Below are 72089 nucleotides of genomic sequence, written 5' to 3' on the forward strand. Positions count from 1 at the left end.
CCGACTGCATCTCTGGAGCTCAGCCACAGTGATCTTTGGGTTCTTCTTCACCTCTCTCACCAAGGATCGTCTTCCATTTAAGGATTATGGAGGTCACTGTGCTCTTAGGAACCTTAAGTGCAGCTGAAATTTTTTTGTAACCATGGCCAGATCTGTGCCTTACCACAATTCTGTCTCTGAGCTCTTCAGGCAGTTCCTTTGACCTCATGATTCTTATTTGCTCTGACATGCACTGTGAGCTCTAAGGTCTTATATAGACAGGTGTGTGACCTTCCTAATCAAGTCCAAACAGTATAATCAAAAACAGCTGGACTCCAATGAAGGTGTAGAACCATCTCAAGGATGATCAGAAGAAATGGACAACATCCGAGTCAAATATGTGAAGGTCATAGCAAAGGGTCTGAATACTTATGGCTGTGTGATATTTAGATTATTTTTCTTTTTTAATAAATCTGCAAAAATTTCAACAATTTCGTGTTTCTCTGTCAATATGGGGTGCTGTGTGTACATTAATGAGGAAAAAAATGAACTTAAATTATTTTAGCAAATGGCTGCAATTTAACAAAGAGTGAAAAATTTAAGGGGGTCTGAAGACAGGTGGTGTGCCAGCAGACATTGCTATCCATCAAGCTAGGATGCTCTCAAGACTAAAAATGTAAGAAGAGCCACGTTTGTTTCTTCGTCAGTGTTTGTGGGCATTTGTAGTAACATAGATGTATGAGAATCAACTAACTCTCAACCATTCAATCATTGAGGTTATCATTTATCTAGACATGTGGCAGGATGTGTTTTTATGTATCATGGCTGTGTTCTGCCTTTATATTGTTTTGTTTTAAAATATGTGAATTTGGTCAGATTAGACTAGTGATTAGTGATGACTGAGCTGTGATGTGGTCTGAACTGGTGGTACTGAGGTAATACTGGTGGTACTGAGAAGAACCACTGTGCCCAGAACCACTAGATTTATGTGTCCCCTTGAAGTGTTTTGCTGTATTCACGTGCTATTGAGTTAATGGTAAAACAAATAGATCTTGCTCCCAATATGTAAATATTATTAAATTATGCAGGCACGAGAGGACAGTATCATTGGTAGAAAGAAATCACATAACATTTGATTCAGTGCCTATCTCCACAACTGAAAGATTATCTTATTCTTGGTTTATTGCTGCTCTGCAGAATGGCCAACCACCCAAGTGCCATTCCCTTTCATGGTTTACTCCACCATTTGCATACTGTTTGAATGGGCTAGGCTTAAGGCAGGTTAAAGGTGGTGGTGGGGTGGGGTGGAGGTGGTGGGTTAGATCATACATACTGCTCAACAACAAAATGCAAAAATTCATCAAAATGTTGCCTTAAATGTGGCATTATGTGATTTCATTATGCCAGATTAATTTCCAGTCTCATCACTTGAGAGAGAATATTTTAAATTCAGTCTTTCCAATCTTAGAGGAAATGGGAAAATATACAACACAGTAGCAACTGCTATGTAGAAAAAGGCGTTTTGTAAAACCCCATTAAAAGGATTTAATAAGCTACACAACAGCTGCTGTCCATACTGCGTGATAGCTACTGTGCATCTGCTTTTTTTATTATTAGTACAGTACAACAGGAACTTCTGAAGTTTAAAGAAATTGCACAAATTTATTTTTAATCAAAGATGAAGTCAAGTGTGTAACCATGCCATAAGACATGTCTACAGGTTCATGTAGCAAGTTCACATAGTGATAGCAGTGTACTCCTATTCCAGTACCTGGTTATGGTCCTCATGTCGGTGTGTCCTGTGTCCCTTTCAGAGCCTGTGAGGAGAAACCCCAGCGCAGATGATGACCTGGCTCTGGGTGTAGAAGGTAAACAGCATCCTATCCTGGACTTGTAAGGTACCATCCTCAGCAGGGATCCTTAACAGGCATACTCTGGCTATCAGAGGCCGTAGATACTCATTTTGTTGCCAAGTCACAGGGATAAGTCAGTGGTTTTCAGACATCCAAGCTGTTTGCATCTCTATTGGGTTATTGGGTCTGCTCATTGACAGAGAAGCTACTAACTTGTCTCCATCCATAGATTTGATAGGTTTGAAATGAATTCTTTGAGATTACATTGTAACTGTAGCTTTACACAAATTATTGTTGATTGTAGGTCTTCTGAGATCTCTCTTTTGTAAATCACGTCTAAATCATGTAGTGGAAAAGGCACTGTTTACTTGTTCACACCAGTGTCTACGTCACTGCTCTGCAGTAATACACACAGATTTACAGACACAAATTTACTAACCCAGTAAATCTGGTTATGATTTCCAGACTCTGGCTGTTTGAACAGAATCACTCTCTTGTCGTTTCTGCTCATCTAGCATTAGCATTACTGCAGCTATCTGTGTTGTTCACTGTAAAGCAGCTATTCAGTCAGAAGCTGGATTCACTCACCATTTCACTGAAATACTGTTCTTAGGCTGAATTTGCTTGCGAGAAAAGCTAAAACATCAGACAATGTAGTGACATTTCTTTTGCAAACTAGACAGTGATGTAGATGGTGGACTACCAACTTTAATCCTGGAACTTTACGACTCATTCCTTCAAATGGCAACACTAAAGATCACCAACCAGTAATGTTAGTGTAAAGCTACATCCACATCCACAGGTCTTCAGAATGTTATATTAGCTTACCTTTTTAAAAATGTCAGCATGCTGCCTCCATGTTTTTGTAGTTTGTCCCAGTTGTTGTTTGTGGTTCTTGTCTAACTCTTGGTGGTGTAGATTAATTCAGTCCTTAAAGCTGTTTCTTCCAAGAACTGATTTACTGAATGAAAGATGTTTCTTTTTAAGGGTACAGTAACACGATAAGTGGCTAAATCAACTTTCTGAACAATAATTATTTTGGGCAGCAAAGGATACTGTCTCACTAATAGGAAAACAGTTAGCCCCAGTTTGTGCCTCTCATGTAGTATACACTTGAGTCACAGGCTATAGTGACTAAATTAACACTGGTTGGCTGCTGTATTATTGTTATTATTTTCTAATATATGACTATTGCCACTGCCTTTTGACTTTTGATGGTGGGACTTACTTCTTGTTACATTTTTGTGAATGTAACCTGCCCACAAACTGAGCAGAAAAGCTTTATATTGGTAATTTTAGCTAGTATATGCTAATGATCAGATCTCACAAACGTACACCTCCTCAGGAACAGGTGGCACTCATCAAGCAGAAACAAGTAATATTGTCCAGTTAAGAGTTAAGTTCAGTGAACCTGTAGAAGCAAGCCACACATAAAAAAGGAAAAAAGGTTTAAGGTAAGAATACAAAAGTGTTCTTGCATGAGGCCTATTTTTTAAGGGTACAGAGATTTCATTCATTTTCAAGAAATGTGCAAAGCAGTCCAATAGGTGAAGGTTTATGTAGCTGAAGTAGAAACAGTAGCAGCAGTAAAGCCAAATACAAGACAATAAGAGTTGGTATCAGTGTTTTTTGACTAACAGACAAATAAAGCAGAATTTCTTTACTCTTGTTGTCTACTCACCTTTTTACATTCTCTTCAGAAAGTATTCAGGTCCCATTCATTTTTTTGCATACTTTATTGTGTAATATGGAAACTCAAAACCAAATGGACTTATCAGTGAAATAGGAGACATCTGTTCTCCAGGAGTTAAACTGAATTGAGCAATATTTACATATCCATTGATTCTGTGTTTTGCAATGAGGGAGATAGGAGTGGATCTCATTTTCTGAATTTTTAATCATTTTAATCAAGTAACATGGCATTTCAAAAGATCAGAGCACTGTGGACTAGGACCCATCTGTTGTCATTATCTGAAGTTTAGATAGAGATAAATCAGGAATGTCTACAGGTTAACTTTTTTTTTGACAAAAATTGCTTATACCTTAAATAACACAAGGTATAGCAGGAGAGAGGAAGAAGGACTACTTTGTTCTGACACCTTGCCAGTGTCTAATGGAGTCCCAGTCTGGGAGAGCGAGGTAGACGCTGCCAAAACCCAAACACCCTCTGGAGGAAAAAAACGGGGGGTGGGGGGGGGGGTTGGGGTGCAGAGACAGAGAGAAACACTTGCCTAATATAGCTTGTGGAGTCTTGCCAGCACTCCTGGACAAAATGTATTGACATTCAACCAGTATGAAATCAAGACCTTTCCCTGTGCTCTGCCTTCTTCATTTGCAGATGTTTCCCTCTCTGCTTGTGTCATTTATGGCTCACATGCCCTGTTTCAGATAACCTGACTTTTCTCCTCTGCAGCATCTTTATATGGTAAACAGGGAGTGAAGACAGTCCAGGAGTTTCTGCGGTAAGGAATTCCTTTTAACACAATTGTACAATATTCATTGTATAAAATGCAGTTACTGCATGTATGAATACCTTGATACCAGTGATCTAAAATTAAAGTGATCTCACTTCAAGTTTTTAGTAAGCTGAGCTGCATTAAAATTAGATTAGGGTTGGGGTTAGCCATTTAGTTGTGATGGGTAAGGTTAAGGTAAAAGGCTAGAGAATGCATTATGTCAAAGAGTGTCCCCACAAAGATAGAAGTACAAGTTTTGTTTATGTGTGTGTGCATGGGAGATAGAGGCAGAGAGAGGACATAACATTTGCTTGAAGTAGACTGTGAGCTGTCAAGAAGGCATTAACTATAATCTGGTTACTGAAAGCAGCATTATGTTGAGAAGACCTGATAACTTTATGCAAAGTGGGCAGAGTGGTTAGAGGCAATTTCAACAGCTCTCCTGTACTGCATTGTAGATATGAAATTCGTAGAAAAGGAGACATGATGATGACATGACATAAATAACATTTTTTGACATCATCTGTCTGATGACCTCTTTTTATTGAATAAATGTTCCATGGTTAATTTAAAAACTGCTGAAAGGTCATCTGCTGCTGCAGTGTCTTTCATTGTCTGTCGTTGGTTCAGGCAGTGTTAACAGCTTCTGAATAGATGGTTAGACACGTAGCTACAAGTCATATTTACCTGGCAAATAAGCCTCATCTCCCCTTTTGTACAGCACACAGCACAGTTTGCATAGAAAATGAAAGGATCAGAGGAAAGTTATTACAAAGCTTGACAGCTGCACAGAAAATACGATTTAGCTAAGAGCAGAGGGATAGGTATGAAAGATCAACAGACAGGGTTCTGACCAGGAGCAAAATGTGAGTACATGAGAGCTCTTATTCACAGCATTGTTGCATTTTTCTTTGTTATGTATTGAACATCTATCTTAATTTAAATATTACAGTTTTGAAATTTTACCTGTTCAGCAAACAACAATGTATTCATACATTTGGCTTATTTATATGCATGGAGAGGAATACAGAGAAGATAGGAGGCTACCGTTTCTCTTACAGTTGGTTCTGAACACAATAGCACCACAGGGTGTTACACTTTCCATGTTCCATGTTAACTAAACATGGTTAAGTCTTCTTGTCCTACTGCCTGATTGAAACAAGAGGGTCATGGTTAATATACTGTGCAACATCAACTGACATGTAATACTGTTACAGTAACACAAAAGGTTCTTTATCTTACAGTCTTTAAAATTACTCTGTGACAAGTGGCTGTGAGTGGGTTTAACCCACAGTGAATAATAACTAAACTAGGACTAAGGCTGGGGTTTTTTGTTTGTTTGTTTAGTTTTTTTGCAAACTGAATGACAAAGACTAAAATCAACAATGTCAAATCCATCCGTGAGCTGGTCACAGTAGTTTTAGCCAACAATACTCAAACAGGAGGAAACTGTGCAAATAGCACTATTTTCAGTGGCTGATTAATGTGCATTTAGTGGTCCAGTGAGTATTTGAGGCAATGGGGCAGTGTATTATTGAAAATGAGTCAAAATAAACTACAGTGTCTGTTTCTCATTGTACCGTATTGCTTATTGATGTTTTTTTTAATATATATAATGGCTGGAAGACAATGGAGCTCATGATACAGAGGAATAAGATATGTCAGGCTTTGGATATACACACAATACTTAAATAGGATATATACTTCAGCATATACTTCAATATGTTTTTAAAAAGGCAGATTACAGTTTGAAATTGACCATTAAACTAGTTTATCAATACAAGTGTGATATTATACATGCTGAAGCTCAAAAATAGATAGCAAAATTCATAACCAAAAAAAAAAAAAACATGAAAAAATAGTGTGTGAGTGGAACTGTGAACCCTTTGTTATGTATTGTACCTCTTCAGGTGGAGCAGGCCAAGTTCAGCTCTCAGTGGGTGGAACAGCTTCAGCTCAGCAACTTCAGGTCACTCTGAACCACTTAGGTTAGACACTGTCACACACACAAACACATACCTACACACACAAGCCCAAGTATGCTCACACACTGTTTATTAGTGAACAGGAGTGATGTAATCTGTTCTGAAAAATGCTCCATTGGCCCTTCTCCTGTTGGCAGTGTGATGGACGTACTCAACCTGTGGAATGATGACCCTGAAGAGGTTCTCTTGGACCTGGGCTTTGGCTGTGATGAACCTGACCTTTCTGGTCGCATCCCAGCTCGATTCATCAATCATCAGTCTCAGGCAAGAGGAATAAACCTCCAGGTGTTCTTGGAGGCCCAGAAGAACCGTTTAGACCTGGAGAACCCAGATGTCAGCAGTAAGTCTAAGTATTAGCACTTTGGCTGGTGGTGCGCATGTGTGAAAAAGCATTTCCAACAGGTGATACATAATACAAGTAAGACAGTGTTTTACTGTATCATGCCATCTAAAACTGGCATCATGCATTCTATTTATCCTTTCTTGTTCTGCAAAATGTTGGAACCTGGTAGTAGGGATTAGATTTGCTCTCATTTAGCCACAAGGCCATTAGTGTGGTTCAACACTGAATTTCAATGATAAGGCCTGGTGTTCCAGTTCATCCTGAAGGTATTGATGGGGTTGAGGTCAGGGCTCTGTACAGACAAGTTAAGGTCTGCACACCAAACTGAGAAGGCAGTTACTTTACCAAGCTGAAAGGCGGAGCTTGTCATGATGAAACAGGAAAGGGTCAAACACAAACCTTTGACATTAATATAGAAGAATGCCTTTGTCTAAAATATTCCCCTTCACTGGAACTAATGGGCCCAAATCAGTAACAAACAGACCCAGACCAAAAGCCCCTCACACAATTCACACCTGGTGGCCTGTAAAGGTTGCACAGTGCAAGTCTCAGGTTAAGAGAAGCAAAGAGATTAAAAAACATTCCACCAAGGTTGGGATATTCCAGGGGCGTAGTCATGAAAGTGTTGTTAACCTTACCTGACATAAACCCTGTACTTGGGGTAGGGGGAACCTGTTGCAACTTGCAACACCATGTTTTGCCACCATGCTACAAGCAGCAATTTATGAAGGTCTGACACGTTTCGTGTTAATCAGACAGACCCACATAAAGACAACAAAATCACTTCATTTCCATGCGTGCAAGTCTTTCCTTTATATAATTTACATGTTGTGGAGTATAAAAACTTTCAGTAACTTTTGATCATTAGAGTAAGGTGTAGATGTTTCAATGTGCGATGTCACTGGCCAAAACACCCTTACATTGCGTTTAGCGCCACCTGCTGGGGGACATATTTCATTTTTGGTGTCTGACACATACGCACCATTCTATACCTCCACTGAAAATTTCACTTTACATAACTTTTACAGTGTATTCTGCAGTACCACTTTCACCAACTCATAAAAATTTGAATGATTAAAAAAGGGTTCTAGCCCTTGGACCCCTAGTTATTGATAAAACTAATAATTGTATGGCTATCAGTGGGGGTAGTGGGTGGTCCACAGCCACAGATACAGACTCTACAGCTCCAGAAACAGAAATACCTAGTGAAAGCCACAGGAGAGAGGAAATACATAGGAGTATAAACTTTTGTTCTGTAGAATGTTACACAAGTGATTGCTGACTGCTTTCACAGGGATCTTAGAGAGAAAGGGCAGGTTAGATAAAGGTCTATAGTTGTTTTAAAAACAAATGGATCAAGAGTATGCTTTAATTAAAATCATTTTAAAGGACTGCAGTACGTTGCTTGTTACAAATTGAGCAAATCTAGTAGAGAAGAACGAACTAGGGGTCAGACTTCCTTTAGCAGCCTTTTTTGGGGTGGGGTCTAAGAAACAGGTTGATGGTTTAGATGAAAAAATTGTTGAAGGTCAATGGGTGAAAAATAGTCTAAACATACTGTAAATTAGGTTTAACAGCTGTTTCAAAGGTTCCTGTGTTTGACTAAATTGGTGGTTGAGGTGAAGAAGTGATGAATTTTGTCTCTACTATAATTTTATCATTAAAGAAAATTATTAAGTCATCACTACTGAGAGCTATAGGAACACATGGATCAACAGAGATATGACTCTCTGTCAGCCTGTCTACAGTGCTGAAGACACTAATAGGTAGGGGTGTGCCCGATTCTTCGATTCATAGATTAATTGTGACGCGACACTTGATGATTCATTCATTCATCGATTCATAAATGTTCAAAAATCGATTCTTTTAATAACGGAAGGAAAGTGCAGCGGTCGGAACAAAAAAAAAGTAGCGCATGCCCCCCGGACATATTATGGGGCCCTATAATTAATCGTGGAATTGGCCGACTAAAACGGAATCTATTTTTAACATGGAATATCGCGGAATTTGACATAATTTGAGTGCAATGCTGTTTTCGTGTGGAATAGGAACGTGTGTCTGGGGAAAACTGCACGGAGGGAAGCAAATCTGGGTGGCACAACAAGCCCCTTCCACAGACTAAGCCCCTCCCCCTTAAAAACAATGTAAGCATGGCGAAGCGGCTGCCTACGGCTCTGTGTTCGTCAGCGAAAAAACTGCGAAACTCGATGCGAACTGCTCGGCTCTGTACTGATGGGTTACCGTCGAGTGTTGCATATTCTGTCAACACTCTGTTGACTGGAAATGTAAGAATACGCGCAGTGACCATATAGTGTCCAAAATCCATATGAGAAACAATCTGGCTGACATGCACATACAGTAAGATTACTTTCTGGACATGTAAATCAAGATATCAGATTGTAATAGAAGTGGAAATATTTTCAATTTCCTTTCCCTATTTTTTTCTTTTCTTTTTTAACAGATATTTTTTTCATGTACATGTTCATAATAGAATAATCAAATCAGAATCATGTCAGTACAGCCATACAATATATATTTTTAGTATTATTATTATAGTTTTTAATCTACATCAATAAATGAAACAGGCATTACATGTGCAAGCTAATGCTTTTTTCTTTTTTTATCAGAGGAGTTAGAAAAGATAGAGATAAACGTGTTTTACTTCAATGAATGGATTGTTGATGGAACTGTGTGTTTATACTGTTTATGTTTATTTATGTTTATACTGTCTTTATTTATCTTTTACTTTAACACTGTGGGCCTAGGGAGCACTGCAATTTCAAAACCTGTGTATGACCTGTACATATGGTTTTGACAATAAAGTTGACTTTGACTTTGGATATGCAAAAATATACATTATTTTACAGAGTGAGAAAAGAAACATTCTATGTGGGAAAAAAAGATTAATCGAGATGCATCGATAATCGGGGAATCATCGAATCGTAGCACTGTGAATCGTAATCGAATCGAATCGTGAGGTGACTTAGATGGCACACCCCTACTAATAGGCAGCTCTGGCATTACAGAGGCCCTAAAGCAGGATTCTCACTTTGGTGGAACACCAAATCCTAACAAGCTTTTGTGTTGTTTGCTTTACTGTGCAGATTTTGGGAGTTAACTTCTTTTGTTTTGTTATCTTGTTTTTCAGAGGGGCAATCAAGTCAAGTGTTTGCATTTAGCATAGGAGTCCTCTTTTATATTGAGATATATATCACTTATATAAATCACTTCCCTAAATTTAGCTATATTATAGTAATTAAATAGTGGTTGAATAAAAAGGATTCTGTGGTTGTAAGGTTTTCTGTACTGTAAGGGACCAAGCTGGCAAGAATGAGGAACACAGATACACAGATTAATTTCTAGTTTTATTTACCCCCAAAAATAGCAAAGAAATATGTTTTAACCAAAATATAACAAACTTGGATCCATAAAAGATATACAAACTCAATTAACTGAACAGACCAACCGACCAACAAAAGACAAACAGACCTACACACTGGACAACAAAGGACACATATATATAATGGTTAATCAGGCCATTATCCTAACAAAAAGCGGGAATACAAACAACACACACTGCAACGAACTCAACAACAGAAAACAAAGCCAGACAATCAGTCTGTAAAAAAAGTAAAAAAAATATCTTTAACTACTAACTAAACAACATAAATCAACAACTAACAGTCTAAAAAAATAGTCGACTGTACAAACTACATCCCTAATTCCCCCCCATGATACGGCATCCATTTGGTCCAGCCCAAGGGGGGAGTTGTAGGTTTCAGCAGTGAGGATCACTTCCGCGTTCAAAAAGCTGCAGTTCCTCGGCTGCCGCTGGGGGCTGGCTCCAGAAGTGAGCAATTCTCCATTGACCCCCATGTTAAAATAGCCAACTTTACAGCCTTAAAAAACATATTTACAGCCTGGTAAATTTTTTGATTTTGGTCTCTATTGATAGTTTCCACCTCCGTGAACACTGTGAGGGGGGTGAATTTTTTTGTACCACAACCGTTTTAGTGTTATTTAGGCTTAATAAATTGGGACGTGGTTACGTTGAGTGACAGTCCGTAGACAGGCACTGACAGTTAGCTCGTTGCTAAAGCATCGGCTGGGCTAGGCGGCTACATCCAGAGGCCTTCGGCTACCTCCAGCAGTTGACAGGGGCTGCAGTGTCCGTGTTTGTTTGCCAATGTTCGGATAGGTTTTTGTGACAGTATGGCTTGTTGTAGTGTGGACTGTACTAACCGACCGTCTAAGGAGTCTGTGTTGCAGTTTTTTCGGTAAGTAAATTTCTCACTATTTTACCTGGATGTTTGCACTAATTAGTACCGGCATATTTTGCCGCTGGCTTATGACTTAATTGCTGATTTCTGGTCGCTGCTGATACAGATAGAGGACCGGAGCGGATAATGTTAGGAACGCTGCTGCGGTGTGTTCCGTGCTCTCAGAGTCCATTTATTGCAGCAATACGAGGCTACAACTTTATTTCGTCTAATTTTTCTGTTTAAAAAGTCTGACATTGCATGGACAGAGCAGCTTCGTCAGTAAGCGGCTGCTGTTGTTTGTATGCTGCTGTAACTGTAAATGGATAGTGGATGGAGGCAGCGGCGAAAGCCGGTAAATATTAAATATTAAACATTTTAATATATTATTATCATAATTTTTTATCGTTCACTCATTATATATAATTAATAATAATGGCAACAATAACAATAATAACAATAATGTTTTAACTTTTTAATATATTTTATTAATATGAAATAATGATTGTTTCACAGTTAAATAACAGGCTAGAAATAAATTTCCCCCCACAACTCCACCAAACCCTGCAGCTCCATCTAAAACCTCTCTATCTGAAACAGTCATGTTTAAAACACAGCAGCAACATTATGATCTCTGTTGTATGCTGTGTGTCGCGGTTACATGGGGTCGAGCTAGTCGGGTCGAACTCTGGGACTGTCGTGTGATGGATGTAGCTGCGTGTAGCTGCTGCTTAGCTTGTTAGCCTAGCTGATTAGCTGATTAGCCTTAGGCTAGCTCGGTTGCTCCGAGCTAAGTGGCCGGGTTCTCGGCCGGCTGACCCCGGCTGACCCGTAGAGTAACCACCTCTTCGCCAAATATGGAAAGTACCCTCCCACTAAAATTCAAGATGGCGCAGCTCAAATGCCCATGGTTTGGTCACAAAAACGACTCCCCGAAACCAATGGGTGATGTCACGGCTGCTACGTCCATGTCTTATACAGTCTATGGTCCAGCCAAATTTGGCCGCTCCTTCCATATAATGGCTGCACTTCTGGGGCGGCCCCTTTTGGACCCAGCCTCACAGGATGCCACTCAGCAACACCAGCGGCACCAGCAGCAATAGCAGCCTCTGCACCGGTAACTCAAAAAAAAACAAAAAAACTAAACAAAACAGAATTAGAATGAACCATTTAAACAAAGAAAAGAGTTGACTGTATAATGTGCTGAAACTAAATAAGGGTAAAATTGTGGAAAGAAACTAAAGTGTAGGTGCAGAGGGTACTGACATTGCAGTGTGTTGTGTGGTCACAGGTGTGGCCATCACACACAAGTCCCCCCCTTCAGAGTCCTTGCTGGGACAGCGGGAGAGATAGTCTGCAGTGATGTTATCCTTGCCAGGGATGTGATGCATTGTGAACCGGAATGGTTGCATTGCAAGATACCACCGGTTAATTCGACCCTTGGTGTTCTTTCATCCTCTCCAGACATTGTAATGCCCTGTGGTAAGTCTCCACAGTGAACTCTCTCCCCAGGAGGTAATATTTGAAGGAGTCCAGGGCCCACTTGACTGCCAAAGCTGCTTTCTACACTGTTGAATAGTGAACCTCCGTGGGAAATAGCTTCCGACTTATGTAGGCCACAGGATGCTGGTCCCCTTCTGGCCCCTGCAGAAGCACAGCTCCCACACCTCTCTCAGATGCATCTGTTCTCAATATAAAAGGTTTATCAAAATCATTTTGAGCTGGTCCGGTCAGTCAGCAAAGCAGCTCTGGCTGAGAAGTTCTGTATGAATCGATGGTAAAAGCCTGCCATCCCAAGGAAAGATCTGAGCTGTTTCCTAGTTTGTGGGAGAGGACACGATTCGATTGCATGGACTTTATGAACTTGTGGCTTTATCAACCCACCTCCAATGGTGAAGCCAAGGTATTCAGTTTCTTGTCTGGCAAGGGCACACTGCTGGATTGATTGTCAGGCCTGCTGCCTGCAGGCGCTCCAGGACTTCCTTCAGATGTCTCAAGTGCTCCTCCCAGGTGGCGCTGTAGATGATAATATCATCAAGATATGCACATGCAAAATCAGAAAGCCCACAAAGTACCTGGTCCATCAATCTTTGAAAAGTTGCAGGGGCCCCATGCAACCCAAATGGCAAGACCGTGACCTGGAAGAGCCCCTAGGGAGTCCGATAAGCTGTCAACTCTTGAGACTGCTGGGTCAGAGACATCTGCCAGTAGCCCTTGCAAAGGTCAATCGTGGTCAGGTATTTTGCTTTCCCTAAGCACTCAATGACGTCATCTGATTTCAGGTACCTGAAGTCAATACAGAAACAGATCTCTCCATCTTTCTTCAGGACCAGAACCACAGGATTACACCATTCACTTTTTGAAGGTTGAATTATTCCTAGGGACAACATGAGGTCCACTTCCTTCATCAGTGACACCAGGAGGCGCTCTGGTATCCTATAACTCATACGCCTCACAGTTGCATCAGGTTTCAGTACAATATCATACTCCACCAGATTTGTGCGACCTGGATAATCTTGGAATATTTCTGAATTAATCAAAGTCTTCACCTGAGTCTGCTGGTCTTCAGAAAGGTGGCCCAAATCCAGGTCTGAGGATAGCGGTGCAGGTAGATACTGATCATCCACCTCCTCTTCCTCCCTCACAGCCTGGATCAGCAACACCCTTGCTCCCTACTCAGTCCTTGGTACCCATTCTTTGAGGAGGTTCATATGAAGCACACGACTGGAGGGCCTGTGCCCTGGGTCAGAGATCTGATAGGTGGTGGGCCCAAGCTTCTTCTGGACCTCAAAAGGCCCCCACTTTGCCAACAGCTTGCTGTTACTGGTTGGCAGCATGACCAGGACCTTTTGACCTGGCTCAAAACTTCTCTGCCGGGCTGACTGGTCATACCAGGCCTTCTGATGTTTCTGGGCACCCACCATGTGTGCCTCAGCCAGTTGACTCATCCTCTGGAGCTTCTCTCTCATCTCTACAACATAAGAAATGACATTAACAGGCCCCTCCCTCCTGTGATCCCCCTCCCAGGTCTCTCGTAGTAAGGCCAGGGGGCCCCTCACCTCATGACCATAAAGAAGCTCAAAGGGGGAGAAGCCTGTGGAAGCTTGGGGTACCTCCCTATAGGCAAAGAGAAGATAAGGAAGCCATTGATCCCAATCAGATCCAGTCTCATTGACAAACTTATGAAGCATTTGTTTGAGGGTTTGGTTGAAACCCTCTGTCAATCCATCTGTCTGTGGGTGGTATGGGGTAGTGCGCATTCCTTTAATGCCCAAAAGCTGGTAAACCTGTTTCAGAACTTTAGACAAAGTTAGTGCCCTGGTCTGTTAAAATTTCATGAGGGAAACCCATTCTTGAAAAGAACCGAACCAGGGAAAAAGCCACTGCTTTTGCTTTCACTGATTTCAATGGGAAAACTTCAGGATATTTGGTGCCATAATCTGTAATGACTAGCATGTAGTGGTTTCCTGATTTGCTGTTTTCCACAGGGCCAACAGTGTCCATCCCCAGGCATTCAAAGGGAGTGCTAATGATGGGGAGTGACTGGAGTGGAGCTCTGGTGGGGTTTCTAAGTGATGTCTTTTGGCACTGAGGACAACTCCTGCAGAACTGGGCCACATCCAACCTCAAGCCTGGCCAGAAAAAGTGGTACTTAATGCGGGCAGTGATCTTATGTTTCCCTAGGTGGCCAGCCCAAGGAATTGAGTGGCCCAAGGTTACTACTATATTTTGGGCTGCCTGCGGGACCACTAGTTGCTAAATCTGGCCCTGCCGATGGTAGAGGACACCATTCTGAAGGAAATACTCCTCCCTCATTCCATCCAGCTCAGTCTCTGGCTCCCTCTCCTTAGCTCTCTGTAAGAAAGTAGACAAAGTTGGATCTTCTTTCTGTAACTGGATTATGTTGTTCGGTATTTGAAAACCTAAGGGCATATCCGGAGCTGCCTCAGCTGAGGGTTGTACAACGGTGTGCCTGAATTTCCTTTGGCTACGAGGCTTCCGACACTTCCCGGGCTGTGTCTCCAACTCAACACATAAAACGGCAAGGCACTGAAGGCTGAGAAATCGGCATCCATATACTTAGCTTGTGCCCTGGTGACTGCAACATTACAGCTTTGCACAGGATTCAATAAATCAAAGAGCACAGGCAGGTCATCCCCCAAAACCACTGGAAAAGGCAAGTTATCTGCAACTCCCACATTTAGCAGATAGCTCTGTCCTTGCACTTCCACATAAATATCCGCAGTGGGATAAGACTTCTCATCACCATACACAGCAAATGGGGATAGTCTCAAGAGTGCAGATGGTATTGGCTGGCACATATTTTCTGTGTACAAGAGTCTGAGTACTGCCTGTATCAATCAGGGCTCTGAGGTTTTCTCCATTTATCTTTACGTCAGTCGTTTTCATGGATTGGTTACCCTGAGGCTTAATGTCAACATTTTGGCGTGGTACGAAACACATTTGAGTGAGCTTAGTTGGATTCTTTGGGCACATTGGTTTAATATGGCCTTCCTGTCCACACAGATAAATACTGTAGGTGTTTGGCTAGAAGCTCTTGATAACACCTGTTGGTTCTCTCTTACTGGAGGTTTACCCACACCTGCTGATGACCTCTGGTGGTGTTGACGGGGTGCAGGCTTACGGCTGTCCTTCCCCGCCTTCCAGGTGGTTACTCCATGGCTGATTCTTTTTCCAAGTAGCCACAAACACATCAGCTAGAGTGGCAGCTTCAGCAGCTGACTTTGGACAATGCTCCTTTACCCAAACCTGAAGCTCAGGAGACAATATTCTCAAGTATTGTTCCATAATGATTATTTCACCAATTTCTTGAATAGTTTTACCTTGAAGTTGGATCCACTTCCCATACAGCTCTTTCAGCCTCACAAACTCCTTGGGGCTCTCATCAGGTGTAACATCTAGAGAGCGGAACCTCTGCCTGTAGGTCTCAGGGTTAATATCATATTTTTTCAAAATAGCAGCTTTTACCTCATCATATTCAAGGGAATCATCAACATCCATATTAATATAAGCTCCTCTGGCCTTGCCAGTCAGGAGTGGAATGAGTCGGAAAACCCAGTCAGATTTTGGCCACCGACATGCTGCTGCAATTGTCTCAAATGCAATGAGAAAGTGTTCAACATCATCATTTTCTGTTAATTTCTCTAATCTGGGTTTGCAAGATAATCAAACCTGACTTGATGGATTATTGGCAGAGTGGTCGGGCTCTGATGAGCTGGCAGCTTGGGCGTGCTGGTAATCATTCAGGAATCGGGAGTCTCCAAAAGGTGTGACATTGTTGAAGTGAGCCCTGGCACTGGAGGTGTACGAGCCTGTACCTCCTGCTGCAAGCCTGAACTGGTTTTGAAGTGCTTCAAACTGTTGCTCCTGCCGTGTAACTTCCTCCTTTCGTTCCATTCCCCGGGCCTCCTGTTTCCCCAGGAAGGCCTGAATGATGCCTGTCAGGTCTCTTAAAGTTTGTTCTCTGCTCTCTACACCCCCAGTGTCTGATGGTTCCTTTAAAGCTGCCCTTTCCATCTCTTCCTCACTTTCAACCTGGTCCTCAATCCCTGTGTGTGTCTTTCTAAGGTCTGCCCGACCTCCTCTTGCAACTCTTCCTCCCTGGTGCATGTCTTCACAAAATGGAGGAGAAGACAAAGAAAGAAAGAAAAAAATGCCTGTGTCCTCAACTGGCTGATCCCACCACTGCCACCAAATGTAAGGGACAAAGCTGGCAAGCATAAGGAACACAGATTAATTTCTAGTTTTATCTACCCAAAAATTGCAAAGAAATATGTTTTAACCAAAATATAACAAACTTGGATCCATAAAAGAGGTCAACCTAACAGAACTGTACTGAAAAAAAAATACAAACTCAATTAACTGAACAGACCAACTGACCAACAAAAGACAAACAGACCTACACACTGGATAACAAAGGACGCATATATAATGGTTGATCAGGCCATTATCTTAACAAAAAGCGGGAATACAAACAACACACTGCAACGAACTCAACAACAGAAAACAAAGCCAGACAATCAACCTGTCAGGAAAAAAAAAAAACTTTAACTACTAACTAAACAACATAAATCAACAACTAACAGTCTAAAAAATAGTCGACTGTACAAACTAAATACCTAATTCCCCCCCATGATGCTGCATCCATTTGGTCCAGCCCAATTTTGCCGCTCCCTCCATATAATGGCTGCACTTCTGGGACAGCCCCTTTTGGACCCAGCCTCACAGGACGCCACTCAGCAACACCAGCGGCACCAGCAGCAATAGCAACCTCTGCACTGGTAACTCAAAAAAAAAAAAAAAAAAAAAAAAAAACAGAATTAGAATGAACCATTTAAACAAAGAAAAGAGTTGACTGTACAAAAGTTAACTAAATGTGCATGCTACAAATAGAACCAATTGTACTGTCAAAAAAGGATAAAGTGTGTGTATTGTATTAAACAAATCCTGTGTGTTTACTTACTATATAATGTGCTTAAACAAAATAAGGATAAAATTGTGGAAAGAAACTAAAGTGTAGGTGCAGAGGGTACCGACATTGCAGTGTGTTGTGTAGTCACAGGTGTGGCCATCACATTGACTGTATTTGACTATGGTCACCAGTGTCACTAAAAATTCCTGTTTCAAAAGAGAGCTGCCAATAATCAGTGTGGGTTTCTCAACAGGTGTGTTGCTGAGTGAGGAGAATTTATTGAAAACATGAGCTGGTTGGTGGTGAAATGTGGGCTTCTGTTTAGGGCAAGGCTTCTCTTTATGAATAGTCACCCAGCATAGGAGCTAGCATCCCAGCTGCTGGGGAGCTACCATGTTTTATATGTCAACAGTAATTTACAGCTTTCCTTTAAAGGTCTGAAACATGTTTAAGCACATGTCCATGGGGATGGAGTTATGGTGGTTTATGGGTGTTGTGGGGTAACAGAGGTTTTAGTGATTGTGGTTTTCATTTGATGTTTGGATTTATTTGATTATGGAAGTGCTGACTGTGTTTGGCATTCTCTCAGTGACAATGATATTGAAAAAAAAAATCATGGTTTTAGAAATGGTATTATGTTGGTGAATAATGTAGGTGCTCGTGTCAGTGAGTTACCAATATTAGATCTGCCAATAGTGGTGGCCAAAATTATTAGAACACTTGGCATGTTTAAGAGGTTTCTGTTGTTTTTGTTGACATGGCCATTGAAATACCCATAAAACAAATGAAATATCTACAAAAATCATTATGTTCTATAAACCATAGAATAGAGCCATCATAAGATTTAGATCATTTTCTTTACAAAAAACAAGCTAGGCCTATTTTACTGTCAATGTCACACAATCATATTCCTTCACAGAAGCCAAATTACTTGTGCAATTGTGGCTAGGGACACTAAGGGGAGGATTGAAATCACAGACAACGCCACCTGGGGACTCGCACCCCAGGAAATTCCTAGCATAAACACTTAGTAAAAGTACAAGACACACAGGTACATTACTGAGGCTGAGACATGAGTTAAGAGATTTATAAATGTATTTAATAATCACAAAAAAAAAAACAAAAAAAAACAAGCAAGGATGGAAACTGCTGAAAAAGAAAGAAAAAAGGTAAAAAGAATACTGGCAACTGAATGAAATAGTTAAAATGTACTTTATTATAATCTACAGCTCTGGAAAAAATTAAGAGACCACTGCAAAATGATCAGTTTCTCTGATGTTACTGTTTATAGGTATGTGTTTGAGTAAAAAGAACAAGTTAGGAAGAGTTCAGAAATCAATATTTAGTAGAATAACCCCGATTTTCAATCACAGCTTTCAAGCGTCTTGCCGTGCTCTCCACCAGTCTTTCACGTTGCTGTTGGGTGACATTATGCCACTCCTGATGCAACAATTCAAGCAGCTCAGCTTTGTTTGATGGCTTGTGACCATCCATCTTCCTCTTGATCACATTCCAGAGTTTTTCAATGGGTTTCAGGTCTAGAGATTGGGCTGGCCATGACAGGGTCTTGATCTGGTGGTCCTTCATCCGCACCTTGATTGACCTGTCTGTGTGGCATGGAGCATTGTCCATGCCACACAGACAGGTCAAAGCTACAGCTACATCAGACAGGTCAAAGCTACAGCTACATCAAAGCTGTAGCTTTGTCCCCAGTGTCTGATGCATGATCTTGTTCTTATGAACAGCCATCTTAGAAATTTTAAGGATGGAAGCAGCCTGACGCTCACTGTATCCCTCTGCCAGTAAAGCCAGAATTTAACCCTTCTTTTCCTCAAACAAAACATTTCTTTTCAACTCTTTTGGCATGGTCAATAGTTATTTTTTTGATTGCTATTGCTTTTGAGGTACTACTAGCACTGTTTTTGGCATCCAGCCGGTCCTATTGCAAGAGGATAGTGATGACCACAGCAGTGGTTTTTATACTTTTCCTCATTAAATAGGATTTGGTTCAGGTGATCACCTAATCAGTACCTCATTAAGTAGACTGAGGTGGGCTTGTGTTGGAATTCAACATACACAGGAACGGAATGGCTGTCATACTTGTAGAGATACAGATTTCAGAAGAATTTGCAGTGGTCTCTTAATTTTGCTGTATATACTAAAAATGAGGAAGGCCTCGACATTCAATATAAAACAACAACATGTTTAAGATTTTAAAAGTTCAAGTTAAAACACTAGGCAGAGGCCGCATGCAGAGTGGCAGACTACACAAATGTAGTGCCAGGAGTGCTACCACTACTGCAAATCAAACTCACGGCAACCTCACAGCAAATGGTGCAAGAAAAAGAACTTGAAACTAAATTAAATCATAATCAAATGAACAGTAATAATCAAGCAAAAAATATAATGTAACCCAATAAACAATAACAATAATCAGCAAAGCAAAAATACAAAGTAGCCCAGTTGGCCAGAAGCAAATTCAAACAAAAGAAATCAAAGAAAGATCAGTATCAAAACCCCTCACAAGCAATGCAGCACCTGGACAGCCACAGCAGGGACAGAGCAGGAGGCAAGGAGAGAGACAAAAGATCACAGATGTCTTATATAACTTGATCCTGATTAGGAGGAGTTGAGAGGGACTAGCTCAAGGCTGCAGTCAGTGGCTCCACCTAGAGTAGGGGAGGATTCCCCACCACACAATCATTGTCAGAAGTGATCATGGTTAAAATGACAGTTATGCAAGAGTCTTAGGACACAGCTGTGTGATTCTTTTGAATGTACAAGGCCTATCCTGCTCATTAAGTGATTGGTAATGTGGCAAGCGAGGGCGATGGGATATATGATGATGGGGGTGGTAGCAGATAGCGGATGGTATCGATCACTACAACGCCCAACTAAGAGCAACCTACAAAGCCAAGACAACGCCACCTTGGGAATTTCGCCCAAGGAAATAGTTTTAGTCAACTGTACCAACTCCAAGGCAACTACGGGCAGAGACGTAGTTCCAGAGCAATAATCAATGTACTTTATTTCAAAATAATTTCAATGTCTTAAAACATTATAAAACACCATTCACACACACAGAGTATTAAAATGCTATAAAACCCCATTCACACACAAGGGACATGAGGGGAAAGGGGGGAGACCCTATAAGGGCTGAGGCTTACCAGGGGGCCAGCTCAAGGAGAGGGGTGAGGGATCCCAAATAATATACAAAAAATCACCCCAGCCACACGTGACAGCCACACACACCCACGCACACGTAGTGAAAGGAACCCAGAACCAGGGGAGGCACACGACACAGGAAAGAGGGGGAAACCACCACCCGGCACCACGACCGCCACCACCTTTGGCTCTCAGCCACTGAAAAGGGGACAAGGAAATAAAATGATCAGGGTCACAACACAGGAAAACAAATAACCAATATACAAATACTAACAAAAGAAAACAATAAATCAATACTTATAAATTAATCAAAGCACTAAGAATATCAGTAACTAAACATAAAATTCTTGTTACAAGCAAAAGAAACAAACAATCAAGAAACAAAAAGAAAGAAAAAAAAAGAAAAAAAAGAACACAAATAAGCCAGCACAGGACCTAGTTAAACAGAATATTTAATAAACCAAATAACCTAACCTAATAGAAACACAGTTATAAAGAAAACAAAATAATCAAAACAATAACCCAAAACCCATTCTAACTAAATGCAACAAAGAAAATGGGGGTATTAAATGAAGAGCAACCCCACCGTGCATTCATTCAATATTTAAAGCAGGCTCAACCAGGCCCAAGGCAAACGAAACTGCCCATTCAATACTTGCGTCGGTAGGGGTGATTGCGTTGTCCACCTGTGCAGCCCGACGGCGCACGTCGGTGGAGGACCGGCCTTTCGGCGTCTGCACCAGCAACGACAAGGCGGAAGGAAGCGGGCGACCAGGAAGTGGGCCTCGGAGCCAAGAGCAAGAGGGGGTCAAGATGGCCACAGCACCCTTTTTATAGAGTGCCCTCATGTGGTGATAGGCTAACAAGGACTGAGGTGAACAAAACGGCGCAAACTCGCACTGGGAGATGCAAGGTGAAACATCTCATCCTGCTACAGTAACATGAGAGTTTTGTCACTGAGGCCACACCACCAATTTGTATGAATTCAAGGCATCTAGAAGTAGTCTTGAAGCACATGTTGCTCTTTGAACATGGCTAAGGTGAAGAAGGAGCAAACGAGTGAGCAATGGGTTCGAATAAAGGCCCTTTTTGATGCTGACTTTATAAATGTGTATGTATGTGTGTGTCTGTGTGTGTGTGTGTGTGTTGTATTTAATAATCAAGAAAACAAACAAGCAGGGACTGGAACTGCTGAAAAAGAAAAAAAGATGAACAAATGCTTACAAATGCTTAACTTAATTAAAAATATACTTTATTATGATTAAGCTAATGGCAAGGACAGGCCTCTACATTTATTTAAAAAGACTGTATTTAAGGTTTAAAATTCAAATTAAAAACACTAGACAGAGGCCACATACAGACAGGCAGACTACACAAAGAAGTGCCTGGTGTGCTACCACTACTCACCTTCGGTGCAGCAAAACCAAATTCACAGCAACCTCACAGCAAATGGTGCAGTATGTAGTGTCCCTGTGTGTTAACTCACATGCAGTTAAGTGAAGGGCCCTCACCACAGGTGCCTAGCCTCCCCACATTAGCACTCTGCCTAGGGAAGAAAAAGAACTTGAAACAAAATTACATCAAAACCAAATAAACAATAATAATGATAAAGCAAAAACATATAATGTAACCCAGTAAATAGACAATAATGATATTCAACAAAGCAAAAAAGCAACATAACCCAGTTGGTCCTAACAAATTCAAACAAAAGAAATTAAAGAAATTAGATGACTAAAGAAACAGAGACCTACAGAGAGACCTAAACTAAAGGCAAAATCAAGAGCAAAAGGTTAAACTAAATTTAAAGACCAAACTAAATTTATTAAAGGATAAAGCTAAACAAATGCACAAGAAGGGTTAAACTAAGGTCAAACACGGCAAACTAAATTTAAACTATGCTAGAAGGGATAAAACAGCAGTCGCGCAGGTGAACCTAAAAATAAAAAAGGAAGGGGGAAACACTGTCAACAAAGTTGACAAAGTATTTAAAATGTATTTTTTAAAAAAAGAACAGTCGTAGGCCAACTCGTAGGTCAAATCCTGTGGTGAGTTGGCACAAAATCCCTCACATGGGATACTGCACCCAAACAGCCACAGCAGGGACAGAGCAGGAGGCAGAGAGACAGACAGTAGCACACAGGTGTCTTATATAGCCTAACCCTGAATAGGAAGAGTTGAGAGGGGCTGCTCAAGGCCGCATTTAGCAGCTCTACCTAGACCAAGGTAGTATTCCCCACCACATAAGGACCGAAGAAAGACCTCACAAGAACTGCGTGATGGAGTCAACACCACAATGAGTAATGGTGCAACAGTGAACTGTGTGTCGGACACTGGGAGAAGAAAGACTTGGCAGAATAGCAGCAAAGAAAACATTACTGAAAGAGAAAAATAGAGTCGAATGCCTGAAATTTGCAAAAGAACACAAGAAATGGACAAAGATTGGTATAAAGTGTTGTGGACGCGTGGAGTCCAAGTTTGAACACTTTGGCAATAAGCAAAGAGTGTATGTTCAACATAGGGATAGGGAGAGATATAAAAATCAGTGTCTCTTGCCAGCAGTTAAACACAGAGGGGGTAGTATTATGGTGTGGGGTGCCATTTCAGCCTCAGGAACAAGTGACTTAGTGAAAATTGATGGCATCATGGATAAGAAAGTATACCACAACATTCTGGTGAGGAACAGAGTACTATCTGGGAGTTGTCTTATAGGGCTTGGATTTATTAAACTATTGCCATAACTCCCTGCAACAGAAGGAATCTGTTAGAACATTGAAAATGATGGACTGGCCTCCTCAAAGTCCAGACCTCAACCCCATCAAGCAAATTTGGGGTGACTTGGAAAATAAACTGGACAGATCTATTGTACATTCAAAGGAAAGCCTTTGGCTTGAGTTGCAGAAGACATGGGATAATATTAGTGTTGAAGTTCTCAGGAAATATCTCGACACTATGCTAGAGAGATATGCTGCTATAATTGCTGCAAAAGATGGACATACCAAATATTAAAGTTAAAAGTGGATAAAAACAGTCGGACTCACTTCATTTGATATTTGTTGTGCTCAGATCAACCATCTGCATGGTTCATGAACATTATGAAATCATGTTTTGGAGGCAAAGAAAGGTAAATATTTTTAGATTTGTCAGGGGTTCTAATAATTTTGGCCACCACTGTATATATAAGATTTGTTGCCAGAATTTTTCCTTATTATCTCTTTGTCTACTTCAGATCGTTTTAGACAACTCGAGGTTCTTCAGCAGGTAACTACGGCATTCTCCTCCTTGGTGGTGTCTTCCTCCTCCTCCTCCTCCTCCTCCTCTCTTAGAGCACCACCGGGAAAAGACCTACCTATGGAAGCTCGGGAGAGAAGGAGGCGTATGGGCATGCTGTTCAGACGAGCATCAAAGAAGTCACTCAGCCAAATTCACAAAAATAAAACCCAGGACCTAGACACATCTACTGCTACTTCTTCTCCCTGTGCTGTTCCTGAGTCACTGCAAACTCCATCCAACCTTGGAGAAAAGAAAGTCCCCTTAAAAAGACTGAAACCTGGACTTCTGGAGAGTGGATGTCTGAGTCCTCTGGCAGAGGAACAAGGAGCTGGTCCAGACCCTGAGCCCCAGCCTCATGTGGTTTCTGTCACAGGCCAGGAGGGAGCACTCAGACATGGGCCCCTGAGGGAAGGCCACCCCATGGCAGCCAACACTTTTTTAAAAAGGAAGAGGAGCCCAGGGCAGGCTAGTGAATCATTTGAAATGGAAGAGGCAAGTCAAAAGGTTAGATAGTCTGTCTTGTTTATAGCAAGGTGGTTTGTCTGTAGTAAGAACGTCACAATACTTCCTACATTAGAACAAAATGTTGCCAGTGGACATTATGTATCTGCTAAAAGTATAGAACACTATTAAACATGTTTTTTATTTTTTTATTTTTGCATATAAATACATTGACTAGGAGACAGGATTGACATGAGATTTGGGCAGAATCTGAAAAACTCCAGTTAATATAGTGGAATCCAATCCACAGCCTACATCCAACTGCCAAATGATTAAATGGTTCAATGAATCAACACATTTCTGTACTAACAAAAATTGAACATTATACCGTCAGTAAGATACTATTTGTTACTGAGCTGACAACTAAAGAGTGTGTTTATATATATACATATATTTATACACATACACATACACATACACATATACACATATACATATATATACACATATATATACATATATATTTCCCTGCTGTAGTCATATTACTACCCACTTCTTTGCAAAGTTTATGAATGTGGTCCTAAATTATATCTCATTCCAGATCCACAGTTTTGACAACAGCAGTGTCACAGGAAACTACATTGGAGGAGCAGAAAATTTAGGTAGGTCATAAAGCATATAATTATTTAAAAAGGTTTTTTTCAATTAATATCACTGTCGCCTTTTGCTGAGGCTGTCGATGAAAGCTGTTGTTAAAGCAGCCGCTGTACATAATTTGGCTGCTCAGACAGTAGCAATTCAGGAAAAATCAAAGTGTTTCAGGATAAATCCGTTACTCATGACTCAAGTGATGAAAAACTATGTGTTTAAATTATTTCCCTTTCTCATCAATAAGTTTAAGTTTATACTTTATTGATCCCTCCTGGGGAAATTATTCTCTGTATTTTACCCACACAAAGTGAACAAAACACAGACACAAGCATGCACATGCACTAGAAATGCTATGGCAGGGGGCTTCCCTAGAAGGAGCCCGGGGAGCTGGGGTAGATCTGTGCCTTGCTCAGGGGCACCTCAGCCATGGTCACAGAGGCAGGGGGGGCACGTCTCCTTCACCACCATGTGCTTGGTTGAGGAACGAACTGGCGACCCTCCGATCTCTGGGTGGTCCAAAGTCCAAAGCCGCACGCTTAACATGCTGCGCCACAGCCGCCCCCCAATATACAATACCTGAGTATTTCACTGTTTCTTTGTCACTCAGTCTGTCATCACTTTAAAGCACAATCAGAGAGTTCCATCACAAAATTGGCTGAGTCTTGAATGAAACATTGACAATTCAGCCTTTGTAGAATTTTAGTTTCATATATGCATTTCACTGGCATGTAAATCATTTGCATACAGTTTCAGCATCATGGGACAATCTACAGTAATGCAGAAATGAGTCACCAGAGGCTTTGGTCATTTTCATATTGGGATAATTGCTGGTTATGCCAGGTGCCAGATGTAAAACTGATATCCTCTCATGGGCCTCACAAATTGTAATTTCGGGCTGGACATTATGGATTTTGTTAAATTGTGATTATAATTCACTGCCCCCCCCCCCCCCCCCCCACCTTTGTTTTCTCTCTCCTCCCTTGTGTGTGTGAGCAGTGCAAGATGTAATACGGACCAACAGCTGCCAGTCAGACAGCAGTGGGTTTCTGGAAGAGCCCTTCATCCTGTCTCTCCCTCAGCAGGCATCACCAGGACCTGATCTCATCAAGGTCTTCAATTCAATTCAATTCAATTCAATTTTATTTATATAGCACCTCCCATAATCAAAATTGTCTCAAAGAGCTTTACAGAGATGCAGAGCCTGACCCCAGAGCAAGCACCTATGGCAACAGTGGCAAGGAAAAATTCCCTTTTGACAGGAAGAAACTTTGAGCAGAACCAGGCTCATATAGTGGGGCCCTCCTGTCGATGGGAAAAGGAGGAAGATAGGACAGATGGGAATGGAGTAGAAGAGGAGAAGGACATGCAACATATAAAACATGATACAAACAGGGTTGGCAGTGGACAAAGATAGGGAACCAGCATTCAAATCACAGAACAGTTAGTGGATACTGTGTGCTCAGCAGATTACAGTTATGATAGTAAACAGAGCCCAGAAACAAAAAACTGTCATTGTTGGTAATTATTTACATTATAATTGGCATAGGATATTAATGTATCTTAAGCAGAGTGGAAAATTAAACATAGTAATGTGTTAGAAATATACAATTGTAGACAATAAAGGTCTACAGGTCGGTGGAGCCAGGACAACAGACAGTTCGGGAGCCAGAGATACCTGCAGAAAGGTGCAGAGAAATAGAGACCAGAGAGAAACAAGCACAAGACTACGGGTAAGAGAGGACACAGAGTTAATGATGTGTAATAAAGGCTAATAAATGTGAGTTTGGGTCTGAGGAGCAGAAAGAGAGAAGAGGAGAGGTGTGCAGATGATCAGGTCCCACAGCAGCCTAGGCCTACAGCAGCAAAACTAAGGAATGGTTCAGTTCCCTGAGCCAGTTCTACTATGAGCTTTATCCTTAATTGTAACAGTGTAGATCAGGGGTATTCAACTATACTATACTATACTATATATAAACTATAACTGTATATAACTACATATATATGTGTATATATATATATATATATATATATATATATATATATATATATATATATATATATATATATATAGAGCGAGAGAGAGAGAGATAGATAGATAGAGATATATATATAGATAGACAGATATAAATATTTTGAAGTAGCCTCATAGTTCTCTTCCTGTCTCCGGCTCACTTGTCTATAAATGTCATCTCCCTGTATCGCTAACTTCCCTTTCCACCTGTCACTCACCTCTCATCTCTCTCATGTCTGTATTCAGAGTCACGCTTTTGTTTATACAAATTTGATTGGCTGAGCAGCGTCAAGAGGGATGGCTTATCTCGCATGCAATTGGTCTGAAAGGTCAGCTAAACAGGTACCATAAAGAGTAGAAAAGCTGTGCTGGTTAAAATATTAGTGCCCCGTCATACTGTAGAATGCCTCAATAATTTATTAATCGTTGGCAGGGGCTGAGCCAGATATTGTGAACATCTGGGGCTAAGTCCTTAGGGCAGTCTGGGGGTCCTCCCCCCCAAAATTTTTTATTTCTTAGATGTGATTTCCTGCATTGTACTCCATTTTAGGGTGACCTGCTGGACATTGGGAAATCCTAAATCCCTTCTGATTCATAGCCTACATTTTCAGTTGCAGGGCCTGCACAGGATAATACGATTTAACGGAAAGAAACAACCACTTAACTACTGACTGTAACGGCAAAATTGAGACATAAATGTGAGACTAACTTTCAGTAGATTCAAAGTAGGATTGCAGAGATGGAATGTTTGTTTGTTTGTATGTTTGTTTGTTTTTTAACCCACTATAGCAGGACAATAACAATACATTTTAAATGGGGGTTCGTCATTTAACCATGTATTTTACCTGTTAAAACTACTACTGCTCGCAGTCAGAGTTAATCAGCCTTCATAGATGGAATTAGCCTATGTTAGCAACAACAGCTAACTACTGAATTCACTCAAGTGAAACTAACGAGTCAGCCCCGACAGTATCATGATTGAGGGGCATTATAAACACACAGCAGGTAACGCCACACCTTCACTTCTTCATCCCTTTCCAGACTCTGTTCAAGTAATCCGGTCATCTTTCTCTTTCTCAGCCCACAGCCTTCAGATCTCTGGGCAAATAGTCCCTGTATTCCTCTCTCAGTGTTGCGGTTTACGTTGGTATTGAACAAAGACCTTGTATTAACAGTAAACTGTCTCACTCCTGCGATTATGCAGCCTCCAATTACCAAAGCTATCAGCAGAAAGTGGGACATCGGCCTTATACAAGATCTTTGCAGCACCAAAGCAGTCGAGCAGAGTAATTACATTATTTTTTTAGTAAGCACCTTGGTTGTTGTTGTGGGCTACTTGCCCAGTAAGTTTTAACGCAGTTTATAGGGAACACTGTGTCAGGGTTGTAATAATTTTTAAAAGCTTAAAAAGTGAAAGTGAGATTCAAGGTTTCAGTCCAAAAAGCCCCCACACTTTGCCGCTGATTGTAGGTCTGGGTCCGCATGGGACGGTGTCTGGGTCCGGACCTGGACCCGGACCGCAGTCCGCCTGTTAGAGACCTCTGGTGTAGATAGAAATAATTTTGACTAACTATAGGTTTAGTCATAATAACTAAAACTATAACTACAACTAAGCTTTGTCAAACAAAAAGGTTTTAAGCCTAATTTTAAAATTTGAGAGGATATCTGCTTCCCGAACTCAAACTGGCAGTTGGTTCCGCAGGAGAGGTGTCTGATAGTTAAAGGCTCGGCCTCCCATTCTACTTTTAGAAATTCTGGGAAGCATAAGCAAACCAGCATTCTGGGAAAAGGGCAATCTGTTGGGATAATATGGTATTATCAGCTCTTTGAGATATAAAGGAGCCTGGCCATTGAAGGCCTTATATGTAAGGAGAAGGATTTTAAAATCAATTCTGGATTTTACAGGGAGCCAGTGAAGAGAAGCTAGTACAGGAGTAATATGATCTCTCTCGCTAATTCCAGTCAGTACTGTTACTGCAGTATTTTGGATCAGCTGGGGGCTTTTTAGAGATTTAACTGGACATACTAATAATAGGGAATTACAGTAGTCCAGCCTAGAACAAATGCACAGACTAGTTTTTCCACTCTGAGAATGTTCCTAATCTTAATAATGTTGCTCAAGTGAAAGAAGGCGGTCCTAGAGACTTGTTTTATATGCGAATTAAAGGACAAATCTTGATCAAAAATAACTCCACACTTCCTCACAGTCATACTGGAGGCTAAGGTAATGCCACCCAGAGTAAATATATGGTTAGATAGTCTGTTTCTGAGGTGTTTAGAACCAAACACAATAACCTCAGTTTTGTCTGAATTCAGAAGAAGAAAGTTACAAATCATCCAGGCCTTTATGTCTTTCAGACATGCATGAAGTCTTGCTAACTGATCTGTTTCATCTGGCTTCATAGATAAATATAGCTGGGTATCATCTTCATAGCAATGGAAATTTATGCCATGCTTCCTAATAATATTGCTTAGGGGAAGCATGTACTGTATAAAGTGAACAGTATTGGTCCAAGCACAGAACCCTGTGAAACTCCATGACTAACTAAGCCAGCCTAGTGCTGTTCCTTTAATCCCAATGACATGTTCCAGTCTTTCCAATAGAATACTGTGATCAACAGTGTCAAATTCAAGAATTTTTCAAGAATTTTAGAAGTAAAGGGGAGATTGGATATAGTTATATAGTTTGCTAAAGCGCCATGGTCAACAGAAGACTTTTTAACTGGAGGTTTGATAACTGCAACCTTAAAAGCCTGTGGAGCATATCGTATTACTAAAGAGAGATTTGATCTGATCTAATATGGAAGTACCAATCAAGGGCAAAACATCCTTGAGAAGTCTAGTTGGGATAGGATCCAAAAGACATGTTGAAGGTTTAGATTTAGTAACTACTGAAGTCAACTCAGCAAGATCTATGGGAGAGAAGCGGTCTAAGAACAATCAGGACTAGCACACATACATCATTAACAGTTGTATGTGGGATGCGATGAATTCTATCTCTAATATTTTAGTATTTTGTTGGTAAAGAAACTCATAAAGTCATCACTATTGATAGCTAGAGGAATGCATGGCTCAGCAGAGCTATGACTCTTTGTCAGCCCGGTTACAGTGCTGAAAAGGAACCTAGGGTTTTTCTCTATTAATGCAATTGTTTTCCTCTACATAATGAGGCTGCAGTACTATCAACTAGATAATCTATATCTGCTGGAGTGAAGTTTAAGTCATTGCCCTCTGTAAGACACATGGCATCGGAGTTAATAAAGATGGAATAACCCCCTTATTTTTAGTAACAGCATTATTAGATGGATATCTACAGTAGTTAATTATTTCAGAATTGTAATTGTAATTGCAATTGTAATTGTAAATTCAAATGTTATTAAAGAACAGTCGGATAAATGAGGATTTTGAGGGAATGTCAAATATTCCGCAACAAGATCAAGGATGTGATTAAAACAGCGAATTGGTTTGTTAACATTTTGAAAGAAGCCACTTGAGTCATACTGAATTGAATGCAGTCTTAAGGCGGTATCTACATGAATATTAAAGTCACCCACTATAATTACTTTATCCGTACTAAGCACTAAATCAGATAAAAATTCAGCAAATTCAGACTAAAACTCTGTATAAGCAGCAGGTGGATGATACACTACAGAAAATAGGACTGCTTTTATGTTACTGCCATGTAGACCCAATCAGGTTGGGATTCTTCCCATTTAGTCTAGTACTAAATAACAGAACCATACTGTGGTCACAAAAGTCACAAAAATGCAATGTATAGTGTGATCACTGGTGTTATATTGGATTCAGAATTGGTGAGTGGGGAGGCCAGTGAAGTACACTGAACTCATTTTCATCTTCACGAAACCAATCTGAGACAACCTTTGCTTTGTGACATGGTGCGTAGTAATGGTTGCAGTAGCCAATAGAAGAAGGGTGCACCACAAAAGGATGCACAGGATTAGAGACAATACTCAGATAGGCTGTGGCATTCAAATGATGATTGATTATTATTAAGGGTCCCAAAGTGTGCCAAGAAAACATTCCCCACACCACTAGACCACCACCTCCCGCCTGGAAAGTTGACACAACGCCGGCTGGGTTTATGGAAACATGTTGTCGACACCAAACTCTGAATGCCTCCTACATGCCAAGCAGAAATTGAGAGTAATCATACTAGGTTACGTTTTGCTAGTCTTTTGGTGAGCATGTTGCCCATTCACTTGAAGGTTCAGCATTTTGCACATTCTGAGTTATTGTAGCTTTTCAGTTAACTTGATTCTCTCTCTGATCTCTCTCAACAACAAGGCAACTGCTCACTGGATGTAGAGTTGATGAGTGGATTAGGAACAGGTGCAGGACAGAGAGACAAATTTGGGAACAACATGAAACAGCTGATACTCTGACTTGGCTGTGCTGTGATTTCAGCTATGTTTCCTTATAAAAAGCATTTGGTGGACCAGTGGTTTTACTTCAATGTTCAGTCAGTCAGTCACAGACATTTGCGTTTGGCTGGCCTAGCTGTTGTTGTCCAGCTCCTGAAGCTCCTGAACTGTATCTGAATGGTTTTATACATTGTGCTGCTGCCACATGATTGGCTGATTGGATAGTGGCATGAATAAGCATTTGTGCAGGTATTCCTAATAAAGCGAATGGTTAAGGTATAGTATACTGTATATAGAAGAGTTCATATGTTTGACTGCTTGACTGTCTTTATTTTTTGTTTGATTGCAGGTTCTGCCAGAAGCAAGCACTGACAGCCAAAACAGTGAGAAGCCAGGCTCTCCTTGTTCTTCTTCCCCACATAACTCCTCATCACACATCTCTTCATCTCTGATCTCTTCTGGTGTTGAGAAATCTCTCTCATCCTGTCCTTCATCGCAGCCTTTATTAGTGTTTGGCCCTTCCCCCTCATCATGTCTCCCAAAATATGACCTGCACAGTTCAGAAATGGAGACACCACTAGATCAAGATCAGTCTCCACCTGCATCACTGTCTGAACTGGTGTTTGAGTACCATCCTTCTTGCTCTTTCTCACAGAGTGTAGCTCACTCCCAATCTCCAATGACTTCTCAAGCTTCATTTATGTGTCTCTCCCCTACTTCTTCCCCTATGCAAGCTGCCTCATTGACTAGAGGAGCAGAAAACATTAAAACACAAGACAAGGACGCTCCAAGCCCCCACCTCTCTACTCTACTTCATGATTCTAAAGGCACAGCTTCCTCTACCTGTTCAAGGATTCCTCAACCTCCATCTCCTTCTCTAAATTTGGATTGTCCATTTTCTACCCCAACTGCCATGTCTTCTACACAGTCTGACTCCTCCTCTGGGGGTCAAGGGAACACACAGTCAGAATGGGCTGAGGTGACTTTACATGAAAACTCCCTCTCATTTCCACATCCCTCTTCCTCCTCTGCTCAAGAAAGCAATCAAAATGATTTAGTTTTCTCAGATTCAGATAGAATAAGCTTCTCTGAAACACCTACCTATACACAAAATGAAAAGGATGAAACACCCTCTTCTTTATCCTTTCAGTTGAACAAGGACAATTTCTCAGCTCCATTCCTTCTTGTTCTGGACTTCTATAAGGTTGAGGAGGGCTGCTCCACACTGCCCTGCCTTTCTTCTAATGCTTCCATTCCAGTTTGTCAGTCTGTCTTGTCTTCAAAATCACATGATCCAGACATTTCAGACCTGACTGACCAGTCCATCTCCAAACAGGGACAACCATATTTTCATGATGATAACACAGACCCTATTCCAGCCTCTCCTGTCCAAGATGTTTTTCATGTTAAGATGGATCACCTCTCCTTGGACATAGAGGATACCCTTCAGGGGAATGGAAAGAGAGAGGGTGAGAGACATACTGACACTGTGCAGACCCAAGAAAGTGTTGTTTACATCTCAGATACAGAGAGCTCTGCAGGTCTGTCAGAAAGTTCTAGATTAGCCTCAGAGGAAGTATGTAACCAAACAGAAATAGATCCACAGATCTCCTCCTGTAGTCTGCATGATGAGCATTCAACTGAAACCAAACAGGAAGAGTTAAGAAAAGTGTGTCAAGTGGAAATCAATGGCACAGGAAGTGAATCAGCCAGATTTTATTTAGCACAGAAAGTGCCAGAGGTACACAGCAGAATTGAAGTGGAGCAAAAGGATCTAATTGAGATTGAGAGCCTAGATCTGGTATTTGAAACCTCAGTGGATGGCTCGGAGGGTGAAAATGGAGATGACGATACCTTTTTTAAGCAGCTTGACACTGAATGTCAAGTCTATTGGGCTGAACCCATCCAGGTTTCTAATCCAACCTCTGTGTTCAAAGAATCAGGCAGCCTTGAAGCCACAAATGGATTTCTTGAGCATTCACTATTGCTCAGAAGCTCAGCTGCTCTAGATTCAGTTTCATCTACAGGCAAAGATTTGCCTTTATCTCTGTCATCCTCATCAACAATGGGCACTGACCAGAACTCAGGGAATGCAACTGCCTCCTCAGATTCACCTTGCTCCTTGGCTCTAGCTCCATTTCTATCCCTGCCTGCAACCCCAGACCTCAAGCTATCAAGTCGCTCTGTTTCAGTTCAGATGTCTTCATCTCCACCTTCTCATATTGTCCACAGGAAGGATGTCCCTTATATGGCTGAGTCAAAATGCACCCTTTTCTCTAGTGTTCTCCCTTTGGACACCTCTACCCCCTTCCGTGCTGTCCAAGCATGGACAGATGGGCAAATTCAGCGAAATGCCCTCATCAACACATTATCACATGGGGCTCTTCATACCGTCCCAAATGAAGTGTCCATATCAGTGGGTTCAGAAACAACACATAGACCTACACTAATCTTCTCATCATCTCCATCTGTCCCTCTGCTGTCTAATGGCTGGCAGTCACATGACTGTCTTCCTGGGATGACGGAAAATTACCGGACTGTATCATCCTCTGTGGATACAGCACTGTGGCCCGAGAAGAAAGACAAGGTGGACAGGAATGGAAACAAAGATGAGGAGAAGCTTTGGGAGGGTAGTCAGACAGCCACCATGGTATGCTGCTGCTCCTGTGACCATCAGTGTACCTGCTGTATACAAAACAGTTACAACAAGCAACATATACTGGGAAACACTCCTGTGAGTAATACCACACTCTTTTCAGTTTCAAGTATGAAAGTGTTCAGTCACAGGCCTGACAGGTTTGAATATCCACCAGAAACGTTTTAGAGTTGCAGTCACATTTACTGTATAATATAGTTTTTGCTGATTTTTTTATGTCTTACAGCAAGAAAACGTGTGCAGCTCAGTAAATGTGGTAACATGCTTTGTGGCTGCAATTGAATATGAATATAGTATGTATATTCATATAATATATTGAACATGACAACCTTTTGTTAATTCTTTTTGTCTGATGCGATCATAAAATGATTTTATATACAAAATAGCAGCTGATTTATAAGTTGCAATCAAATATCATACTTGTTCTGTTGACAAAAGAAAAAATATGTTAATGAGAATAACTGCAACTGAAAAGTGTTCAACTTTCCCTCTGCAATTTGGTTGCAGCTTCCCCACAGATTTGCGAGCACACTGTATTCTCCACTGTAATAAAATCTATTACATTATCTTCTTTACATCTTTCCACCAGGATGTAGTGGCAGGGGGGTCTTCATTAAAACCAGGATCCTCTGAACACTTCAGAATCAAACTTCTGGATGGTCTCAAAACTCAAGCTGTTTTCTTTTCTATGTATCTATAATCAATGCATGTTAAAAAGTTTATTTAAGGGCAAGCACCATACACCCGTGTTAGCCAAACAGTTGTCTTTACTCAACCAATTCCACTTATCAGAACACTGTATTGAAAACAAGTTAGCCCGAAAGTAAAGATTTTGGGCCAAGATTTTTAAATTAACATTTGCCACTTCTATTAGCCAAGAACAAACAGATTTTAAATAAGACAACTTTGAAATTATCTGGAATAGTAGTTCAGCACCTTTTGGTTGAGGCTACCGCCGACCCCATACCTCAACTATATCCCAGACCAGTCTGACCACTGAACACAGAGACACCAAACTGAAATCAGCCCTCCATCAAACTTCCAGTGAGACAGCAAACTAACCAACCCTGAACGTCAAAGTAATGTCAGAGTAACTGGAATTAGTAACTCTAATGTAATTACTGAATTTCAAATTGTAATCTCTCACACTGCTCATTACTGAATAAAGTACTAGTTTTACATGATAAGTAATGAGTTGCTGCGCATACTTGTCACAGAGTAGATTTGCGCGCGCACACACACACACACACAGTGACCAGAATAAAAGTGAATTGCAGCAAGATCCATTGATTATTGGCCAAATGACAGATTCTCTGAGTATGTCTGTCTGTACTTCTGTGCTATAGACGGAACACTTTTTTTCATCAGTAAATATGATGAATATTGCAGTTTGTTCTTCAAAAGCATAATGTGATGTAGAAAAGAAACCGCAAATTAATGACAAAGCCCATCATCATCATTTTAGTCACTGAAACTGTTTCTTTTGATTAGTGCTCTTGAATTTTATAGTAACCAAAGTCAGAAACAGGAGTGAGCAGTGAGCTATGATGTGTCTAGCTTCCAGTGAGTCTCTGTTTGTCTGTTGATAAAAACCGGGAATTTGTTGTCATGTTTCCATAGTTCTTGAGATGGAGCCCTTTCAGAGCAAGGACCCTATTAACACATGAATGTCTCATTTGCCTGTGAAGCTCCTCTACTCGCCATTCTTGCGTTTTCCTTTGTTAAATAATCGTAATTCAGTTTAAATTGACCACATTTACTGCGTGGTGAGGTCATACTGAAGTGCAGAAAACAAAGGCTTATTTTATCTCCCTTGTATTGTAAATGTTTGGTGCTTCCTCAGCTGTTAGATATACATCTCTCTCTCTCTCTCTCTCTCTCTCTCTCTCTCTCTTTCTCTCTCTCTCTCTCTCTCCTCAGAGTTGGGGAAGGTCTAGTCCTGAATGTGGTGAACAGAAACTCTCCAGTTTTAGTCCAGTTTTAAGATCAGCTAACCAGAACTGTATTTTGTAGTTTGACCTTATGAGTGCTTAATAAACAAGTAAACTGTGCTTGCTCACGGAATACCTACACAAAAAGCTGTTACAACAGTTTATTAGTAGCAATGATGGATGGATGATTTTTTTTACTGTACAAGAAAAGAAAAAAATTCAGTACCAGCATTATGTATGTGGTGAATCGACTGCATACATAATGCTGGTGTTTGAATGAAAGGTATAGTAAGATGCCAAAGGGTACACTTGTGCAGTTTCTACAATTTTATATTAGCAATCACCATTGACACTTTATTGTAGTATAGTACAGTTTATTATAGTAGTTTGTCCCTAGTATACTTCCTGTGTGTAAATATAGTAGGAAAGGCCATCTGAAAACATGGAAACACTGAACATTTTACATATCAAATTCTTGAATGATCACATAATGATAATGTATGCTGAATGCATAATCATGTGCATTTGGTTTGATGTGGCAATAAGAGATCAAAACGTTTTTTGCTATGTAAATGTCTTTTAGCCTTTCTAAACTGGTATTATTATTTGTATTTATTTGTTTTTCTAGGTGTCTAAACCCTCGTTATGTAAATGTTTCATTATTCCTGATCCTTCACATTTCCCATTGTCTGCGTATGTGGTTGAAAGGTAAATCCTGTACATGTTCTCCACAGTACTCTTTAGGTGATTTGGGGGAGATGATGCTGAGTCTGCAGAAGTTTTGCTCTGTGCTCAGCAACATGGAGGAGCAGCTCTCTGAAGGCCAGGCTGCAGTGTATAGTGCTCTCTCTGACCCGGACAGGTACACATTCTAGTTTGAAAAGCTGTGATTGGACCATGACTTCACAGGCTGAAGGTTACACTTCGTTTTACCATTAGAGATAGCAATGTTTTGATACCGGTCACGACAATGTGGCTGGCATTGTTTTGACCTTGTGGATCTACGGTCTGTGCATGTGTGTTATCATGGCAAAATGTGGTCCTGGAGACACCTACTGCATGGGGAACTACAACAAAAGTAGTTTTGAGTACTTTGGTAGTTGTTTACATGTCTGTTCATCTGGTTGTCTGTGGACAGATTTTTTTCTCCATAGCATCACAACCTTGTCACGAAATATTAGAGGTGTTGAGTTCGTAGATGGCCGTAATCTGAGCAAATGTGCCAGAAGGGAAGTAGAGAAAGGGCCCTAACCCCACGCCCACTTTATGCCTTTGACATTAGATAAACGTACAGACCATCTTGCAAAGAATGGGATAGCATATGGAATACAGCTTGTGTTGTTTGTTATTGTGAAGGAAAGTGTTGAATTTGAAGGGCATTGTTTCTATTAGTCATTACTGATCACATGGTTCAGGTCACATGTTCAGAGCGGCCATTTTTCATACATCACCATGTGCTCCAGAGCATGCCTTTTAATCCATCGCATCCGCTGATGTTGAGCCTTTAAGGAGTTTTGTTTGTAAGTCTATTATTTGTTCAGATGAAAGTTTTGTATATTGTGAAAGTTTATTGCTTATTTGCTAAGATTTATTGGTTGATGCTACATTCCTGTTTGTCTTATATAGCGTAGCCATTTCTTTGTTGTTTTAGGGATTGTTGCCATCCCTTATGCCTTGCATATATATTGACAGTAAAGGAAGTTGACTTTACTTAAACGTCTGAGTCATTATGAATCCATCAGTGCTAGACCTGTTTAGCTATCTGTTCCGGTGTTCAAAGCCACGCGCACAGGGGACAGAATATTGAGTGTTCTTATTGCACCACACCGATTTGGCATCACGGTTAGTGTGATCGCTTTTTAAAATGGTCTCTAGCTGGCTTTAGTTCATGCTCACTGGGCTTCAGTATACACTGTGCTACACTGTGTCCCTTTTTTCAGAAAAAATTGACAAATTTCCTTGCCCCACACAGGCACCTAAACGTTTTACAACAGCTTCCAATAACATTTTGACTTTCTGAATCATGAGTACTCAGTCGTCAGTACTACATTATTACATTAGTGCTCAATATTCATGGGTTGGACAACATCCATCTTCAAACTTGGCCATTATTTTGTTATCAAATACAAATCTCAAATGTTTTGTGAGTGTATGTTGTATGGTTGTGACGCTATTATGGTGACAAAATCTATCCAAAGACAGTACTACAAATGCCTGCCAGTGTATTCAAAACTGCCCCAGCGGTGGTTCCCAATACAGTAGATATCTCCAGACCACATTTTCCCATGATAACACACATAGACTCATAATGTGAAAACAATACAAGCCACACTGTTATGGCTGGTGATAAAAATAATATATACACTGTTGCCCATAAAGTTGTAATAAAATATATTTTACATCTCCTCATGAAATAACTCTGACAATGTGATTTATTCTTGATAGATAAAGTGTATATCTTCTCAAAACTCAATCTCTTCCAATGTGATTACTGATATGTATAAATAGGAATTAAAAGAGGAATGTGTCTGGAAACTTTATGGACAACAGTGTCAGGTTTCACCCTGGGAGCCAGGGTGGCCTTATTGTTTATTTAGTGGTTCCTGTTTTATTTTGGTAATGCTTGAGTTTCCTGTTGTTCACGGTTCTTCCTCTCGTTTCAGGTGTCTTGACTTCCCTCTCCTCGTGTGTGCATCCCACCTCCTGATTACCCTTCCTCCCTTAATATGTTTCACCTGTGTGTAATTGTCTCCCCGCCCCCTGACGTATTTAGTCTCCGTCCTCCCTGCACTCCTTGCCAGATTGTCTTGTGTGTTACTTGTGTTCCTACCAAGCCTTCCAGCGTTTCTTGTTGTGCTCTTGATACCTATTGTTTGACCTTTGCCTGGATTTTGGATTTCGAGTTTGCCTTCTCCCTATTGTACCTCTTCCTTATTGGACTGCTTGCACGTGTATCGAACCCGGACTGATTAAACCGTTTTTCTGGTTATCGCTAACTCTGACTCTGCGCCTGTGTCCACTCCACATTGTACACTGTTTGTACACTGACAAACAGTGTACAATGGACTGCATTTATACAGCAATTTTCTAGTCTTATCAACTACTCAAAGCGCTTTACACTACAAATCACATTCATCCATTCACATACGCACAATACTTTCTCTATGCATATAGGGCTTTTACTAAAACACACACATTCACACACCAATGGGGTTTCAGTATGCTGCCAAAGGACACTTCTACGCACAGACTGGAAAAGCAGGGATTAGTGAACAACCCGCCAGTCTTTTCTCTCAAATACTTTTACTGAACTTTTACTGTTTGTGTGTGCAGAGAGAAGGTTCGGGACATAGAGGAGCTGAGGCGAGCAGTGAAACAGGAGGCTGGAGAGCTGGAGATGCAATTGAATGAACTGGCCCATCACTATGATGACAGCTTGAACATGGTAACACTCTCAGTCACAATAAAACACTCATCTGTCTGCTAGGACAGTGGTCCCTATAGAAAATATGAGTGATCAGCAAGGGGGGAGTTGTAGGTTTCAGCAGTGAGGATCACTTCTGCATTCAAAAAGCTGCAGTTCCTCAGCTGCTGCTGGGGGCTGGCTCCAGAAGTAAGCAATTCTCCATTGACCTCCATGTTAAAATAGCCAACTTTACAGCCTAAAAACATATTTACAGCCTGGTACTTTTTTTGTTTTTGGTCTCTACTGATAGTTTCCACCTCTGTGAACACTGTGGGGGGGGGGAGGGGGGAGGTTGAGTGACAGCCCCATAGATAGGCACTGGCAGTTAGCTCTTTTCTAAAGCATCGGCTGGGCTCGGCGGCTACATCCAGAGGCTTCTGGCTACCTCCAGTGGTTGACAGGGGCTGCAGTGTTTGTTTGCCAATGTTCGGATATGTTTCTGTGACAATATGGCTTGTTGTAGTGTAGACTGTACTAACCGATCGTCGAAGGAGTCTGTGTTGCAGTTTTTTCGGTAAGTAAATTTCTCACTGTTCTACCTGGATGTTTGCACTAATTAGCATGTATTAGCATATTTGCTGCTGGCTTATGACTTAATTGCCGATTTATTGTCGCTGCTGATACAGATAGAGGACGGGAGCAGCTAATGTTAGGAACGCTGTTGCGGTGTGTTCCATGCTCTCAGTCCGTTTATTGCAGGAATACTAGGCTACAATGTTATTTCGTCTCATTTTTTTGTTTAAAAAGTCAGACATTGCATAGACAGAGCAGCTCCGTCAGTAAGCGGCTGCTGTTGTTTGTGTGCAGCTGTAACTGTAAGTGGATAGTGGATGGAGGCAATGGTGAAAGCCGGTAAATATGAAATATTAAACATTTTAATATATTATTATTATTATCATTATTTTTTATTATCATTAATAATAATGACAATAATAATAAAAATAATGTTTTTAACGCTTTAATATATTTTATCCACCAAACCCTGCAGCTCCACCTAAAACCTCTCTATCTGAAACAGTCATGTTTAAAACACAGCAGCAACATTATGATCTCTGTTGTATGCTGTGTGTCGTGGTTGTACGGGGTCGAGCTAGTCAGGGTTGGACTCAGGGACTGTCGTGTGGTGGATGTAGCTGCGTGTAGCTGCCGCTTAGCTTGTTAGCCTAGCTGATTAGCTGATTAGCCTTAGGCTAGCTCGGTTGCTCCGAGCTAAGTGGCCGGGTTCTCGGCCGGCTGACCCCAGTTGACCCGTAGAGTAGCCGCCTTTTCACCAAATATGGAAAGTACACTCCCACTAAAATCCAAGATGGCGCAGCTCAAATGCCCATGGTTTGGTCACAAAACCGACTCCCTGAAACCAATGGGTAACGTCACGGGTGCCACGTCTTATACAGTCTATGGTGATCAGCAACTGAATGCCATCAGCACAAAAATGCTGACATTGTTTAGTGGAGAAACTATTTGGTTGAACTTTATTGTCTGGATTGCCCGGACATTTGCTGGACACAAGCTTCCCATGCATATGTAGCGTGCTGGAGTATTAGACTCCACATTACAAAGGTGTTGAACAGAACATACAGAGGGCTTTACTACTCCCTGGAGTTCTTCCAGAGTTACAAATGTCAAGGTGTATTGGTGTCCTGGTGGCCTGACATTTTTGTCCTGGGGCTGGCAATAGAGGGAAGTTAGTAGAATGTCCAAAATGAAGAGAGTTCATCCTATGGAGAACATGAATGAACTGAAGTTGATGACATGGCAATTTGCCCTTTGGACCTTAATATTCTGTATGCACCAGTATAGACTTCTGCCTTATAGTAGAACTGTATGAAATGCCTTAAGTTGATATGATAAGTTGGCCTCAGATGGTAATAAAGCAAAAGCAATCATTTGTACATATTTTGCCAGGAAGCTGTTTTTATTTTGCTTTTATAACATGAATTACAACATGACCATTTTCTACTTCACGTTAATATACAGTTTGACAGCTAGTCAAGATTGAAATGCATTTTGAAATAGCACAAAGTATTGGAGCAATCAGCTTGGATTGGCTCCAGGATAAGCACATATAGCTAGTGGATAGACAATTTAAATTGAGACTGCAGTCTGTACTGGGTTAGATAAAAGTCAGTACATGGACAAATGGAAAGTTAAAGTCTGGCAACATCTAAGGGATGGAAAAGAATGGGAAAAGAATCTGTGGCTGGTACACACTGGCATTTGTTATGCCACTTTATTTCTATTATAACAGAGAGACAGTGAACAAAGGGAGAGACCAGGAGAGATTGCATGCAACCTGGCAAAAATCTCAGTTACACTGTATATGTCTTAACAACTCAACTACCAGAACCCTCCAGCTTTGCATTTTATAACATGTTTGCCTTTGAATTGCTTTTTATTGACAAGATTCATTTTTGTGTTTTAAAATGATATTTCATTTATTTTCAGACTTTCTGCCCTGTATAATTAAAGTAGCATTCCTTTTACTAATGTTTTTAATTATTTTTGTCTATGTATGTTTCCTAATTATATATATTTTTTTACTTTTAAGTAGAAGATGCACAGACTGTTGGATGAGCAGTCTCTGCTGTGCTCTCAACTCAGAGTCTTTCTACCTGGAGCAGTGCCTACATCATTAAGCCCCACCCACAACAGGACAGTAGCCACTCAGTGCTGTCTGCTGCCCTGGTTTGCCTCAGCTGATGTTGAAGAATAACTATGTCTCCTCCATAATGTGGATTCCCCCAGACAGTCACCTCCTGGATCAAACAACATCTGTGTGGGGCTGAGTTTTTCTCCCACTAAACCAGATAAGCTTGACATAGAGGGCTTCCTCCAGAAAGTAAGAACATCACATTACAGCCTGTGGGAAACAGAATTAGAATATCATTTGTACCTGCGACCTTTAAGACTTCAGACTTTTTTGAACCAATATAGTTGGGCAGATGGCATCTTGTTTCTTGTTTATTTCTGGAGATATTAAATTGCATAATGTAATCCTGATACAGAACACTTAATGAATCACATAGGTTGACGGGAGAGATGACAGGAGACAGCAACTGACTGAGCAAAATATGACCTGTATGTTTAACAATGTGCATATAACACAATAATAAATATACATAATAGCCACAATACCAATAATTATTCACTGTTTCATACAATGTTTTGTAAAATAATTAAACAATATATTTTAAACTGTGTAGAGGTCACAGTTTAAATTAGGTCAATTGGATGTAAATTACTTTCAACCTAAATTTTACACCTAAAAAGAAAGTTTGTGTCTTAGTGTCATGGTTTTGCCTTAACTAGCTTAATAGATAGATAGATAGATAGATAGATAGATAGATAGATAGATAGATAGATAGATAGATAGATAGATGTACTTTATTGATCCCGGACTGGGAAATGAACTGTACATATCATTTCACATTTTAATATACTAATTTGTATTCATGTGTATATTATTATAAATTAAAATAGCCCTCTTTTCGGAAGAACTGTACAGCATTCAATAGTGTTAAATACAAGCCTTGAACAGAAGACAGTGTTGTGACCTTTATTTTGGTGACTCTTTAAATCCATCTGAAGGTTGCAGGCAACTTTTCCAATTACGCACAGTCTGCAGGTTAAATATTATGCAGTAAGAATTAGAGTTTTGCAAAATAAAAAATGTGCACAACAACATTTTTGTGTTGAATACTGACATATCAAAAACAGTTCATAATGTCTCATGAGAAATTATAAATCAATTAAAACTTCTCTCAGTGAAAATAACTTCCTCAGGACCCTCTGTTCTGCTCATGTCTCCATCCAAAACATTCATTAGCCAGGTCAAAGACTGCATGCTGTCTTCTTAATAATGAGTCAGGCCAAAGAATGGGAGCAATGTCGGTGTGTGGGCCCTAATAATGATAAAAGCTGCAAGCTCAAGGATATTGCCAAGCAAGTCCCAAAATAAGGGGATATCTCATGGTCTTCAGAATAAGGATCAGAAAAAGCTCTCAACTCAAAAAGCTGTACAGTACCAGCTATGCACTGTGGCACTCCATTAACCTTTCTCAAGGGCACTTTCTTCACTAACCTCACTAAAATATCAATGAAATTTTTCAAACCAATGTTTACATCAGCTTCTTGATATACATCAGAATACTCTAAATTTTTACATCATTCACAAATGGTTCAAAATTCAATCTTTTATGTGGCCTGAGGTGAACAATCCTAACTCCAACTCTTTCTTGTCAAAGCAATGAAATTACTGCAGCCCAATGATGCTGTCTGTGAAAAATAAGCCCTACTGAAGATGGTCAAGAACTAAACAGCTTTGTACAACAGAATAATTCAGAAGATTGACTCTTTGTTTGATTAAAGTCATTGTCAAAGTATATCTTCTAACCCATACCCTGATCCCATGGGATGATCAGCTGTTGCAATTATTATAAAACAATAAATTAATATAAAACATTATTCTGTAAAATTAATAAAACATTGTGTCAAGGCAGGGTAAGTAGTGGAGTGGACACAGGCAGAGAGTGAGTGTTTGAGATGATCAAAAACGGTTTAATCAGTCCAGGTTCGATTCACAGGTAGTCAGTCCAAACAGGCAGAGGTAACACAGGGAGAAGGCAAACTCAAAGTCCAAAAAACCAGGCAGGGATCATACACAAAATTAACAAGTATCACTAGAACTATAACCACAAAAGGAACGCTGGAAAGCTTGGCAGGACCACGAGGAACACACAAGACAATCTGGCGACGAGTGCAAGGAGGACGGGGACTAAATACATCAGGAGGAGGGGAGACAATTACACACAGGTGAAACACATTCAAGGAGGGAGGGTAATCAGGAGGTGGAAGGAGCACACGAGGAGAGGGAAGTCATGACACCTGGAACGAGAGGAAAACTGAACAACTGGAAACTCAAACATTAACAAGCTAAAACAGGAAACACCAAATTTTCAAAATAAAACCGCCCTGGCTCAAAGGCGGAACCTGACACATGGTTGTTGATTAAAATATTCTCTGTCACCCTAGTTGTAACCACAGGTTGTGTCACCTAAGCCAACAAAGTTGAAGAGAAATCTTTGAATTGAAGTTTGAAGCTGCAGCCTATTTAATATGCCATGGTTGTCCAACCCCAGTTCACACCATCCAACAGCTCAAGATGGCAACTGCCACACAGCATGATTGCAATTCATACCCTCAACTGAGCTATAATTCTAGGTTATTTGATTTTGTGATATGCATTTCTTGTGCTTTGTGTTTTTGATTTGTGCTTCTTTCATAACAATCCTGTGTTTCAGGTGTAATTGGTACAGCACAAGACTGCTGTGGAGGGGGGGTTGGGCAGTCTACTGAAGAACGCCTAACCTTTTTAGATTTACATCTTTACCTTCTACAGGGTTTTCACCTAAAAGAAGACCTGTAACAAAAACAACTGGAATTACACAGGCTAGGCTGCTTGTCAATACGTAAAATGCTTATTTACAAGGAAAATATGTCAATATAAATGTAAGGATGACTTATTAAATGACAATATTACACACTAACCCTCTGCTTAGTGAATGCATTGTGCTTTTTATGAATAATACCATTGCAATAAACCTTAGAACAGGAGAACATGTTTGAGTTGTTTGTTCTTTATGGGTCTTTGTTTAATTCTCTAAAAACACACTGAGGCTGTCGTGCTGCAGAGGAGGTTTGGAACAATAGCTCCAATGAAGTACAACACACACTTCAAAGTGAAGCATGATGTGGCAATTACCAGAGAACCGTCCCTCATCAAGACTTCAAAAGGCTTTGGTTTGTTTGGATCATCAGAAGGGTTTTATTTGTAGGAAACAGAGCTTATATAACTCACCTGCCATGGCTAGAAACAATCTGTTGCTTCTGTTCCCTTCCACATACAGTGTCCTCTATATTAACTGTGCTCAATAAACTTAGAAATAAAACTCTAACTGAGGCAGAGGGAGTGGTAAATTAATACTCAGTGCAGTGCTTCCTTTAGAATATATAACAAATCATATGTTTTTATTTAATTTGTACATGAGTCCATTTTAAGTTGTGCAGACAATATTCAATTATACATATATTCTAACCCTCAAAACATGACAGTCTATTTTACATTTTACAACACTACTAAAATTTGAATATTTTGCACTCAGATTGTAAAAAATGGAAAAGAAATGCATTCAGATTGTCTGTTGATGGCTAATTAGAGATTTACTCATATTTGCTCCAGTAGCTCTACAGCCTGTGGTGGAGGTGGGATCTTTGTGGCAGATAAGAGGCAGAGTAGAGCGGATGCTCCTCCTCCAAGCTTCATAACCCAGAGTCCCAGCACCAGTCTGTGTGTCACACTGCTGAGACTGAGGTAAGGAAAGAACACACTTTGCTTCTTTATTTATCACGGCTGGTTTTTGTGTTATTTATTGACAGCCACATTCTTTACGACTGCTGTTTAATGTGCCATTGTCAGCTGTCATCTGTGTCCATTTGAAATAAAAAGAAAAAACTAGAAACAAAAAAAAACTTCTGTGTGATTAAATAATTTGGTCAAGCTAAGCAATTAAAAGGTACACTGTTGCCCATAAATTGGAATACAATATATTTTGCCTCTTCTCATGAAATGATTGTGACAATGACATGATTTATTCTTGAAGTGTACATCTCAAAACTTCATTGATCAGTTTCTTCTAAAGTGATTACTGATGTGTATAAATAGGAATAAAAAGAGGAATGTATCTGAAAACAAAATTATTCCAACTTTATACGCAACAGTGTACATAAACAGACAGCAATAAAGGTCTTACACACTACTTGAATTCTGCAATTTCATCAAAGCTTGTGTAGATGCTGTTTTAAAATTAAAATACAAGTAAATCAAACACAGCCCTGAAGAGCTTTGTCTTTTGTTAAGTGATAATGAATAATTGATTTTGAGTGGACGTGTGTGTGTGTGTGTGTTGTGTGTGTTGTGTGTGTGTGTGTGAGACCAGATGACGACTGGCTGTTTGAGGCTGACTCTGAAGCCCAAACACCGACTGATGACACAGGAGACCAAACAGTGTAAGCACAGGGCTCTGCCCTTAAAAAAAATATATTATTATTATTATTATTATTATTATTATTATTATTAACAACAACAACAACAACAACAATAATAATAATAATAATAATTTATAATAATAACAGTTAAATAATAATTTAACTGTTGGCCATCATACAGGAAAGGAAAAATAAATTATTTTCTAATTTTTTAAATACTAGGCATCCACAGGGTACATTTCCGGGAAACAAACAAAACCCCTCTATTTAAATCTGAAAGATCTGACAAAAAGCATCAGGCCACCTCTGTGTTTAAAATCAAAAAGAAAGCAAAAACAGCATTAGTTGTTGTAGACAGAGCTCTTATATGAGAGAGTGAAATTATAGGAGTTTGTCTGCCTGTGTGTCAGATCGGGAGGCCCTGGAGAGTTTGGTGGACAGGAAGTCTGTGATGAAGGATGATGAAGACAAAGAAGAGGCTCTCTGTGCAGAGAATCAGGGGGAAGGACAGCTGAAGAAACCTCGCAGAAAGGACACACCCGTCCTCAACTCTCCTCCACATATATCAGGTCAGGGTGTTTATACTCACAATACACATAAACACACAAGGCTTAACCATGATTTGATGAACTGGAACTTAAACATTATAACACCATCAGAATCAATCATGATTAAAGATTGATTTATTTTGAATTGTAGAAGTCATATTTTCATGAGTATTTTAATAATAATCTGTACTGCCTTTAGGTACTGCCTTTTGGTACACTACTAGCAAGACAATACTTTTCAAGACCTTCTAAAGTTCATATTACCATCACAAAAATTATTTTCTGATACACCACCACAACAGTTTGATTGTTTGATAAACGTAAAGAGGCAAGGTATTCGACCAAGGTGTTTTCATGGTGGTTGCGCACCCAGCTGGCACTGGTACAACTGGTGTGATCAGGTGTGAATGATTGCAGGAGCTTGTACCATGTACAAATGGGAAGCCAGGAGGGGGTCTAAATTCTGTCTGCAGGGGCTGTTGATAGATTGGCTGGTTAGGAAAGGTAGCTTGAAGGCCATAGGGACCATGGCACCAGGTGGTTTAGTCATATTCCGTTTCATATTAGGAACCTGCTGGGTATGGGCAGAGAATTTCTCAGGTGATTAGCTGTCAATCCTGGATATAGGTGGCCACCAGAGTGCAGTACAGGGTCTTGAGTTCTACCAAGGTTGGCCTCCATGCTAGAATCATACTGGATGCAAAACATACTCCTAAGGAGAAAATTTCTTGGTTTGGAGGGTAGAATTCATCCTTTGCCCTTAAGCAGCTGCAGATCACCCATCACTTTGTCCAAAAAAATCAGTATTTTGGGTGAGGACCTGGAGTATGCTCATTTGGATTCTTATGTATAAGGTCCACCATGACCATGACCATGACCATGACCATCTCCCAATAAATTTAGTTTTTTTGACTGGGTGACATTTTTCTTGGAAAAAGGTGTAGTAAATGTGACAAACCTCTAATCATGTCACATTCCTACTGCTGTTCTTTCAAACGTCTCTTAGGTGTCTTACAAACTGGTCACCATATAGTTTCTAAATTTCCTTTAGTTTCCTTTATGAAGTATATAGCTCACTGGGTTCATCTGGTGTGCCACTGCTGACTGAGGGACTTGATGATGGTGAGGGTTGTCTTTCCAGCAGTACCCACTACTAGTGCCTGGCTATCAACTTCATGTCTCTTTACATACTTTTCTGTCTATGTGGTTGAAGGAGAGGATATAGTCTGTCTGCGATTTGAGGGCTGCTGTACTTGCTTAAGATGCATATTGCCAAGGTAACTGGCAATCTGGCTTGAAGGACCTTGAAGAAATAGAAGGGGCAGAGGGCTGTAGTAGTTAATCTTGTACTAGTTAACTTCAGGTAGGATGGAGGACTGTAATGGTTACTTGGTTATACCTGGTGTATTGGTCAGGACACATATGACAGAACCAAGTAGACTTTATCAAGTATATATTTGAATACATAGTAACACAGAGATACAGAAAGAAATATCCTAGTCAGGTGACCATTTCAAACCTGTTGTGCATGAAAGTGATTCTCTTCTTTTTGTGGACAAAAAAGCCCATACCTAACAACAGTCACATGAAATGTGTTAAATTAAAATGATTAAATTGAAAATGTACTATCTTTTATGCAAATTGTTATTATTATTGGATAGTGCTTTCAAGTATGAAAACAGAAATATTAGGCACAAAGTTTGGACAAAACCTCTGGTGCTCTCTAGTGGTCAAATAAATCATAGCACAAGTGCACCACAGAAGTGCATTTCTAATTCCACCATTGCTGTTAATTACTGGTTCAGTTTGCTAGTCCACAAACTAGCAAACTGAATGCAAACATGCCAGCAAATGTTAAACGTCACAGAAAATGAGGTAATAGATGATGTGAGTTAAAAAGTAAGTTGGGGATACAGGTCAAAGACCAGCTCATTAAGAAGCAACAGGGAAACTTGCCATCATTCTTAAAGCTACACTATTCTACTATAGTTAAACAACTCAACAGTGACAGTGACAAAGCAGAAAAAATAATTTGACATGCTTCATTCTTGATATACCCAAAGTCCAAATGGCATAATGATAAAGTTCATCCACAAGGGAACAGGTTACGTTTATGTGTTCGCTACTTTTGCCACAGTGCTTGAAAGACACTCCCACAGCACCAACTCAGGTTTTATAAATTTTTAGTTTTAGTTTTATTTTGTCTCTGATATTGCATTCATCACAAAGACAAGAAGCCTCACACAATGAACTGCTTCCTTACTTTAAAGCTAACCACTTGTGTTTTCGTTTTCTTTAGGAGTGAGACTGCTGAAGGTGGAGAAGCAGATGGTCCACTTAGAGGATGAGGAAAGGGATATTAAGAATTAATTTTTATTTTGTTGTCAATATATACATTATGTTCACAATCTCATTAAATGTTGCTTTGATCAAAAATGTAATTTTCATAATGTCTCTGCTCTTTTTCTATGCCCCTAACTGCAATGTAACAAAGAGGGCAAACAGATTTAAAGTTTTTGTGGCAGAAACAGGTACTTTAGTTCACCAGAAAGACACATCTCATTTGGCCATACTAAAATGACAAATATCTATCTGAGAGCCTTTTCTTGAGAGGCTGTATAATAATGAGGAATTTATGTGAATAGGGGACATATCTAAAAATGTACAATAATTCCATTTTCAGCACACATGGATTCATAAATGTTTAAGCTCATAGTCAAAGCTGAATGGGGATTTAGTGTCATGTCATGATTTGCTGCTTATCTGGGTCAAGGCAACTCCCACCCAGTCCACAATGCACCAAAGTCCTACAACACCTCCCACAGGTGGTGAGCCTATGGGAGGTGGTGCCGTCCGGAGTGGGGCTCAAACCCACAACCCAGAGAGATTGAGTCTCATGTTCTACCAACTGAGCTAACCGGGTGGCTGGAGAATTAGTGTTGACTATAAAAGAAGCCTGTTCCTGTCATTGACATGGCAGCAGTAACTGATATATACCACATTCAAGAGACTAAAAAAGTAAGCATCTCCAACATGGTCAAATACACTCCTCCCTTCAGTGCTCTTTTAGTCTCACTCCCCCCTTTGCACATTGTAGGGGTAAATACCATGATATAGAGCAGGGGTATTCAACTAAAATTTTAAGAGTGAGAGTGAGAGAAAATTTCCTTGAGCAAAGGTCCGGAACATCATAATGTCAAACATTATGAATTAGTTATATATATATAACTGTATATAACTGCATATAACTATATATATATGTGTGTATATATATATCTATACATATATCTATCTATCTCTATATCTATATATATAGATAGACAGATATAAATATTTTGAAGTAGCCTCATAGTTCTCTTCCTGTCTCCGGCTCACTTGTCTATAAATGTCATCTCCCTGTATCGCTAACTTCCCTTTCCACCTGTCACTCACCTCTCATCTCTCTCATGTCTGTATTCAGAGTTGCGCTTTTGTTTATACAAATTTGATTGGCTGAGCAGCGTCACGAGGGATGGCTTATCTCGCATGCAATTGGTCTGTAAGGTCAGCTAAACAGGTACTGTAAAGAGTAGAAAAGCTGTGCTGGTTAAAATATTAGTGCCCCGTCATAATGTAGAATGCCTCAATAATTTATTAATCGTTGGCAGGGGCTGAGCCAGATATTGTGAACATCTGGGGCTAAGTCCTTAGGGCAGTCTGGGGGTCCTCCCCCCAAAAATTTTTTATTTCTTAGATGCGATTTCCTGCATTGTACTCCATTTTAGGGTGACCTGCTGGACATTGGGAAATCCTAAATCCCTTCTGATTCATAGCCTACATTTTCAGTTGCAGGGCCTGCACAAGATAATACGATTTAACAGAGAGAAACAATAACCACTTAACTACTGACTTCTAGAATTTTTTATGTAAACTGTAACGGCAAAATTGAGACATAAATGTGAGACTAACTTTAAGTAGATTCAAAGTAGTCCTGACCCGGACTGCAGTCCGCCTGTTAGTGATCTCTGATATAGAGCAATCAATGATTCAGCAAGTAGGGGACAAAGGGACAAAACAATAATCCACTATTGGTTCTGTGAAACATAAGTAAAACTACACACCTGGCAAGCAGAAAAAGACCAACCTCCAGAATGTTGGAAAGCTGAGAAAATATAATGGATGGGCTGCAGCACAGACACACTATAGGGCTTAAAGTATCTAAACACTACTGTCCACATCAGTGTACCCTTGGTTTGGCTCTGTTTTTTTTTTCTGATTTGGGCCCCTTAATTCCAATGAAAGGAATTCTTAATGTTCCGCTATACAGTGATATTTTAGACACCAGTTCTTTTCAAACTTTGTGTCAGCAGCTTGTGTTTGACCCTTTCCTGTTTCAGCATGACAAGGAATCCTGGGACCTTTGGTATGAAGTGGAACAGTGAGTGTGAGCCAGACCTTATTACCCAACATCAGTGTTGGACCCCACTTATGCTCTTGTGGCTGGTTGGGAGCAAAGGTTCAACATCCTGTGTGTGGCGAGAGATGATAGGGGGGTGGTAGCGGATAGCGGATGGTGTAGGTCACTACAACACCCAACTAAGAGCAACCTAAGAAGCCAGACAACGCCACCTTGGGAATTTCGCCCAAGGACATAGTTATAACCAACTGTACCAACTCCAAGGCACCCAGGTTCGTCTTACAACGGGCAGAGACGTGATTCCAAGGCAATAATCAACATGTACTTTATTGCAAACTTGCAACACTATAAAACACCATTCATACAAAGCCTATAAGGCCCCCTTTCTCTCACGTCCCGTGAGAGAAAGGGGGCCTTATAGGGGCTGAGGCTTACCAGGGGGCCAGGTCGAGGAGGGGGGTGAGGGATTCCAAATAATATACAAAAAAATATATTACCCCAGCCACACGTGACAGCCACACACACCCACGCACATGTAGTGAAAGGAACCAGGACCAGGGGAGGGGAGGACACAGGAAGGAGGGGGAAACCACCACCCGGCACCACGACCGCCACCATCTTCGGCTCTCAGCCACTGAAAAGAGGACAAGGAAATAAAATTAGCAGGGTCACTCCCAACACAGGAAAACAAATAACCAATATACAAATATTAACAAAAAAAAACAATAAACCAATGCTTACAAATTAACCAACACAACTAAGAATATCAATAACTAAACATAACATGTGCGGCACGGTGGTGCAGTGGTTAGCACTGTCGTCTCACAGCAAGAGGGTTCCAGGTTTGCATGTTCTCCCTGTGCCTGCACGAGTTTGCCTGCTCTCCCTGTTTGCATGTTCTCCCTGTGCCTGCGTGGGTTCTCTCCGGGTACTCCAGTACTCCCACAATCTCAAAAACATGCATGGGTTAGGTTAATTGGCTACTCTAAATTGCCCGTAGGTGTGAGTGTGTGGTTGTCTGTCTTTGTGTGTCAGCCCTACAATTGACTGGCGACCAGTCCAGGGTGTACCCCGCCTCTTGCCCATAGTCAGCTGGGATAGGCTCCAGCTCCTCCGCGACCCTGATGGATTAAGCGGTAGAAAATGAATGAATGAATAAACATAACATAAAATTGTTGTCACAGACAGAAGAAACAGTCATGAAACAAAAAAAAATCCAACTGAATACCAGGGCTAATTGAATAACAGAATACCAAAACATTAACCAAGAAAAGAAAAGAAGAAAAAAATGATTAAACCAGCAGAGAACCTGGCTAAACAGAATATTTCATCAACCAAATAACCTAATCTAATAGAAACAAAAGCTATATGAAAAAAAACCCCAAAAGAATCAAAAGAATAACCCAAAACTCATACTAACTAAATGCAAAAAAGGGGATGGGGGCAGTAAGTAAAAAAAAAACCAAAAAACAACAACCCCATGATGCATTCATTTAATTTTTAAAAGTCCAGGCCCAAGCCAAACAAAACTGCCCATTCAGTATTGCGTAGGTAGGGGTGATTGTGTTGTCCACCTGCGCAGCCCGACAGCAGCAACGCCAGAGTGTCCGAGCGACCAGCTGAACCACAGCGGAGAAGCACGACCGAAACACCCTGGTACGGCAAAACAAGGCAAAGCAGCAGTATTTCTTGCTCCGTGCTGGACAGAGCAGCCAGCAAATAGTCCTCTGTATTTAACAACAACAAATAAAAAGAAACAAAATTAACCAAGCTCTGTGTACATGGGCGTATATACCCATCAGGCTACGTATGATCACCTGAGGAAGCGAAACAACGAGCGTGTGTCCACTCGGCAGCAGTGGAGGTTAGCAGCAACCAGGTGGACACCAACTTTTCACCAGAGCAACACTGTCTGAACCAAGAAGAATCTGGAGAATAAAGAATTCTTGAAAAGCTGTTTGACAGCTGCTGTTTCAGCAATATACAATTATATTATAAGGCGTTTTAAAACAGGTGCAGTGTACTGCACGGCATGTAAGGGACGAGAGAGCCCAGCTAGATTCCAAAGGGCTCATGTTTGGGTATAGCATTACAGGTAAAGTACAATGACAAATACAGGGTAGTAGGTCCTGGGGATAAAGGCTGTGTGGGCCTTTCCAAGAACACCTGTGCCATTCAACTGTGCTGGCCCAGAATGAACAAACTAATCTTTCATACTGGTATTCTTCAAAGTTTTATATGAATCAAGTTAACATTGGTAGGTACCAAGAAAAGCTTTCTCCTCCAAACTTGTCATTTATGTGTTACTAAACAATATACGCTGCCTGGCCAAAAAAAAAATTGCCACCTGGATTTAACTAAGCAAATAGGTAAGAGCCTCCTATTGGATAATTACTGCATGGGTGATTATCTTTCAGCTGGCAACAAGTTATTTAACCCCAACTGATGCAATGAGTAGCTTCTCATTTCTTAAACAACCATGTCGAAACACCATGGGATGTCATGATCGTTGCAAAGATGTTAGTCTGTTTGAGAAGGGTCAAATCTTGGAATGCATCAAGCAGAGAAAACATCTAAGGAGATTGCAGAAACTACTAAAATTGGGTTAAGAACTGTTCAACGCATTATTAAAAACTGGAAGGATAGTGGAGAACCATCGTCTTCGAGGAGGAAATGTGGTCAGAAAAAAATCCTGACTGATCATGATCGGTGACCACTTAAACATTTGGTGAAATCAAATCGTAGAAAAACAACAGTAGAACTCAGGGCTATGTTTAATAGTGAAAGTAAGAGCATTTCCACACACACTGCGAAGGGAACTCAAGGGATTGGGACTGAACAGCTGTGTAGCCTTAAGAAAAACACTAATCAGAGAGGCTAATTGGGAAAAAAGGCTTCAATTTGCTAGGGAGCATAAAGATTGGACTTTGGAGCAATGGAAGAAGGTCATGTGGTCTAATGAGTCCAGATTTACCCTGTTCCAGAGTGATGGGCGCATCAGGGTAAGAAAAGAAGCAGATGAAGTGATGCACCCATCATTCCAGTGCTATGATATGGTTTTGCTGCAGTTGGTCAGGTTTAGGTTCAGCAACATTATGTGCCCAAAGAATGAGGTCAGCTGACTACCTGGATATACTGAATTTTTTTTGGTGGTGACTTTTTTTTTGGCCAGGAAGTGTATATGAAAGCATTCCAGTCAGGAGAGACTTACAAGAAGAACAAAAGAAAATGAGGAAATTCGAAGAAAATGTATTGTGAACAAGTAGAATGGACTGGATTGGATTAGATTTGAAGACATGAAGGAAACTCCCCTCCAAAAAAATAGAAGGTGTACCAACCTGAATATGTAGTACTTAACCTGCAGAGGGAGAAAAACAGCAAAAAATTAGGTCAGCACTAAAAAAAGGGAAAGACATTAGTATTCAGCATGGGAATGATGAATGCTAGTGATGCCAGGGAATAAGGCCTGCTGTGAGGGGAAGAAGACCGGTGGTAATGTGGGGGACGTAGGTCATGATATTGCAGGAGGAAGTGGTTTAACATAATGCAGGAGACACAGCCATTGACATACAGGTGAAAAAGGCCAGCAATGATGCAGTAGAACTAGTGATTAATGATGAACGGGCAAAGGCTAATGAAGATACAGAGGGAAATGACTACTATGATATAGGGGGAATGGCTAACAAGAATGCAGGAGAAATGCCACAAGATGAAAGGAAAAAGGCTAGTAGTGATGCAGGGAAAATTACTGTTATTATGCAGGGTAAATAGCCATTAATGATGCAGGGATGTAGCTAGAGGTTTTGATGTAGGGGAAAGCCAAATGATGCAGGAAGATATTGAGGTAAACGAACAGAAGGAGAGAAGAGGAAGACAGAATCAGCAATCATGAAAAATTTGCCGACCACCACCAGTTATATGCATCACTTACAAAACAATCAAGGTTTAAGAGATCTTTGAGCTGCTAGCACTGAGGTTGAGTCTGGACGTATGTAGGAGAAGTAAGCAGAAAAAGACCAGCTGCCCAGCTAAAGAGCACTTTTTTTTTTTAAGATGATGGCTAAACCAGAACTTTGACATTGAATGTCTTTGGTTAGATAGAGAGGAGATAATGAATTAGAGGAGGGTCTGAGGTGATCATAACTTACCATAGCTTTAAAAGGACAGAATGGGGAATCGATGCAGGCAATGGCAGAGGAACAAGGGCCTTTCGCCATAGAGTGTTTAAGAAATAAATTACAGTGGCTAGAACAGCACACTAAACAGGCACATACAATATAAGTTAGAACATGTTTAATTGAAACACAAAACAAGGTAAAAGTAATCCAAGGAAAATCACGAGACTTTAAGGTGGAACCTACTTAGCCTTTCCTCATATAAAACCTGGCTGTATCTAAGTACTTTTGAAGGGGTTCCCTGTTTAATATAGATCTCTCCCTTTGAGAGGAGCCCTGAGATAGGATTTGGCCTGGCATCCAGCCAAAGACCTGAAAATTAAAACAGTACAAAGAGCCAGTGATCGTATTGAAATGACTAGGTACATGACGAGCAGTGATGAAGGTCTGTGTAACCAACAGCCAGGTGCTGCAGAAGGCAACACTTGTGGAGGAGTGTCCTGTATTTATGATGTCAAAAACAGCTTTGTTGTCGCATAGCAGAGGTATACTTTTGCGTCTTTTGCGTGGCCCCAGATGGAAAGCATCTACAATAGGATAAATCTCACACAAAACAAAAGAAGAACCACTGGCCTTGTAAAAAAAAAAAAATAATAATATTTGTATCTTAACTGAGGTGAATTGTTTGCTGCTGAAGGAATTACTGACTGACAATAGCTAAGACCCTGGTACTGGAGAAATGCCTTGGGACCTTAACTGGGAAGTTAACAACTCATGTCCTCCCTGAGCTATAGTCCCTTTGGAATATGCAATGTGTGCACTTTTGCAGTGAGCTACTGGAGGCTGAGTTGATTCTATCCAGTCTAGCAAGTAGTAGGTTGAAATATTTCCATGTATCTTGAAACTACATGAATTCCGTTGTTTACGCTTCAGAGTAAGACAATCAGCATTCACATGACCCTTCTTATGGCAAAATAAACATTTGCGAGCCTCACGTGGAGGTGACGGTGGACCTTTAGCCTTTTCAAAAGGATACTGGCCAGGATCAGGCCTTGCAAGGCGTGAGACCAGTACAAAGCAGCTGTTCACACTATGCTTTTTTTTTACCACTCTCCCTTCATACATTGCTATATAAAAAAAATAGATCTTACAAAAGCAAAAGTGAAAGATATAGTAAAATAAGTAGCAGCTACATATGTACAGAATAATTAAAAAAAAAGAAAAACAAAAGGTAAATGAATACAGATGTATTTTAAAAAGAAAACACAGTAAGGTGCCAAACAAAGAGTAATGCAAAGAGTGTCAGTGTCTGTATAAAGTGACCTCAGCAAACAGTAACAGTGTCCATATAAAGTGACTGGTAGTTAAAGTGATCATGTGCGGGGGGTTGTCTGTATTCAGGAGTCCGATGGCTTGCAGGTAGAAGCTGTTGAGGAGCCTAGTTGTTCTTGTTCTCACACTCCTGTAAAGGCAGAAGTGTGAAAATACTGTGCTGTGGGTGTGTATTGTCCTTTATGATGTTGGTGGGCCCTCCTGACGACCCTGCTGGTGTAAATTTCCCTGAGTGGAAGGCTACTCCAGAGATGTGCTGTGCAGTCACTCTCTGCAGAGCATTCCTGTCCTGAGCAGAGCTGGCTCCGTGCCACACTGTGATGGAGCTGGTTATAACACTTTCCACTGTGCATCTGTAGAAATTGCTGAGGATTCTGGGTGACATGCCGAATTTCCTCAGCTTTCTCAAGAAGAACAGTCTCTACTGTGCTTTCTTCACAACATGACATGACAGTTGTGAGTCCAGGTTAACTCCTCACTTTTCCTGGCACCAGGTCATATGATGATCCACTGGTGATCAGTCCAATAACTGTGATGTCATCCATGAACTTTATGATGCTGGTGTTGCTCTGCGAGGCCACACAGTCATGGATGAGGAGGGTGTACAGAAGCGGACTCAGTACACAGCCCTGGGGGTCCCTGTGCTTACTGTTCTGATTCCCGATGTCCAGTTTCCTATCCTGACTGACTGAGGTCTGGCTGACAGGAGGTTCAGCACCCACTTACAGAGGGTGCCAGTCCAATGTTGAGGAGTTTTTCAGAAAGTCTGTGTGGGGTCCAGGGTGGGTGGGAGGGATCTTTTGATGCGGGTCATGACTATTCTCTCAAAGCACTTCATTACAATTAGGGTCAGTGCAATGGGACGATAGTCATTTAGGCAGGTTATAATGTTTTTTTGGTGGAGGGGCATGATGGTAGCTGTCTTGAAGCAGGTGGGCACAGAGGACTGAGAAAGCGACAGGTTGTAAATGTCTGTGAGTACATCAGCCAGCTCTGCCGAGCAGACCCAGAGTGCACGCCCTGGGATGTTGTCTGTGCCTGCTGCTTTCCGTGGGTGTGTATTCCGCAGAGCAGTCCGCACCTCCACTGATGTCACAGAGAGCGGTGTGGCCTGTGTCCCTTCTGTGGCCATAGCTCCTCTCTGTCGGTCGGTGTTGGCAGCATGGAAGCGTGAATAAAACTCATTGAGCTCATCAGGGAGTGGGTGGAAATGTTCATCAGGTTTTTCTCTCTGTAGTCCGTGATGTGCTGGAGTCCTTGCCACATGCACCGCAGGTCTGAGGCGTTGTAGTAATCCTCCAGGTTCAGTCTGTACTGTCTCTTGATGTGTCTGATGGATCTACCAAGGTCATATTTCGCCTTTTTGTATTCCTCAGCATTGCCTGAGGCATAAGCAGCAGAGCGAGTACGTAGCATGCACCGCACTTCACAGTTTCTCCAGGATTTGCTATTGGGGTAGGTTTCAATCTGTTTTGTGGTAATGATATTGTCCATGCATGTGCTGATGTAACCAGTAACTGCTGCAGCATACTCCTCTAAGTCCACAGTAGAGTCCTCTCTCAAGGCAGCAGTTTTGAACACTTCCCAGTCTGTGTTGTTAAAGCAGTCCTGAAGTATCTGTTCTGATTCTACATGCCATATTTTAATAGTTCTGCTGACAGGTAGTGCTTGCTTGAGGAGCTGTCTGTTCATGGCATTAAAAGTTGTTTTTGAGTCCAATTTAAACACATCTACTAGTTGGAGACTGTTTTATTGGATTAGTTTATTTAAGCATTTATATTTAAGCATTATCCATCATTGCTGCATATTTGCTGCAAGTATTTATAGCATTCTTATTGACAACATCAGACTGACGGTTCAGAAACAGACATGGTTGGAAACAAGCTCCCTGTGTCGTCTTTACATCTGTGAGTTCCAAGATCATCCTAGAGATGTTTCATAATTACAGGATGCAACAAGATAGGAGGGGATGAGCAAACGCTATGCAGGAGGGAAGTAGCATAATGATTGCCACAGTGCTGAAATAACTGTTGAATGACAGCAGAGAGAGAACACTTTAAAAGTTTGACAGCTTGTGAATGATCAGCAAAAAGGTGAGCATGTCAAGTTTGATTAAGACAAGGATGAGCTGATGGAGAAATAGCAGGAAACTGAGCTTGTGACTTAAAGGGTATGCACAGGGAGATAGTCTTCCTGACTGAACTTTCATCAAGCCTCATTACAACCTGAAATAGTGTTACAAACTCACCTGTAAACTTTGCTTGCTTTCAGCAGTGCACACAGTGTCACATTTCCCACTCCAGGCTTACCATAGTCGTGTGTGCTTGCTGAGACATTTCACCATGAAAAAACTACCTGTATACTCAGCTTGACTTGACTAAGCTGCTGCTGATACCAGCACTGGAACATAAGTGTGACGGCCACACCTGTGACCACACAACACACTGCAGTGTCGGTACTCTCTGCACCTACACCTTAGTTTCTTTTTACCATTGAAATAATTTTACCCTTATTTAGTTTAAGCACATTGTATAAAGAATAAACACATGGGATTTGTTTAATACAACATACACACTTTTTTTTTTGACAGTACAATTGGTTCTATTTGTAGCGCTCACATCTAGTTAACTTTTGTAGAGTCAATGCTTTTCTTTGTTGAAATGGTTTGCTCTAATTCTGGTTTTCTTGAGTTACCAGTGCAGAAGGTGCTGGTGCTGCTGGTACTGCAGAGTGGTGTCCTGTGAGGCGGGGTCCAGAGGGGCCCAGAAGTGCAGCCATTATATGGAGAGAGCCCAAATTGGGCTGGACCAAATGGATGCCGCATCATGGGGGGGATTAGGGATTTAGTTTGTACAGTCTACTATTTCTTTAGACTGTTAGTTTGTTGATTTTTTTGGTTAGGTTAGTAGTTAAATATATTCTTTATATATATTCTTTAATATATTCTTTACTGACAGGCTGATTGTCTGGCTTTGTTTTCTGTAGTTGAGTTTGTGGCAGTGTTTGTTGTTTGTAATCCCCCTTTTGTTAGAATAATGGCCTGATCAACCATTATAGCATATGTGTCCTTTGTTGTTCAGTGGGGGAGGTCTGTTTGTCTTTTGTTGGACAGTTGGTCTGTTTAGTTAATTGAGTTTGTATTTTTTTCCAGTATAGTTCTGTTAGGTTGACCTCTTTTATTGAACACGAAATTTTATTCCTGCATGTAACAAAAACATTTTGAACTCTGAAAAAAAAACGCTTGGTTAATGCTTACTTTCAAATAAAACACTCTGTGTCTACTTGAGTCCTCCTCGTATTTATGACATAAAACTTCAAACTTAAACATTATTTTGTTTTCCACCTACGGCGAACCAAAAATGCCGTCTGCTTCTGTGTTCCGTCATCACTTTATCGCATGCACTGGAGCGTGCAGTCAGCTGTCAACCTGAAAATGTTGCCACCGGGTGTGGCACAGCGGTGGTTGTGACCAGAGGTGTAGCAAGTGTTTCAGAAGTGTGGGAGATGGATACTAATAAAGTTTGCTTCACATATGTTTTCATATGTTTTGACCAAACAATAAAAACGATGAATACAATGACAGAAGGGTATACAATACTCTTTTAAAAGAGTGATACTAGAAACGTACAAAAACACACTCAGCATGAAATTAAAAAATCACATCTACACACATCTACAAAAAGGAAATAAAAAATTGACTTTAAAAAAGTTGGAACAAACATGACTAATAAAATAAAAATTATCTGTGAAAATGAATGCCTAATTGAACAATTTTCTCAATTATTTCAAATAGATATTAAACACAGCTTGTTGATATGATAATTAAATAATGTCTTATATTTTATTATCAATATTGACAACTTATTTAAAAGCCTCGAAAGCATAAACACCCATTCACAGTACCAGGAAAAAGGTGCCGGTGCCGGTGTGAACTATGAACTTAGCTAGTTCCCGCCTCCTCCTCAGGACGAGCCGATCGATAAATCTAACAGCAAGAGAGGCGGGACCTAAGGCAGAACAACCAATCATCAGCCGGTCACACTCAAAGGTGGTGTCTGAAGCCGTTTGAAGCAAGAACAGGAGAGGGAGGGGAGAGGAGGTAGCCGCAGTGAGCGTGAGCACACAGCGGCCGGAGAAACGGAGCAAAAGTTGTGAGGCATTTATGCAAAACTGCAGAAAATCTGCAGAAAAAAAACTGTGGGTGTTGAACCCTCTTGCCGGAAAAGGTGTGGGTGTTAAAACACCCACATCCCCCACGGTGCGACGCCCCTGGTTGTGACACATATTTTGAGCGACAAAAAATTAAAAACGTTTTATTTTAATGTTACAAGATCACCGTAATCCTCAAATTTAGAATTACATTTAAAAAACAAACGAACTAAAATAAAAATACATTTAAATTAAATACTCATTATTTATTTTCCAAAGTCACAGGGAGCCACAGCAGAGGGATGAAAGAGCCACATGCGGCTCTGGAGCCGCAGTTTGCTGACCCCTTATTTAGACTAACATAGTCATCATGACACAGTCAGGTTTCAGTAAAACAGCATAAATCAAACTGATAATCTGAAATTAAATCATTCACTAATACAGATTTAGATGGACAGACAGACAGACAAAATCAGACTGACACTGGGCCAGAAACAGACATGGTTCTGAGACATCTATTCTAACTCTGAGACCGATTTTCCACCAAAATACAATCCTCCCACCTGTGCACCAAAATAACACACAGAAGCACAGCTATAGATATATTTCAGTCTGTACTACTAAAGTATTGGGATTCCATACCCAGCCCTAAATATAACACATAGGTAAAAACACACATGAAAATAAGATGAACAAACTTCAGTACAACTACATTAGGGCAGCAGCAATGCAGCAACAGTGACCCTGAGATTAAAATGAAGATCAGCTGGAATACATGGCTGCAATATACAAATGTACAAAGGACTCATTATCATGTAATAGTATTTTATGGTGTGACACACTACCATGTCACTTTCGGCGACGCAGGGAGATGTGCTGCAGTCTCTTGGCTTTTCCCCTGGCATCAATGGGCCGCAACCCAATGACCTTTGACCTGCCCAGCCGGTAAGAGCTGGCACAGTAGCTCGGTCTCTTGTGGTAATGAATCAGAGGGCAGTCAGGTTGATGGTCTTCTGAAAAAGTAAAATCTAAGTTAGCACGGAACAGCATTCTAGTCTTTAAGCTTTCTGTCTTTGTGTGAATGAGTTCTTTCAAGTATCAGTTTTTGATATCTCCTTGAAACTTGTATAGATTTCTAAAAACTATTAAAATCTCAGAAAGTCAGTATTATTCCTCACAAAATATGTATTTTCACATCAGGCATCTTGGGTGGTCACATACTGTTCATATCTGATTTTGAAAGAGCAGTTGTAAATGCAACCAAGGAAATCAGAAACAGATTACAATTTAATAGTTTAAACAGCATCAGGTATCCTCACATTTTTTATTTCACCTGCTCTTCCAGTCTTTTAGTCCAGGTAAGTTATGGGGTTTATTTTTTCAGTGATGAAGGTGTATATCATTCCCAGAAAACATACTTTAAAATGTGAAAAATCTTCTATTTGTAGTTGCAGTGGTGTTGACAAAATACTAGCAATATCACAGTATAAATATACAGTGCATCCGGAAAGTATTCACAGCGCTTCACTTTTTCCACATTTCGTTATGTTACAACCTTATTCCAAAATGGATTAAATTCATTTTTTCCCCTCAGAATTCTACACACAACACCCCATAATGACAATGTGAAAACTGTTTTTTTGAAATGTTTGCAAATTTATTAAAAATCAAAAATCAAGAAATCACATGTATATAAGTATTCACAGCCTTTGCTTAATACTTTGTTGATGCACCTTTGGCAGCAATTACAGACTCAAGTCTTCTTGAATATGATGACACAAGCTTGGCACATCTATCTTTGGGCAGTTTCGCCTATTCCTCTTTGCAGAACCTCTCAAGCTCCATCAGGTTGGATGGGCAGCGTCGGTGCACAGCCATTTTCAGATCTCTCCAGGGATGTTCTATCGGATTCAAGTCTAGGCTCTGGCTGCGCCACTCAAGGACATTCACAGAGTTGGCCTGAAGCCACTCCTTTGTTATCTTGGCTGTATGCTTAGGGTCGTTGTCCTGAAGAAAGATGAACCGTCACCCCAGTCTGAGGTCAAGAGCACTCTGGAGCAGGTTTGCTGCTGCATTCATCTTTCCCTCTATCCTGACTCGTCTCCCAGTTCCTGTCGCTGAAAAACATCCCCACAGCATGATGCTGCCACCGCCATGCTTCACTGTAGGGATGGAATTTGCCAGGTGGAGCGGTGCCTGTTTTCCTCCAAACATGACACCTGGCATTCACACCAAAGAGTTCAATCTTTGAGCTGTGAATACTTATGGACACGTGATTTCTTGATTTTTGATTTTTAATAAATTTGCAAATATTGCAAAAAACAGTTTTCTCATTGTCATTATGGGGTGTTGTGTGTAGAATTTTGTGGGGAAAAAAATGAATTTAATCCATTTTGGAATAAGGCTGTAACATAACGAAATGTAGAAAAAGTGAGGCGCTGTGAATGCTTTCCGGATGCACTGTAAACACCCTGAAATCAGTAAACTGCATACAGTAAGTATTAGGAGGAAAATGTGCTAGATGAAATCTTAACCTACACAGAATGTAGTAACTATAGCTGTTAAAACATTTACTTAAAAAGTAAAATATTTGCCTTCACTTTTGTGAAGTACAGTCATGACATGAAAATACAAAATGGAAGCCCTGAGAGGCAAGTACATTTTTTTCTTTTTGTCAGTTTTTTTTCCTCTGTGAAAATGTATGTGGAGTTTTTACTCATTTTGACGAAAAGGGGCTGAAATGCACCACTACCTCAGTCTGAACTAAAAGCATTCATGTTTTCTTCCAGGTTATTTTTTTCCTCCATTCACGCTATAGGTACATATTGTATATATTGTTTGTTAGCAAGTTATGTAACATTAGCATTTTTTTTCCTTTTTTTGATAGAAATGGATTTTAATTTAATTTAATATAAATAATTATTATTTTTTAATCGGTGAAAGCATTCCGCTAGAAATGCTTAGGAAATTAGGTGAGGTAGTATAAACATGGCACATTGTGGTGGAAGAATCTGAAACTCTGAAGGCCCTCTTCTTCTCATTCAGAATGGCTTTGATGTCCTTTCTTACCCACGGCTTGTTGTTGGGGTAACAGCTGACTGTCCTGGCTGGGACAATGGTGTCCACACAGAAGTTTATGTATCCAGTGATGCACTCAGTGAGCCCATCAATGTCGTCACCGTGGGGCTCACAGAGTACCTTGGTTTGTCACCTCAAAGCAGCCCTTAAGTGACTCCTTGGCTTTGTTTGTCCATCTCCTCACAGTCTTTGAAGTTGAAGTGTGGAAAATGTTTTTTCAATGTATCTGTGCTTAGTGATGATAAGTTTAGGATTGTTAATTTAGAAATAAGCTGCACCAAAAACCATCCTTTGTAAAAGTCTTCCCACATTCTTTCAGGTTGTAAAACTCTCCCCGGAGGTGTTTGTATAGAAAATAAGGATTATACCTTCTGGACATTTACAACAGATGTCCTCTAAAGTGAAATGACATCTGTAACTGCTGATCTGGAAAGACCTTAGCTGGCCTGGGAGTGAACCCCAGTTGATTGTCCTGAGTGTTTACAGTAGCTGTGATCAGAAGATATCCTTTATTGTCCCTCATGATGGGAAAGGCATTTATGGCATACTGACTACATATAAATAGTCACACTATAGAACACTCTTCAGACAACACTGCAGAACACACTGTGAACTGTATGTCGTCTCCATTCTGCATGAAATTAAAGACTTGATTCACAACACCCGGTCTGAGTTTTCCCTCTGCAGGATTAGACCATAACATTGTTTTCACAGCAGGCAGACTCTTTACAAGAGGCACATAGCAGGTGGAGAGGTGAGCCAGGTTGTGATCTGACTTGCCCCTCTTTAACATTAGCAAAGGACAGTGATGTTACATAACTTTCTAATACACAATATTCCCGGTGTTTAGTAGTGGTGCACTTCAGCCTCTTGTAGCTGAAATGAGTTTTACAAAGATGAACACTTTGAAAAATCCCGACAATTTGTTTTTCACAATGTTTTTTCATTTGTTTTCACTGATGAAAAAAAGCTTCACTCACCTCTCAGGGCTTCTATAGTATTTGATTGATAACACTGTGTAACTGTTCGACACCAAGTGAAAAAGTTGACAGTGTACCATTTTGACATTGCTGCTGCTGCTGCTTCTCTGCATAGCTGTCAAGTTTCGTCTTGTCTGGGTCATCTGGGTCTGATTCCTGCATTCCCGCATTATAGTCTTCTTTCTCCTCTTTAGGTTGTCGCTCTTTCTGCTGCACCTTGTTCTCTACCTCTTCATGTCCCTCCACATCTGTTTTCATCATATCAGTTCTTCTTGACTTTTTCTCCTCTTCTGTCTCCAGCTCTTCCTGGCTGCCCTCCTCTGCCTCCTTCTTGACCTTTTCCAGGTCTACCAGCAGACATACACAGACACAATTTTGTTTTTCTATATTCACGGGGGACTCATCATCAACATTATGCATTCCCTAGCCCTTTACCCTAAACTCCATGGTCACAGCCTAGTTCTAACTGGAATCATAAAATCAATTCTTAACCTTCAAACAGCCATTTAAACTTGTGTGGTCCATTATTGTGATCCCCACAAAACTCAAAAATAATCTGTATAATGTTGCTTCACTTACTATACTGTTTTTGACTCACATTTTGTGTGGTCACAAGTAACGTTCACTGAAAAGAAATAAATAGAGAAATCAATGCAGAGTTTTTAACTGAGAGCTAAACCTCTATCTATTCCTATGTTTAACTTTCTTGCTGTTTGACAGTTCTCAATAGGTTCTGACTGCTCAGTGGTTTCATACAGTGATGTACTACCTTATTTTGCATCACCTAGTGAACAAGCACACAGTGGCTTTCAAATTCAGGCTGTTGCTTTCCATTATTCAGTATAACACACTCTTAAATCACACTATCTTATCTAATAAAGAGACTTAAATGGACTTAAAGTACATTGACATATCATCACTTTTTAATTTGATATGCTGAACCTGCCAACAAATCAGTTGTTTATTTATACACATCAAGGAAGTACAGAGCAACTTCCTATGCCTGAAGAAGTTAATCAGAAGGTTGGATGCAACATGATAATGATCACTATATGCAGTACTGCTGTGCAATGTGTACAGGACCAGGGCCTAACCTATTTTAGATTCTGATACCTAGCTGCAAAACTTCTATTATTTACTGACACCAATGTAATGGCCAGTAATGCAGCAAAGACAGCACAGCTAGAAGTCAGCAGTGACTTTTCTTGATCATGATCAGTGTGCCATATTAAGCCACTCTGTTAGAAAGCAGCAGCTACTCAACCTTGTACATCACAGAGAAGAACTTGTGATGAAGTCTTGACTGTCTAAAACCAAACTCAAGTTAGTTCTCCACTGAACAATAAAATAGCTTTAAATAATAATATAATAATTAATAATAATTATATAATTAATAATAATAATTTTTTTCCCTTTATTCTTCTAGTAGTTCTCCTCCATCCATCATAAACAGCTAGTTCAATCAGGAGAGACTACAAGAAGAACAAATAAAAATGAGAGCATTTTCATTGTGCACAAGTAGGAAAGAATTTAGTATTAGGCCAGAGGATAGGAATGATAGCAATGCCAGAGTAGCATGAGGGGAAGCAGGCTGGTAGTGATGATGTGGATGTAGGTCATGATACTGGGGGGTGGAGGTGCTGAGAATGTGTGTGATTCACACACACATTCACCACTTTTCTTCAAAATGAAATGCTGACATTACAAAATGCATGGTTTTATACTGTGATGGCAGTGAGATTAAAAAATGTGGTTTTAATGGAAGTCAATGGGGCCATTTTTGCCACAAGGGTGTCCAGAGTTAGTATCTGACACTACATAAAAAATGCTAATGCAATCAAATCAATTTTGTTGTTAATCTTTGACATATCCAAGACTCTAATCACCACCAAAATCCCATCCCCCTACTGTTTATTATATCGAAAATAATTATTTCTTTGTGTTTTTTGTAATAAATAATGAAATATTTCAAATAAGTAAACTGGCATTAGGTTAAAATCCTGAAAACGATGGAATGTTTGGTAGTTTTGAACAGGTCTAAAGTTGTTTAAGAGAATTATGAAAAAAACATAAAAAATATTGATGTATAATGATTTTATAGCAGTTTTGGCCACGAGGGTGTCCAGCGTTATCTTTTCTCTGAGTGTCAGAGGGCCATTGAGGACAGCATACTCAAGAGTACAGTGTTTCAAAAACATGTTCAACTATTTGGAACCAAAAAAATATTTTTAGGAAGAGATGAAAACAGGACAGATGGGTCTGCTTATTATGTACCAGTGAGAGAGACTTTAAAATGTTTGTTAGAACCTGATCTTTGGCAGAATAAAATATTAGCTGTTTATGCATCTGTAGCTAATTTGCCACTCCATGTACGGTCTGACACAGATCAGATCAGTTTTTATGAGAAGATAATCTTGTCCTTACAATGACAAAAAGTATGCCAGGTTTTCTCTCTTACATTTCAGATATTGCACGGAGAAAAACACTTGCAGGGCCTTTGTGACACCAAGGAAAAAGGTGAGATTTTAAGTCATTTGAATGTAAGTAAGCTGTTGTTATTAAATTTGTATTGTGTTGATTTATCTGTGTGACATATGCTTTATTAGACTGATTGTAGAGGGTGTTCATTTTAGGCAAATACAACCTCATACGAACAACAACACATAACACATAACTTTAATTAATTTCTTTGAGAGGAGAGAATGGAATTGAATTTGAACTGGAATCTGGAAAGAGACTACAGGGGACCTGAACATTAAAACGGGACCAAAGAGGTCACTTTACCTGACATGCTGTTGGCGGTAACGTATAGTGTCACCTCCAGTTTCCTGTCTCTGCACTGTGGTGTCCTGCAGTGGTATGAGTCATCCTTACTCATCAAATAACACTACATTTCTGTGTAGTGTGGTTCATTTTTGAATTGCAGCATAAGCATACATGCGTACACTTTAGTCAAGCACCTGTTTTTAACATCACACTCAATCGTTACATCCCTTGTAACCTTTATTTAGCTCTTTCTCCGAGTGCTATTTATTTATATAGTGCCTTCCATAATCAAAACTGTCTCAAAGCGTTTTACAGAGACCCAGAGCAAGGACACAGTCTTCTGATTTTTTGTAGTGGAAGTCCTGAGAGAGACCAGTGAGCAGGTAATCCATGAATACAGAGTCTGGATAAGCTGACAGTTCTGCTGCCAAGGCTTGGATATTTATTGGAGCAGAAGGGTGGACTGTTAGTAGGTTTTTGAGCTGTGCTGTCTCTCCGGACAGGGATGAGCTAGGCAGGCCGGGATTAGCCAGCGGGGGAACACTGATTGAGGGTGAGCAGAGCGTTCTTGCAGCTTGGGTAAACACAGACATTTTCATTGCATAACTGTTGCATATCAGCATGTTGTTGAACAACTCCACCTTGCAGCCATGGCAGTCTGCCATGGGACAAGAAAGGAGGTTTTGGGAACGTAGAGACACTGGCTGCGGTGCTGGTAAAATGGTAACTGTGGGCAGAGGAGGGGGGGGGGGGCTGTGTGGCCTAAATTACTGCAGGTTAAACAGGAAACTGCTTCAGATCCCCCTATGAGTAATAGGAGGATTTCTGTGTCTAAAACAGAGCAGATTAGCCCTTACACACAAATTTATATATTATATATCTCCTAAAGTGACAAAAAATACACAAAAATGAAAGTATTTTAAAATTCTATACTTTTTCAGGTCAAATCCGTATCTATTGAGATGGATTTTAGATCTACCAGTGTGGGTCAAATCAAGGAAAATTGTAGTTTTAGGGAATATTGAAACTGAAACTGTACAGGCCATGTTTGTGTGTACAGTGCACCCAGAAAGTATTCACAGCGCTTCACTTTTTCCACATTTCGTTATGTTACAGCCTTATTCCAAAACGGATTAAATTCATTTTTTCCCACAAAATTCTACACACAACACTCTTTTCTTGAAGTGTTTGCAAAGTTATTAAAAATCAAGAAATCACATGTATATAAGTATTCACAGCCTTTCCCATGATGCTCAAAATTGAGCTGTTTCTACAGCTTAACTGCGGTCCACCTGTGGTAAATTTAGTTGACTGAACATGATTTGGAATGGCACACACCTGTCTATATAAGGTCCCACAGTTGACAGTGCATGTCAGAGCACAAACCAAGCATGAAGTCAAATGAATTGTCTGTAGACCTCCAAGACAGGATTGTCTTGAGGCACAAATCTGGGGAAAGGTACAGAAAAATTTATGCTGCTTTGAAGGTCTCAATGAGCACAGTCACATCATCCATAAATGGTCCATCCATAAGTTTGGAACCACCGGTACTCTTCCTAGAGCTGGCTGGACTTCTAAATTGAGCAATCGGGGGAGAAGGACCTTAGTCAAGGAGGTGACCAAGAACCAGATGGACACTCTGTCAGAGCTCCAGCTTTCCTTTGTGGGGAGAGGAGAACCTTCCAGAAGCACAACCATCTCTGCAGCAATCCACCAATCAGGCCTGTATGGTAGAGTGGCCAGACGGAAGCCACTCCTTAGTAAAAAGTACATGGCAGTCCACCTGGAGTTTGTCAAAAGGCACCTGAAGGACTCTCAGACCATGAGAGAGAGAATTCTCTGGTCTGATGAGACAAAGATTGAACTCTTTGGTGTGAATGCCTGGCATCATGTTTGGAGGAAACCAGGCACCACTCATGACCTGACTAATACCATCCCTACAGTGAAGCATGGCGGTGGCAGCATCATGCTGTGGGGATGTTTTTCAGTGGCAAGAAATGGGAGACTAGTCAGGATAGAGGGCAAAACTGCCCAAAGATAGGTGTGCCAAGCTCATGGTATCATATTCAAGAAGACTTGAGGCTGTAATTGCTGACAAAGGTGCATCAACAAAGTATTGAGCAAAGACTGTGAATACAGTTATATACAGTGGTGGAAAAAAGTTTTCGGACACCCTTAAAATTTTACACAATCTCAAATATTATCATGAAATATTTGCAGAAAAATCTTTTTTGTATTTCACAAGGTGTGGCTGCATCACTAACAAAACAAATGATTTCTTTTATTTATTGTATAAAAAAAGCAAAACTAAATTCATGATGGTGTCAACATGTCAGTTCTCAACATTGTCGGTGTCAAGGTTAACAAATGGCAAAGAATGTGTTCAAAACTGAACAAAAAATAAATAAACCATCACATAACAAAATTAATATTTAGTAGCAGTACCGATTTAATCCTGGCTGGCATGTTCTCCACAAGCCTTTCACACTGTTGAGGGGTAATCTTCTTCCATTCTTCTTGAATTACTGTTTTTAATTATTCCAAATTCTTTGGTTTCCGCATTGAAACAGACTTTGATAATCCACCAAAGATTTTCAATGGGACGAGGATTGAGCTGGCCACTCTAAGACCTCGACGGAACATTGCATGTGCAGAAGGGAGCATGTGGGTTTTGAGAATGGTACAATACTTAGTAGAGTTCAATGTGCCATCACAGACAGTGAGGTGACAAACGCCAGCAGCACTCATACATCCCCAAACCATGATACTGCCTCTACCATGCTTGACAGTAGGTACTGTACATGCTGGAGATAATGCCTCACCTGGCCTTCTGCGTACCCTCAAATTAGCATGAGGAGCATTAAGCTGGAAACTGGACTCATCCGACCACAGAATCTCCTTCCAGTTCCTGGCTGTCCAGTCCTTGTGTGCTTGGGCCCAGCGGCACCAAGCTAACCTCTGCCTCTTGTTGATCAGGGGCTTCTTAACAGCCTTGAAGGACCTTAAGCCCTGATGTAGGAGTCGGCCACACACAGTGCGGGTGGAACACTGGACACCAGTTTGGTTTGACCACTGTTGCTGAAACTCACGTGATGTCATTCGGCGGTTTTCCCTGCACATGCGGATCAGGATGCGGTCATTTCTCGCTGAAGACACTCTTGGATGCCCAGATCTTGGTTTGTCTTCCAAGCTGTTTGTTTATCTATATTTCTGCAGTGTGTATCCAACTGCTGAAGGACTACATCTGCACTTTCTGGCTATCTGGCGGCAGCTGTACCCTTCCTGGATGAAAATCTTTATCTTTAGGCGTGTATCTTGTGTTAAGTTCCTTGTTTTAGCCATTTTTGATCTGAAAAACTTTCAAATGTGCTGGCTTTACATAGACACAAAGCACCCAAAAATTGAGAAAAAGAGTGACTGTTAATGCAATAGAGCACAAATGCATGGGGTGTCCGAAAACTTTTTTCCACCACTGTACACGTGATTTCTTGACTTTTGATTTTGAATAAATTTGCCAACATTTCAAAAAGACTGTTTTCACGTTGTCATTGTGGTGTGTTCTGTGTAGAATTTTGAGGGAAAAAATGAATTTAATCCATTTTAGAATAAGGCTGTAACATAACAAATGTGGAAAAAGTGAAGCGCTGTGAACACTTTTCGGATGCACGAAATGCATGTATCAGGTTATGATTGAATGAATGAACTGTACGTAATTTTAAAAGCATTTGCAGAGACATAGTCTTCCTGATTGAACTTGAACTTGCTAAGATTTATAAGTGAATGTTAACGTTGTGACAGCTGAATGACAGCAAAGAGAGAGCACATTTAAAGTTTTAAAGTTTGCAAGTGTTGGGCTAAAAGCAGGCATACATTGCATCCGGAAAGTATTCAGAGCGCTTCACACCTGGTGAAAAAGGCCCAACAACGGCTCTTCTTTATAAGGAAGTTGAAGCGGACTGGATTCTCTTCTCAGCTGGAAAGCTGAAAATTTTCAATTAGAAGAAGCATTTTCCAGAGTTTTCCAGTGTGTTTCTGTCACCTGCAGTCTGTGGCATTTTCAGGGCAGGCTTTGTGAAAAAGACATTCATTTGGGCTGAAAAGGCTAAAAGTGTAATGCGCAGTCACTTAGAGCTGAAATGAAAGGTGTGCGTGAAAAGTGCTGCTGGCGTCAAAAAAAGACCTTTTTCAGCATGGAAACACTATTTTCAATTAGAAGAAGCATTTTCCAGAGTTTTCCAGTGTGTTTCTGTCATCTGCAGTCTGTGGCATTTTCAGGGCAGGCTTTGTGAAAAAGACATTCATTTGGGCTGAAAAGGCTAAAAGTGTAATGCGCAGTCACTTAGAGCTGAAATGAAAGGTGTGCGTGAAAAGTGCTGCTGGCGTCAAAATAAGACTTTTTT

At 40.5% G+C, this 72089-nt stretch overlaps 2 protein-coding genes across 2 annotated transcripts; both read left to right on the top strand.

Annotated features, from left to right (window-relative positions):
* Nucleotides 1-24807: 24807 nt before the first annotated feature.
* Nucleotides 24808-42881, top strand: itprid1 (ITPR interacting domain containing 1). Its single transcript, XM_041065834.1, has 6 exons — nucleotides 24808-24846; nucleotides 25832-25944; nucleotides 31578-33962; nucleotides 36550-36677; nucleotides 39149-39260; nucleotides 41833-42881. The coding sequence occupies exons 3-6, from the start codon at nucleotides 31794-31796 to the stop codon at nucleotides 41992-41994; spliced, it is 2571 nt and encodes an 856-aa protein (XP_040921768.1). The 5' UTR covers nucleotides 24808-24846; nucleotides 25832-25944; nucleotides 31578-31793; the 3' UTR covers nucleotides 41995-42881.
* Nucleotides 42882-46276: 3395 nt separating this feature from the next.
* Nucleotides 46277-49243, top strand: ppp1r17 (protein phosphatase 1 regulatory subunit 17). Its single transcript, XM_041066322.1, has 3 exons — nucleotides 46277-46346; nucleotides 46736-46894; nucleotides 49173-49243. Exons 1-3 carry the CDS (start codon nucleotides 46277-46279, stop codon nucleotides 49241-49243), a joined length of 300 nt encoding a protein of 99 aa, XP_040922256.1.
* Nucleotides 49244-72089: the final 22846 nt, after the last annotated feature.

This window comes from Toxotes jaculatrix, chromosome 20 (assembly GCF_017976425.1).
Source record: "Toxotes jaculatrix isolate fToxJac2 chromosome 20, fToxJac2.pri, whole genome shotgun sequence".
In the NCBI taxonomy this organism is placed as follows: Eukaryota; Metazoa; Chordata; class Actinopteri; family Toxotidae; genus Toxotes; species Toxotes jaculatrix.

Excerpts from the sequence above, each read along its gene's own strand:
- ppp1r17 (XM_041066322.1), top strand. The coding sequence starts at position 46,277 with ATGACGACTGGCTGTTTGAGGCTGACTCTGAAGCCCAAACACCGACTG. Across the intron at positions 46,347-46,735 it reads GACACAGGAGACCAAACAGT|ATCGGGAGGCCCTGGAGAGT; the intron begins GTAAGCACAGGG and ends CCTGTGTGTCAG. Across the intron at positions 46,895-49,172 it reads CTCTCCTCCACATATATCAG|GAGTGAGACTGCTGAAGGTG; the intron begins GTCAGGGTGTTT and ends CGTTTTCTTTAG.
- itprid1 (XM_041065834.1), top strand. The coding sequence starts at position 31,794 with ATGGAGACACCACTAGATCAAGATCAGTCTCCACCTGCATCACTGTCT. Across the intron at positions 33,963-36,549 it reads ATATACTGGGAAACACTCCT|TACTCTTTAGGTGATTTGGG; the intron begins GTGAGTAATACC and ends TGTTCTCCACAG. Across the intron at positions 39,261-41,832 it reads ATGATGACAGCTTGAACATG|AAGATGCACAGACTGTTGGA; the intron begins GTAACACTCTCA and ends ACTTTTAAGTAG.